The sequence below is a fragment of the Salvelinus namaycush genome, chromosome 23 (genome assembly GCF_016432855.1).
Source record: "Salvelinus namaycush isolate Seneca chromosome 23, SaNama_1.0, whole genome shotgun sequence".
In the NCBI taxonomy this organism is placed as follows: Eukaryota; Metazoa; Chordata; class Actinopteri; order Salmoniformes; family Salmonidae; genus Salvelinus; species Salvelinus namaycush.
Genome location: NC_052329.1, coordinates 30145734 through 30217822, shown reverse-complemented (window position 1 = coordinate 30217822; position 72089 = coordinate 30145734). Strand labels below are relative to the sequence as shown.

The following is a 72089-nucleotide window of genomic DNA, read 5'->3' as shown; positions in this document are numbered from 1 at the left end:
AAATGAGAACAGAGATGACTGCATTAAAAGATACATAAGCTACATGCCTATCTATATATGCCATATGTACAATATATTTGATCTATTTTAGTTATATTTTGCGACAAGGCTACTGTCTGTGATTTTTGCCTAAATGTATTTCATGTGTGACAACATGTGGGCAATGATGTGCCCCAATCTGTGATTTAGATCATTATTATTGGGTACGCATAATGAGCCGCCTCAATAGCCTATTTGTAGCCATAGGTAATAACATCTCTCTAGATTAGAAACTGATCCATCGTCAGTATTATGGAATAAATATAATGTTAATGTTGATTTGAATGGAGAAAGCTGATCCGAGAGGAGCTCTGCTTTTCTTCCAATCCTATCAGCATCGACACATGGTCTAACCATGCACTTAGCGAACGTTCTCTCTACGTGCTTGTTTGGGAAACACTTAAAAAGTTGGCTCGTAAATAAAGATGCATCTGGTACGATTATCGTTAAATTACATCGCAACGGGGAAACGATGCCCAGAATTGTTTGAACTAACAAAACACTCACAATTCGATTTTCTAAATAAAACTGCAGGTTGGATGAGTGTCATCCACTGAGTGTAGTGTGTAGGCCTAAATCAAGTAGGCTAACATCCTAAAGAGGAAAGGGTTTTTAGGTCCTTTCTCCTCTGTCTGAGCTCCAGAAAGGTCCAGAGAAATGATCCATGTGTAGCAGAAATATATAGACAGAAAGTGACGCACACACACACAAACACACACAATAAGATGACTGTCAGGTCTCGCGGACGTTTATTGAAAGAATAACACCCGCGAACCCCTGTCTCCAGGACTGCAACCTACCGATGTTGACCTATGACTACACTGTTGTCCAGACATGAGGAAACTAGCATTCAAAACATTCAAATGATATACTTAAAATTATAACGTTTTTTTCTCTCTGAAAAATACTGTAAAAACTTAGACAACAGGCTATACACATTCATAGAAGTTAAACACAATTGGAGATGTTAGTGACTCAGAAAATGCAATTAAATTGCCTATACACAATTTGAAATAATTATCGAAAACGTTTATACTTGTGTAGCCTAAACTACCTGAAGGAATGTAAATAATGATTATAGCTACTGCATCCGCTTGCCATTTTGCTGATAGGCCTAGATTTTATATAAACATTGTTGTGCATTTTGGTAGATTGCTGTAGACCACAATAACAGTTTATTGGAGTAAACACTTTTTACCCAAATCAGTGTGTTGCTCCAAGGGGGTTGAACTGCTTCCAGAACTCAGACTAATAATTTAACCAATTCACAATTACAAAAATAGTTTATTAGGCTACTCAATATTGGTGTTCAAAACCTCGGTGCCCCTCAATGTGCAGTGGTAAAATACAAATAACTTCAACTTATTAAGGTGCGGGAGGCAATAGTTGATAAAGAACTGGCATTACATTTCTGCATAACATAAAAACGTAAACACGTTTTGTACCCAAACCGTAACATTAATTCTATAACAAAGATGATTTACTTGTTGCTCAAACTAAATGCACCATAATAAAGATACAATACAGCGCAATAACCCAAGGCTATAACGTAATAATAGTTAGAGCGAACACCCCATAAGCATTTATTCTATGATACATCAGACAGGGCAAAAATATATGTTTTTGGCATTTGTCGTTGTGCCAGCAATGGTACCTGATTATATTTAAATGCATAAGTCTTTCATTCTGGATCTTTCGTTTCCTAAATCTGAATGAGCCAACCTGCCTTTTCAAATTCGCTCCTGCAAATTGAAGTGGCCAGAAACCAAGCGCGTGCAACAACAGCGTCGCAGGACGGGACGAGAATTGGCCAACGCTGTAGCGCCCACTATACAAAGCACAACGCAATAACGATAGTAGTTCGTTCCCTGGGAAGTGCCTCTCCCGTTTGCACAACTTTGTATTACTTATAACGCCAATTTAATTTTTCATAATTCGCGAAATTAACTGGCACTGACAGCATCAACTCGAAACCGCTGAACCAAACTTCTCCAAACTGTACCGCTGCTCAGTCGTGAGTGGGAGATATTTTCTACTGACACTCATGTAACAAGATACAATATATTGTACCTCATTTGTAGATGCGAAACAGCATTGATAACTGAGATATAACTACACATTTACAAGATGTCAGTTTCAAAAGGCAAAGAAAGGGATATTGCACCTACTTGTGGCCAGTTTCCGTGCCCTGCCTTTGGACCTCATGATGCCAGTCTTTCGGCGTGGGTTTGTTAGATTTTTTCTTGGATCTTTTCCTCCTTTTTCTTTTTTCTCTGTCCTTTTCTCTGTGTTTCTCAATCCAGACTCGCTATCTCTCCAGCATTGTCAGTTTGGACACCTTCGCACATGCGCATAACAAAACTACCAGCACCGCCAAAAAAGTTTCGAACGATTTATCTCTTGATATGACTGATCTAGTTAGATGGCAATCGGAGAGAGATCCCTTCGTGTCAGATCTTTAAAGATCACTGAGTCAGAAATGGAGACGCCACGACCCCGGATCTACGGAGAGCCGGACACATTTATTATAATGAACTATTATTCTCAAACTTTCAACATGCATGCCTACCTATTGTGCTTAAATGAAATCACATTCATGAATGCTCGGCTAAATTACTAATGTGAAACATTTTCATCAAATGTTTTATACGTTTTAATTGTGTTTTGACCATCACAGCGACCACTAGGAAATGAATGAACCCCTCCTCCCCTCCCCTGGTATGTGGGCAGTTGGACTGACAGATCTAATATGAGGCTGTCCGAGGCTTTTTTTTGTGAAGTGGTGACAATTCTTAATATTTTAAATACTTTGAACGAATACCTCTTTCTGCTGGCGTGCACGCGTAAATGCCATGGCTTGCATGCAAATTGATAACCAAAATCAATGTTGAACTCGCATAGTCTATTATAACTTTTGGGTGAGGCTGCTGCACAATTGAAATGGTTTATTTTGTTTCACTCTCATCGGATTTGGGCACAACCGTATCAACATAAGACTGATCCAATGAAATCAACATAAGACTGATCCAATGAAAACCTCAACAATCTTATTGGGCTATTGCAGTGTAGTGGTAGTGGAGAGATATTAACTGCAAGGTGTATTTGTCTATTAATTAAAACTGAGTATAATTAAGGTAATTGCTCATTAATTAGATCCGCATGAGGTCATGTTGATCTTGCACGTGAACACTTTAATGGCTTGTGAACTCGATTTATTGATTCCAAAGTATGTTGAAATTGATTTAAGTAATGACATCATATAAATTGTAAACGACAAAAATAAGATATCCTTTTGGCCGATGTCCAATATACCTTTCAATATGGCAAATTAGTCCAATCAAGTATACGCCTATAGGTAGGACCCCGTTTAGGCTAATATACCTCTCTGAAATCTGAATTCAAGTGTAAAGGCGGATATGTCCTTGATAACTGTGGGCAATTGAGTCAGTACCACTGTATCAATAGAACACGTGCGTGGTGTGTGTGTGTGTGTGTGTGTGTGTGTGTGTGTGTGTGCGTGCGTGCGTGCGTGCGTGTGTGTGTGTGTGTGTGTGTGTGTGTGTGTGTGTGTGTGTGTGTTATCCAATTAAGTCAAATACATTTGCAGTCAAACTATATGTTAAAAGTGTCATTAAGGAAATACTGTCTCAAGTTATTCATCCAACATACTTACAGTTTAGAGAAATCCCCAAGTAATTTAAGTCACCAAGTCAAGAAGGGTTTATATAGGTACTTTATTGTGGTTATACCTCAGCCTAGCCCCAAAGTAATGACATAAATGGAGCTATTACGTACACCGTGTGCTGGAGAGTGTGGCTTGAGACGCAGGCAGGCATGCAGCCTTTCAGACCCACAGCTACAGCTCTAGGCAGCGCCCTCAATTAGCCTAAATGGAAACAGTTTTCATTCATTGCAATAACTCACTGTTCTCGAGACCACTTTCAGAATACATACTTTATTATGACACGCTGACCCGGAGGCACGGAATGGCAGGACCAGGGAACGCTGGAGAGATATGTGCAGCCCAGTGGGTTGTAATTATCAGACATTCATTGGGTTCAAGAACCTTTGCAAGTATAGCTAAATTATTAGCTTGCTTGTCCCATTGTTCGAATTTAATTCCAATCGAAAAAAGTGGTTGGGCACTCCACAACGTTTGGATCCTATTTTAACCTAATTAAGTGCGTTTCCTTGCGTAATTTCTGCAGAAAATAAGAACGCACGTTAATATCGGGTAATTGATTGTAAATTTCAATGCATTTAGTTATGTTTGGGGGGTTGTTAAGGTGTTAAAATAAATACATAATTTTAATAGGAGCTGTCGAAGCTAGACTAAAAGTGAGAAGGGAGCCTCGGGCACAAGGAAATGACCGCGCACTCGCGTGACCTTTGAGCAAGGTAATCAATCAAGTGATCAACAGCGATATTATGTCAATGCTATGCCCAGGCAAAACGTTTCTGAAATTAAATAAGGAGATGGACCACGAGGATAAAGCGTGTAGACTATACTATTATATACAAATAATAATACGGTATAAATGCTCCCATCACAAAAAATTTAAATAATAATTTGTCAAGTCAATTGTATGCGCCTAATAATTATGCCTGAGCAGTCGTTTGATTTATGAAACGTATACTTTTTATTATGATAACACTAATAACAAAATCATTTTAAATAGGCCGATAATTATATATATATATATATATATATATATATATATATATATATATATATATATATATATATATATATATATATATGACAATAATATTACTTTTAATAATAATAATAGCCTAATAATAATAGTTATTATTATAACTTGTTTTTTAACTCTTATATGTGCAACTGCTTTTGAATCTGGTTCTGTGCCTTTTGACCAAAATGTTATGCTTTTGACCAAAACGTGTGCTGGGTGTTAGAATAATCATGCCTTACTGCTTGTGTTTTTACACCAACAATTTTTACCTATAACTTAGTGAGTATAATCACATTGCCATCATTTCCTGCTATTATTTACTTGTAATATTTAATATAATGCCTGGTGGGAAACAACTTTGTAAGGAGTGTGAGCCCGCGAAAAGGCCGGGAGTGGAGCACGCTAGTGCCCGGTGAGCACTGCCCCTCCGTGGAGGGAAGTGAGAGTATTTTTTAACCTATATCGACCAGTGAGCTCTGGTACCAACACACATTCAACACAATCTACATCCGCAAGCCTGGCCAAAGCACCACGGGGAACTCCAACTTTCTGCCTGACTTTTCCGTTCGAGTAGAGATACACATAAATAATCTGGAACTGTTCGCTCCTGGATTTCCACTCCATTGAAAAGCATCCACTATAGCCTTCTACTTTTCGATCAAAATTAATATTAGGCTACACTGTTAAGTGGCTACTTGGATATTGAGGTGCTCATATTTCCACCGTTTGCTGATGAGCAGGGCTATAATGCACCTGAAAAATTTAGCGGGCACAAAATATGTGAGGATGCCTGGGGGGCGGACCGGGAGGGGGGGCTGAGCCCCCATTCATACATTTGAGAATTTTGCGTTTTTCAAATAACTGAAACAGCCTTTTCCGGCAAACTAGAGTCATAATCATTATGCTTAATTTTACAGTACAATTCGACCATGAAGGCCTGATTCACGCAGTCTCCTCTGAACAGTTGATTTGTCTGTTACTTGAACTCTGTGAAGCATTTATTTGGTCTGCAATCTGAGGTGCAGTAAAAAAAAAGATTATTATTATATTTCAATTATTTACCCCTCTTCAGAGGACAAATATCTTTTAGTTTTTTTACAGATTTTTTGCTACATATACATACATTTTACATACACATTTTGTATACACATTTTGTATACACATTTTACATAGATGGTACTTTTATATAAAGCAGTCACATAACAATAATACTTTACCAAACATAAACTCTTTAATCCCAACCCTCAGCCACTCTCAGCCCATCCCACCTATCATCATAGACCACCCTCGTTTGGTTTCCATGTGCCATATATTTTTCCATTGTGCTGTGATGTTTTACATAATTTTCTAACATTTCTAATCGTATAGTATCCACAGATTGTGAGCTAAAGATGAAAACCTTTCCTACGAGTATTATTATATTATTTATTGACTGACTATGGCTTTCCAAATCTGAGGTGCAGTTAACTCTAATGAACTTATCCTTTGCAGCAGAGGTAACTCTGGGTCTTCCTTTCCTGTGGTGGTCCTCATGAGAGCCAGTTTCATCATAGCACTTGATGGCTTTTGCGACTGCGCTTGAAGAAACTTTCAAAGTTCTTGACATTTTCCAGATTGACTGACCTCCATGTCTTAAAGTAATGATGGACTGTCGTTTCCCTTTGCTTATGTGCACTGTTCTTGCCATAATATGGACTTGGTCTTTTACCAAATAGGGTTATCTTCTGCATACCACTCCTTCCTTGTCACAACACAACTGAATCGCTCAAATGTATTAAGAAGGAAAGACATTCCGCCAATTAACTTTTAACAAGGCACACCTGTTAATTGAAATGCATTCCAGGTGACCACCTCATGAAGCTGGTCAAGAGAAGGCCAAGAGTGTGCAAAGTAAATCAAATCAAATCAAAGTTTTTTGTCACGTGCCCTGAATACAACAGGTGTATTCAGTGAAATGCTTACTTACAGGCTCTAACCAACAGTGCAAAAAAGGTATTAGGTGAACAATAGGTAAGTAAATAAATAAAAACAACAGTAAAAAGACAGTTAAAAATAACAGTCGCGAGGCTATAACAGTAGCGAGGCTACATACAGGCACTAGTTAGTCGGGCTGATTGAGGTAGTATGTACATGTAGATATGGTTAAAGTGACTATGCATATATGATGAACAGAGAGTAGCAGTAGCGTAAAAGAGGGGTTGGCAGGTGGTGGGTGGCGGGACACAATGCAGATAGCCCGGTTAGCCAATGTGCGAGGGCACTGGTTGGTCGGGCCAATTGAGGTAATATGTACATGAATGTATAGTTAAAGTGACTATGCATATATGATAAACAGAGAGTAGCAGCAGCGTAAAATAGGGGTTGGTGGGGAGGCACACAACGCAAATAGTCCGGGTAGCCATTTGATTACCTGTTCAAGAGTCTTATGGCTTGGGGGTAAAAACTGTTGAGAAGCCTTTTTGTACTAGACTTGGCACTCCGGTACTGCTTGCCATGCGGTAGTAGAGAGAACAGTCTATGACTGGGGTCTTTGACAATTTTTAGGGCCTTCCTCTGACACCGCCTGGTGTAGAAGTCCTGGATGGCAGGCAGCTTAGCCCCAGTGATGTACTGGGCCGTACGCACTACCCTCTGTAGTGCCTTGCGGTCGGAGGCCGAGCAATTGCCGTACCAGGCAGTGATGCAACCAGTCAGGATGCTCTCGATGTTGCAGCTGAAGAACTTTTGAAGATCTGAGGACCTATGCCAATAATTTTTAGTTTCCTGAGGTTGGAATAGGCTTTGTCGTGCCCTCTTCACGACTGTCTTGGCGTGTTTGGACCATTCTAGTTTGTTGTTGATGTGGACACAAAGGAACTTGAAGCTCTCAACCTGCTTCACTACAGCCCGTCAATGAGAATGGGGGCGTGCTAGGTCCTCCTTTTCCTGTAGTCCACAATCATCTCCTTAGTCTTGGTTACGTTGAGGGATAGGTTGTTATTCTGGCACCACCCGGCCAGGTCTCTGTTCTCCTCCCTATAGGCTGTCTCGTCGTTGTCGGTGATCAGGCCTGTGTCGTCTGCAAACTTAATGATGGTGTTGGAGTCGTGCCTGGCCATGTAGTCGTGGGTGAACAGGGAGTACAGGAGGGGACTGAGCATGCACCCCTGGGGGGCTTCAGTGTGGCAGATGTGTTGCTACCTACCCTCACCACCTGGGGATGGCCTGTCAGGAAGTCCATGATCCAGTTGCAGAGGGAGGTATTTTGTCCCAGGATCCTTAGCTTAGTGATGAGCTTTGAGGGTACTATGGTGTTGAACGCTGAGCTGTAGTCAATGAACAGCATTCTCACATAGGTGTTCCTTTTGTCCAGGTGGGAAAGGGCAGTGTGGAGTGCAATAGAGATTGCATCATCTGTGGATCTGTTTGGGTGGTATGCAAATTGGAGTGGGTCTAGGGTTTCTGGGATAATGGTGTTGATGTGAGACATTACCAGCCTTTCAAAGCACTTCATGGCTACGGACTTGAGTGCTACGGGTCTGTAGTCTTTTAGGCAGGTTGCCTTTGTGTTCTTGGGCACAGGGACTATGGTGGTCTGCTTGAAACATGTAGGTATTACAGACTCAATCAGGGACATGTTGAAAATGTCAGTGAAAACACCTGCCAGTTGTTCAGCACATGCACGGAGCACTTGTCCTGGTAAACCGTCTGGCCCCGCAGCCTTGTGAATGGTGACCTGTTTAAAGGTCTTACTCACGTCGGCTACGAAGAGCGTGCTCACACAGTCGTCCGGAACAGCTGAAGCTCTCATGCATGCCTCAGTGTTGCTTGCCTCAAAGTGAGCATGGAAGTGATTTAGCTCATCTGGTAGGCTCGTGTCACTGGGCAGCTCGCGGCTGTGCTTCCCTTTGTAGTTTGTAATAGATTGCAAGCCCTGCCACATAAGACGAGCGTCGGAGTCGGTGTAGTACAATTCAATCTTAGCCCTGTATTGACGCTTTGCCTGTTTGATGGTTCGTCTGAGGGCATAGCAGGATTTCTTATAAGCTTCTGGGTTAGAGTCCCGCACCTTGAAAGCGGCAGCTCTACTATTTATCTCAGTGCGAATGTTGCCTGTAATCCATGGCTAATGGTTGTGGTATGTACGTACAGTCACTGTGGGACGACGTCCTCGATGCACTTATTGATAAAGCCACTGACTGATGTGGTGTATTCCTCAATGCCATCAGAAGAATCCTGGAACATGTTCCAGTCTGTGATAGCAAAACAGTCCTGTAGTTTAACATCTGCTTCATCTGACCACTTTTTTTATAGACCGAATCACTGGTGCTTCCTGCTTTCATTTTTGCTTGTAAGCAGGAATCAGGAAGATAGACTTGTGGTCGGATTTACCAAATGGAGGGCAAGGGAGAGCTTTGTACTCGTCTCTGTGTGTGGAGTACAGGTGATCTAGAATTGTTTTCCCTCTGGTTGCACATTTAACATGTTGATGGAAATGAGGTAGAACTGATCTAAGTACTGTAGGCTACAGTATCAAAATACTGTTGTGTGCTTTAACAAAACAATATGTCTTTGCGTGTCAATGTGTGCATCTCTGCATCAACAGCAATCAAATAAGAGCAATGACACATTGACATATAGCTTATACCACTGCAACCAAATATTCTCCCCAAACCATTTGTCTTTTTGTTGAGATTGTATTCATTTCATGCAATTTCTGTAACATAATTTGCACTTCTCTCCAAGGTAAATGTTCATTTAAAAAAAGTATATATATATATTTACTGTATCTTAATGTCTGATACGGAAATGGAATAGACCTAGACCTACTAAAGGCAAGACACAAAGGTTTGCAAGGACAATTTCTGCACTGGTGGACAGTCTGCTATAGAAAGTGTATACATATCACTATTTGTACATCCTGACACATCATTTAGGATTGGAGGTGTTAAAATTCTTAAAACGGTTTACCCCAGCTATAGTAAATTACACCCAAACCAACAACAAGTGTGTGCACTGATGACAGATTCTTAAAATTCAATATGTCTAGCGTTTGTTTCTGCCTAATACTGTACCGCCATCTAGTGCTCAATAAACGGCACAGTTTACAATAATGCAATGAAACGCAAACTGTTTTCTACGTAACTATACATAATGTAATCTACAACAACTGAGGTATAGATACGTAGATAACACTGGCAATACATTGAGGGAAATGTATACATTCAACGCCAGTATTTCAGTAGCAAACAAACTCTATTGACATCTTGGTGAGGCAGATAGTTGAGTGCATTTTAACAGTGATTCCCGGTAGACCTATCTAGGGGACGGATTACGATGCGCTCTTGAGACAATCTGGATAAGTATTTATGGACATGGTGTGGCGGGGATGTCTACGGGCAGTCGTTTATCCTCGAGCTCAGCATCTCGATTAGGTCACAGACAGGTTACAGATCCGTCCTCATCAATTCTGATCGACTTTTCCATTGCACAAGTCTCTTCAACTAAGAGACCTGACAAGTAATCAATCTGTCGTTCAATCAGCGTTATTTATCTGGGGTTTCCCGTATGAGCAGACAGTGGAGTAGAATGGTAGTCAGTTTCCCGGTTGCAGTGTGCATAATGGTTTCTGGAGACATGCATAAAGGAATCAGACAGCTTTGTATGCCATGGTGACAGAAAAAAAAACTCATTATTATTAGCATGGAATCAAATAATTTCATTTCAATACCAAACATGAGCTCTTAATCCCATAGGCCAATGTGTTTTTACTTTTTGAGTTTTTCTTTCCAACCTATGTCTGCCCCCTCGCAGCCTATGCTATATCCAAGTTATTTTGTGCTGTTTATTCTCCTTGGAAAACATTTCGAAAAATACCTTTAATCAGAATCAGGGTTTCACTTAATTGTCTCTGGTGAGCAGGCCAGGCAAAGGCATCAGGCATCACTCTTGTGATGGACCCACCCAGCACTTGTGATGGACACATCTCCTGGTTCTCCAAGGCACTGATGCAGATGTCTCCAAAGATGGAGAAAGAGGACATGAGGGAGCCCCACAGCCAGGCAGTATCCATCACATGGACTGGCCCCATGCAGTCCCCTGGCAGTGCCAGAGCTGAGGCCTCCCTCAGTCTGTGGCCCATCCCGGGAAGGAGGCTGGATCTCCCTGTCAGGACCACGTTGTCTAGGAGCAGCTGCCGCAGGTCTGCATCGTTCTCCAACACAGAGCTCACCAGAAGGCTGGGGATGCCTTGTGTCACCATGCGGACAGTCTGAGGAGAGAAGAGGATCTAGCTGCCGATCCTCAGCATCTGTCCGTTGGGGAGCTGGTAGTCCGCATCGGCACTGTTGATGATGGTTGTGGCTGTCTCTGAGGAGGGATCAGTGGATACGTAACACATCTGCTCTTGTTTGTCACAATGTCATGTTTAAGTGTGGCGCTGGAGAACTGAGCTCCGGACTCCTTCAGCAGCAGAGTCAGGAGGGCCGTGACACCCTGCCCTCCCTGGCCCAGCTGGTGCACAGCGTGGGGGAGGCAGTGGCCCTTGAAACACTGGGACAGCATAGGTGACGTTGTAGCCACAGTCCACCACATAACCGGTCACCCTGCCTGAAGACAGCAGGGCCAGGAGCGACTGAGAGGCCAGGTACAATGCAGGGACGCCCAGGCCCTCGAACATCCTCCTGCAAGTCCTTTCCCTGTCTGACTGGGTGGTCAAGGTGAACTCAGTCAGCAAAACCGGGCTCTCACTAGAGGGGGTCTTCAGATGGGTGTTGAAAACATACAGTTGAAGTCGGAAGTTTACATACACTTAAGATGGAGTCATTAAAACTCGTTTTTCAACCACTCCACAAATTTCTTGTTAACAAACTATAGTTTTGGAAAGTCAGTTAGGACATCTACTTTGTGCATGACACAAGTCATTTTTCAAACAATTGTTTACAGACAGATTATTTCACTTATAATTCACTGTATCACAATTTCAGAATGTCAGAAGTTTACATACACTAAGTTGACTGTGCCATTAAACAGCTTGGAAAATTCCAGGAAAATTATGTCATGGCTTTAGTAGCTTCTGATAGGCTAATTGACATAATTTGAGTCAATTGGAGGTGTACCTGTGGATGCATTTCAAGGCCTACCTTCAAACTCAGTGCTTCTTTGCTTGACATCATGGGAAAATCAAAAGAAATCAGCCAAGACCTCAGAAGAAAAAAAATTGCAGACCTCCACAAGTCTGGTTCATCCTTGGAAGCAATTTCTAAACACCTGAAGGTACTATGTTCATCTGTACAAACAATAGTATGCAAGTATAAACACCATGGGACCATGCAGCCGTCACACCGCTCAGGAAGGAGATGCGTTCTGTCTCCTAGAGATGAACGTACTTTGGTGCGAAAAGTGCAAATCAATCCCAGAACAACAGCAAAGGACATTGTGAAGATGCTGGAGGAAACAGGTACAAAAGTATCTATATCCACAGTAAAACGAGTCCTATATCAACATAACCTGAAAGGCCACCATTAAAAATCCAGTCTACGGTTTACAACTGCACATGGGGACAAGGATGGTACTTTCTGGAGAAATGCCTGATGAAACAAAAATAGAACTGTTTGGACATAATGACCATCGTTATGTTTGGAGGAAAAAGGGGGATGCTTGCAAGCCGAAGAACACCATCCCAACCGTGAAGCACGGGGGCGGCAGCATCATGTTGTGGAGCTGCTTTGCTGCAGGAGGGCTGGTGCACTTCACAAAATAGATGGCATCATGAGGATGGAAAATTATGTGGATATATTGAAGCAACATCTCAAGACATCAGTCAGGAAGTTAAAGCTTGGTCGCAAATGGGTCTTCCAAATGGACAATGACCCCAAGCATACTTCCAAAGTTGTGGCAAAATGGCTTAAGGACAACAAAGTCAAGGTATTGGAGTAGCCATCACAAAGCCCTGACCTCAATCCTACAGAAAATTTGTTGGCAGAACTGAAAAAGCGTGTGCAAGCAAGGAGGACTACAAACCTGATTCAGTTACACCAGCTCTGTCAGGAGGAATGGGACAAAATTCACCCAACTTATTGTGGGAAGCTTGTGGATGGCTAGCCGAAACATTTGACCCAAGTTAAACAATTTAAAGGCAATGCTACCAAATACTAATTGAGTGTATGTAAACTTCTGACCCACTGAGAATGTGATGAAAGAAATAAAAGCTGAAATAAATCATTCTCTCTACTATTATTCTGACATTTCACATTCTTAAAATAAAGTGGTGATCCTAACTGATCTAAGACAGGGATTTTTTTCTCTGATTAAATGTCAGGAATTGTGAAAAACTGAGTTTAAATGTATTTGTCTAAGGTGTATGTAAACTTCAGACTTCAACTGTATATATATAATATTGAATTCTGCTGTGGTCAAATAAAGCAACCATTACAAAATTACTTATCAGAGCAACATTTGAACTGGGATGCATATCGATCATGTGCCATGGTGAAACAACTTTGATGGGCTTCAACTCAGCCACAGTCTTCCTCTCAAACTTCTGTCAGGCTAGACAGGGTACTGACCTTTAAGCAAAAAGTGACAAATTGAAACATTGTGTGCTCTCTGATATGACATTCATTGAAATCCTAATCATTTCAGATAATATAGAATGTGATTGATAAACAAAAGTTTATTTCACTTACCCAGCTGTCCACTTCCTTGACAATTCACTGTCAGGAGAAGCGTAGGTTGATTTTGGCAATCATGCGCTTCACTCCGAAATGACCAGCATGCATCTCGGTCAACACGGCCTCTTTCTCCTCCTTAGTAAAAATCCCCCTCCTGTGTGGCTGGCCATCCTTCCCCGTAGATAGATATGATTGCCTAACAAGTTTGAAGAGAAGAGTTGTTGAAATACTAAAGTTTAAGTGCAATTGCACAGCTGTCTTTCTCTCTCTGTTTCTCTCTCTCCATCGCTCTCTCTGTCTGTCTTCCACTATTTTCCCACCTGCCCCCCTTTCCCCCCTGAATTGTGAATTTCTCTGAATGTTGCGCCTCTTGTCGAGATCAGTGGTGTCTTCATAGTACTTTGCCTGGTTGGAAAGATAAAATAAAATCTCCCCGAGGGATGCCATTAAAGTGCAAGCTACATACAAACAGAAAGCTACGATAACAGTTACAGCTAACGTTAGCTAAATAAAATTGTCTGGCTAGCTAGCTGGCTGGCTGACTAGACAGGCTGATGTAAGTAATTACAGTAGCTAGCAACGTCAATCTAAAAACAGCTTAAATTATTTATTCCGATTAAACAATATTTACTTATATGAAGACAAATATATGGTAAAGAGTGTTCTCTTTCCAGTCTGAAGCAGCAGGTAGTCAGCAGGTTGGGACCATCAAAAACACCCTCTTTGGAGAGAAATTCTGAGGTAATAATTTTGCACAGACTGAGCGAGCTTTTATGCGGTGAAATAGAACTAGAGCTGCCAGCATCCTCCTTCCTTTGCGACCGCTACGAGTTAAAATAGAGCCAAGCAACCAGCATAAGAACGGACTCTTTGGTTCATTACGTAATCCAGTCAGAATTTTGCATGTTCTAGCAACAGCCCTAGCAACAGAAGCTAGAACTTATTGAATCCCATTGTGACGCAGAGAGGGGCACTATTTGGCCGTGGGGACACTATTTGGCATGACAGGCCCCCGGATAAGATATACGATATACAATGAGTGTACAAAACATTAGGAACACCTTCCTAATATTGAGTTGCACCTCTACAACTCTCCTTCCGTGGCCTCCAACTGCTCTTAACTACAAGTAAAACTAAATGCATGCTCTTCAACCGAGTGCTGCCTGCACCTGCCCGCCCGTCCAGCATCACTACTCTGGACGGTTCTGACTTAGAATATGTGGACAACTACAAATACCTAGGTGTCTGGTTAGACTGTAAACTCCCCTTCCAGACTCACATAAAACATCTCCAATCCAAAGTTAAATCTAGAATTGGCTTCCTATTTCGCAACAAAGCATCCTTCACTCATGCTGCCAAACATACCCTTGTAAAACTGACCATCTTACCGATCCTCGACTTTGGCGATGTCATTTACAAAATAGCCTCCAACACCCTACTCAACAAATTGGATGCAGTCTATCACAGTGCCATCCGTTTTGTCACCAAAGCCCCATATACTACCCACCACTGCGACCTGTACGCTCTCGTTGGCTGGCCCTCGCTTCATACTCGTCGCCAAACCCACTGGCTCCAGGTCATCTACAAGACCCTGCTAGGTAAAGTCCCGCCTTATCTCTGCTCGCTGGTCACCATAGCTGCACCCACCCGTAGCACGCGTTCCAGCAGGTATATCTCACTTGTCACCCCCAAAGCCAATTCCTCCTTTGGCCGCCTCTCCTTCCAGTTCTCTGCTGCCAATGACTGGAACGAACTACAAAAGTCTCTGAAACTGGAAACACTTATCTCCCTCACTAGCTTTAAGCACCAGCTGTCAGAGCAGCTCACAGATCACTGCACCTGTACATAGCCCATCTATAAATAGTGAGGGAGATAAGTGTTTCCAGTTTCAGAGATTTTTGTAGTTTGTTCCAGTCATTGGCAGCAGAGAACTGGAAGGAGAGACATTGAGGAGTATACCATCGGCTTCATCAATAAGTGCATCGATGACGTTTTCCCCATAGTGACTGTACGTACGTATCCCAACCAGAAGCCATGGATTACAGGCAACATCCGCACCGAGCTAAAGGCTAGAGCTGCCGCTTTCAAGGAGCTTGACACTAATCTGGATGCTTATAAGAAATCCCGCTATGCCCTCAGACAAACTATCAAACAGGCAAAGTGTCAATACAGGACTAAGATTGAATCCTACTACACTGGCGTTGACGCTCGGCGGATGTAAAAGGGCTTACAAACTATTATGGACTATAAAGGGAAACCCAGCCGCGAGCTGCCCAGTGATGGGAGCCTACCAGACGAGCTAAATGCCTTTTATGCTGGCTTCGTGTCAAGCAACACTGAAGCATGCATGAAAGCACCAGCTGTTCCGGACGACTGTGTGATCACGCGCTCTGTAACCGATGTGAGTAAGACCTTTAAACATGTCAACATTCACAAGGCTGCAGGGTCAGACGAATTACCAGGATGTGCACTGCATGCAAGGACCAACTGTCAAGTATTTTCAATGCCATTTTCAAACTCTCTCTGACCGACTCTGTAATACCTACATGTTTCAAGCAGACCACCATAGTCCCTGTGCCCAAGAACGCCAAGGTAACCTGCCTAAATGACTACCCCCGTAGCACTCACATGTGTAACCACGAAGTGCTTTGACAGGCTGGTCATGGCTCACATCAACACCATCATCCCTGAAACCCTAGACCCACTCCAATTTGCACACATTCCCATCAGATCCACAGATGATGCAATCTTAATTGCACTCCACACTGCCCTTTCCCACCTGGACAAAAGGAACACTTAAGTTACTATGCTGTTCATTGACTAAAGCTCAACGTTCAACACCATAGTACCCACAAAGCTCATCACTAAGCTAAGGACCCTGTGGCTAAACACCTCCCTCTGCAACTGGATCACGGACTTCCTGACGGGCCGCCCCCCAGGTGGTGAGGTTAGGCAACAACACATCTGCCACGCTGACTTAGTACCCTCCTTTACTCCCTGTTCACCCACGACTGCGTGGCCAAGCACGACTCCAGCACCATCATTAAGTTTGCTGACACCACAACGGTGCAAGGCCTGATCACCGACAATGATAAAACAGTCTATAGGGAGGAGGTCAGAGACCTGGCAGTGTGGTGCCAGGACAACAACCTCACCCTCCACGCCAGCAAGACAAAGGAGCTGATTGTGGACTACAGGAGAAGGAGGGCCGAACACAGCCCCATTCACATCGACGGGTTGTAGTGGAGTGGGTCGAGAACTTCAAATTATTTGCTGTCCAAACTATCATGGTCCAAATACACAAGGACACCTATTCCTCCTCAGGAAAGGATTTGGCATGGGTCCACAGATCCTCAAAAAGTTCTACAGCTACACCATCGAGAGCATTCTGACCGGTTCCATTACCACCTGGTATGGCAACTGCTCGGCATCCGACCGTAAGGCACTACAGAGGGTAGTGCGTACGGCCCAGTACATCACCGCGGCCAAATTTCCTGCCATCCAGGACCTCTTTAATAGGTGTGTCAGAGGAAGGCCCAAAATATTGTCAAAGACTCCAGCCACCCAAGTCATAGACTGTTCTCTCTGCTACCGCATGGCAAGCGGTACAGGAGCACCGGGTCTAGGTCCAAAATGCTCTTTAACAGCTTCTACCCCAAGCCATAAGACTGCTGAACAATTAATCAAATGGCTACCTGGACTATTTGCATCGATCCCCTCCCACCCTCTTTCTTTTGATTATTATTTAAGCATAGTCACTTTAGCCCTACCTACATGTACATATTATTATCTAAATTAATTTGACTAACCTGTACCCCCACACATTGACTTTGTACCGGTACCACCTGTATATAGCCTCGTTATTGTTCTTTTATTGTGTTACTTTTTTTACTGTAGTTTATTTAGTAAATATTTTCTTAACTCCCATTTTCTTAAAACTGCATTGTTGGTTAAGGGCTTGTAAGTAAGCATTTCATGGTAAGGCCTACACCTGTTTTATTCGGTGCATGTGACAAATACAATTTGATTCGATTTGACCATTCTTGATACACACGGGAAACTGTTGAGTGTGGAAAAACTCAGCAGCGTTGCAGTTCTTGCTGTTCACTCAAACCGGTGCACCTGGCACCTACTACCATACAGTACACAATCCATGTCTCAATTGTCTCAAGACTTAAAAATACTTCTCCTCCCCTTCATCTACACTGACTGAAATGGATTTAACAAGTGACATCAATAAAGGATCATTCTGTAGCTTTCACATGGATTTACCTGGTCAGTTTATGTCATGGAAAGAGCATAGGTGTTTTGTACAGACAGTGTATATAAAACACAGGAAAATTACGTTTTTGACTACAATGGTTATTTAGAACACTTTATGTTGGTATTTCCTTTGTTTTGGGAGTTACCTTTATATTGACGGTGCACGTGTAGTCCCAAAGCCAGGAAATCTGCCAATCACAATACTGCAAAGCACTATTATTGACAAAAATGGGTCAATCATTCACAGGGCTTTTACTTCAATAATTTAAACCTGGATACCAGTTCCTCTGCACAATACAGTAAGGAAGTATTGCAGGTAGGAATACTGGGATATAGTCTGACTTGTTTTTTTCTCTTTTTGTCATGGTTCCTCCTGGGCTTCAGGTTTGGAGATGGATACTATTTGCTTGCTTTCCCTGGCTTTGTGTCTGTCTAGAAACTCCAAGGACGTAAGTAAATCTGCACAGTCATAAAGTTAGAATTGAGTAATCAGATTTATGGCGTCTCATCTTGGTGTAACATTCTCTCAGTCAGAGAGCAGATTAAGAGCTGTTTTTCATCGACCCTTTCTGCAGATATTTCTTCTGTCGATTTCACCTATGTACCCTCTCATTTTGTATTGATTTTCCTTTGTGTTTGTTGGTGTGTAAGTGAATGTGTATGTTCTCTGTAGAGTTTACATGGTAGCCATTCCTGCAGTAATCCAGGCAGGCTCTGAGGCCAAGCTTTGTGCCAGCCTTCTGCAGCCCCATGAGACCTTGGTAATGACCATATCTCTGATCGCCAATGGACAGAACAAAATACTTCTCCAGGAGAGTTCTGATCAAGAGTTTCACCGCTGCTTCCAGTTTCAGGTCAGCCCAGCACTGGTCGACATCCAGAACCATTCAATAAGAGTGTACTGTAGTTCTCAGATTTGTGACGCATGTCTTAATTTTCTATGTAATACCAGGTTATTTCATGGGAAATATCAATGTGGTGGCTTACTATAACCTTTCTGGCATTCAGGCTGAAATTCTTACCTGGTTTTGGTCAGATACTAGTATGCAATGTACAATATACAGTCGAAGTCAGAAGTTTACATACACTTAGGTTGGAATCATTAAAACTTCTTACGGCTGAAACCCCGCTAACGGGATCGATATGACAACAGCCAGTGAAAGTGCAGGGCGCAAATTCAAACAGAAATCTCATAATTAAAATTCCTCAAACATACAAGTATTTTACACCATTTTAAAGATAAACTTGTTGTTAATCCCACCACCGTGTCCGATTTCAAAAAGGCTTTATGACGAAAGCACACCAAACGATTATGTTAGGTCAGAAACTAGTCACAGAAAAACACAGCCATTTTTCCAGCCAAAGAGAGGAGTCACAAAAAGCAGAAATAGAGATAAAATTAATCACTAACCTTTGATGATCTTCATCAGATGACACTCATAGGACTGCATGTTACACAATACATGTATGTTGTTCGATACATGTATGTTGTTCGATAAAGTTCATATTTATATCCAAAAATCTCAGTGTCACACTCTGGCCTTTGTTGTATTGATTTTCTTTATTAGTTTAGGTAGGTCAGGGTGTGACATGGGATGTTTGTGTGTTTTTGTCTAGTTTAGGGTGTGTGTATTGTTTAGGGGGTTTTGTAGTATGTATGGGGTTGTGTTCAGTGTAGGTGTTTAGGAAAGTCTATGGTTGCCTGATTTGGTTCTCAATCAGAGACAGCTGTTTATTGTTGTCTCTGATTGGGAGCCATATTTAAGGCAGCCATAGGCTTTAGGTGTTTGTGGGTAATTGTCTATGTTTAACATTAGTAGCTTGTGTGTGTACTTTCGTTTATAGCTTCACGGTCGTTTATTGTTTTGTTAGTTTTTTGTAAGAGTGTTTCGTGTTACGTCTTCGTCCAATAAAAGGAAGATGTATTCATATCACGCTGCGACTTGGTCCACTCTTTCACCAGAAGACGATCGTGACAGAATTACCCACCAAACCAGGACCAAGCAGCGTGGTAAAAAGCAGCAGCAGCGATGTCAAGACTCCTGGACTTGGGAGGAAATCCTAGACGGGAGAGGACCCTGGGCACAGCCAGGGGAATATCACCGCCCCAAGGCAGAGATGGAGGCAGCACGGCGACACGGTAGGAAGCCCGAGAAACAGCCCAAAAAAATTCTTGGGGGGGGGCACTTGGAGCAGTCGGCGAAGTTGAGGGGTGAGTCTGAGATTGTCGAGGAGTTATTGGACAGATTGGAGGAGAGTGAACGAAGGGGAGATTATGAGACATTCGAGGAGTTGTTGACGAAATTGGAGGAGAGTGAAGAGAGAGAGCTGTTGGTTTGGCAGAGTATGCATGGCATTCTCCCTGAGGAGCGTGTTAGCTGTCCGAGGCCACCTGTGTCAGTTCCTCGTACTCAGCCTGAAACTTGTGTTAAAGTTCCGGAAGATTTGATGCCGGCTACACGCACCAGGCTTCCAGTGTGTCTCCAGAGCCCTGTTCCTCCTCCACGCACTCGCCCTATGGTGCGGGTCTCCAGCCCGGTACCACCAGTTCCGGCACCACGCACTAGGTCTAAATGTGCGTCTCCAGAGCCCTGTACGCACTGTTCCTGCTCCCCGCACTAGCCTTGAGGTGCGTGTCTCCAGCCCATTACCACCAGTGCCTACACCACGCACCAAGCCTCCTGTGCGCCTCCAGAGTCCTGTGCGTCCTGTTGCTGCTCCCCGCACTAGCCCTGAGATGCGTGTCCCCAGCCCGGTACCACCAGTACCGGCACCACGCACTAGGCCTAATGTGCGTCTCCAGGGTCCAGTATGCCCTGTTCCTTCTCCCCGCACTAGCCTTCAGGTGCGTGTCCCCAGCCCGGTACCACCAGTTCCGGCACCACGCACCAAGCCTCATGTGCGTCTCCAGAGCCCTGTACGCACTGATCCTTCTCCCCGCACTCGCCCTGAGGTGCGTGCCCTCAGCCCGGTACCACCAGTCCCGGTACCACGCACCAGGCCTATAGTGCGCCTCGAGAACTCAGTGTGCCCTGTTCCTGCTCTCCGCACTAGCCTTGAGGTGCGTGTCTCCAGTCCGGTACCACCAGTTCCGGCACCACGCACCAGGCCTACTGTGCGCCTCAGCAGGTCAGAGTCGGCCGTCTGTCCAACGCCGCCTGCACTGCTCGTCTGCCCAGCGCCGTCTGAGCCGCCTGCCTGCCCAACGCCATCTGAGCCATCCGTCTGCCCAACGCCATCTGAGCCATCCGTTTGCCCAGCGCCATCTGAGCCATCCGTCTGCCCAGCGCCATCTGAGCCATCCGTCTGCCCAGCGCCATCTGAGCCATCCGTCTGCCCAGCGCCATCTGAGCCATCCGTCTGCCCAGCGCCATCTGAGCCATCCGTCTGCCCAGCGCCATCTGAGCCATCCGTCTGCCCAGCGCCATCTGAGCCATCCGTCTGTCCCGAGCCATTAGAGCCGCCCGTCTGTCCCGAGCCATCAGAGCCGTTCGTCAGTCAGGAGCCGCTAGAGCCGCCAGTCAGCCAGGATCCGCCAGAGCCGCCAACCAGCCAGGATCCTCCAGAGCCGCCAGTCAGCCAGGATCTTCCAGAGCCGCCAGTCAGCCAGGATCTGCCAGAGCCGCCAGTCAGCCAGGATCTGCCAGAGCCGCCAGTCAGCCAGGATCTGCCAGAGCCGCCAGTCAGCCAGGATCTGCCAGAGCCGCCAGTCAGCCAGGATCTGCCAGAGCCGCCAGTCAGCCAGGATCTGCCAGAGCCGCCAATCAGCCAGGATCTGCCAGAGCCGCCAGTCAGCCAGGATCTGCCAGAGCCGCCAGTCAGCCATGACCAGCCAGAGCCGCCAGTCAGCCATGACCAGCCAGAGCCGTCAGTCAGCCATGACCAGCCAGAGCCGTCAGCCAGCCATGAGCAGCCAGAGCCGTCAGCCAGCCATGAGCAGCCAGAGCCGTCAGCCAGCCATGAGCAGCCAGAGCCGTCAGCCAGCCATGACCAGCCAGAGCCATCAGCCAGCCAGGATCCGCCAGAGCCGTCAGCCAGCCAGGATCCGCCAGAGCCGCCAGCCAGCCAGGATCCGCCAGAGCCGCCCGCCAGCCAGGATCCGCCAGAGCCGCCCGCCAGCCAGGATCCGCCAGAGCCGCCCGCCAGCCAGGATCCGCCAGAGCCAGCCAGCCAGGATCCGCCAGAGCCAGCCAGCCAGGATCCGCCAGAGCCAGCCAGCCAGGATCCGCCAGAGCCAGCCAGCCAGGATCCGCCAGAGCCAGCCAGCCAGGATCCGCCCCTCAGTCCGGAGCTGCCCCTCAGTCCGGAGCTGCCCCTCAGTCCGGAGCTGCCCCTCCGTCCAGTGGCGCCCTCTGGGATGGTATTCAGTCCGGGACTCGCCGTTCCAGAGGCGCCACCAAAGCGGGTAGTGACTATGGTGGAGGGGGGTCCACGTCCCGCACCCGAGCCGCCGCCATAGGAAGGCCCACCCGGACCCTCCCCTTCTGTGTCAGGTTTTGCGGTCGGAGTCCGCACCTTTGGGGGGGGGGTACTGTCACACTCTGGCCTTTGTTATATTGATTTTCTTTATTAGTTTAGGTAGGTCAGGGTGTGACATGGGATGTTTGTGTGTTTTTGTCTAGTTTAGGGTGTGTGTATTGTTTAGGGGGTTTTGTAGTATGTATGGGGTTGTGTTCAGTGTAGGTGTTTAGGAAAGTCTATGGTTGCCTGATTTGGTTCTCAATCAGAGACAGCTGTTTATTGTTGTCTCTGATTGGGAGCCATATTTAAGGCAGCCATCGGCTTTAGGTGTTTGTGGGTAATTGTCTATGTTTAACGTTAGTAGCTTGTGTGTGCACTTTCGTTTATAGCTTCACGGTCGTTTATTGTTTTGTTCGTTTTTTGTAAGAGTGTTTCGTGTTACGTCTTCGTCCAATAAAAGGAAGATGTATTCATATCACGCTGCGACTTGGTCCACTCTTTCACCAGAAGACGATCGTGACACTCAGTTTACATTGGCGCGTTATGTTCAGTAATGTTTTGCTTCCAAAACATCCGGTGATTTTGCAGAGAGCCACATCAATTTACAGAAATACTCATCATAAATGTTGATGAAAATACAAGTGTTATACATGGAATTATAGATCCACTTCTCTTAATGCAACCGCTGTGTCAGATTTTTTTTTTACTTTTCGGAAAAAGCGCACCATGCAATAATCTGAGTACGGCGCTCAGACACAAAAACAAGCCATACAGGTACCCGCCATGTTGTTGAGTCAACAGAAGTCAGAAATAGCATTATAAATATTCACTTACCTTTGATGATCTTCATCAGAATGCACTCCCAGGAATCCCAGTTCGACAAATGTTTGTTTTGTTCGATAAAGTCCATAATTTATGTCCAAATACCTCCTTTTTGTTCGCGCGTTTAGTTCACAAAGTCAAATTCATGAGGCGTGAGCACTAGGTCCAGACGAAAAGTCAAAAAGTTCCGTTACAGTTCGTAGAAACATGTCAAACGATGTATAGAATCAATCTTTAGGATGTTTTTAACAAAAATCTCCAATAATGTTTCAACCAGAGAACTCCTTTGTCTTTAGAAATGCAATGGAACACAGCTAACTCTCACGGGCATGCGCGAGACTGAGCTCATGGCACTCTGCCAGACCTCTGGTTGAAACAGCTCTCATTCTCTCCCCCTTCACAGTAGAAGCCTCAAACAAGGTTCTAAAGACAGTTGACATCCAGTGGAAGCCCTGGGAAGTGCAATCGGACCAAATTTACACTGTATCTTGGATAGGCAAAGAGTTGAAAAACTACAAACCTCAGATTTCCCACTTCCTAGTTGGATTTTTTTCTCAGGTTTTTGCCTGCCATATGAGTTATGTTATACTCACAGACATCATTCAAACAATTTTAGAAACTCCAGAGTGTTTTCTATCCAAATCTACTAATGATATGCATATATTAGCTTCTGGGCCTGAGTAGCAGGCAGTCTACTCTGGGCACCTTATTCATCCAAGCTACTCAATACTGCCCCCCAGCCATAAGAAGTTAAAACTCGTTTTTCAACCACTCCGCAAATTTCTTGTGAACAAACTATAGTTTTGGAAAGTCGGTTAGGACATCTACTTTGTGCATGACACAAGTAATTTTTCCAACAATTGTTTACAGACAGATTATTTCACTTATAATTCCCTGTATCACAATTCCAGTAGGTCAGAAGTTTACATACACTAAGTTGACTGTGCCATTAAACAGCTTGGAAAATTCCAGAAAATGATGTCATGGCTTTAGAAGTTTCCGATAGGCTAATTGATATAATTTGAGTCAATTGGAGGTGTACCTGTGGATGTATTTTCAAAGCCTACCTTCAAACTCAGTGCCTCTTTGCTTGACATCATGGGAAAATCAAAAGAAATCAGCCAAGACCTCAGGAAAAAAATTGTAGACCTCCACAAGTCTGGTTCATCCTTGGGAGCAATTTCTAAACGCCTGAAGGTACCACGTTCATCTGTACAAACAATAGTACGCAAGTATAAACACCATGGGACCATGCAGCCGTCATACCGCTCAGGAAGGAGACGCGTTCTGTCTCCTAGAGATGAGCGTACTTTGGTGCAAAAAGTGCAAATCAGTCCCAGAACAACAGCAAAGGACCTTGTGGAGATGCTGGAGGAAACAGGTACAAAAGTATCTATATCCACAGTAAAACGAGTCCTATATCAACATAACCTGAAAGGCCGCTCAGCAAGGAAGAAGCCACTGCTCCAAAACCGCAATAAAAAAGCCAGACTATGGTTTGCAACTGCACATTGGGACAAAGATCGTACTTTTTGGAGAAATGTCCCCTGGTCTGGTGAAACAAAAATAGAACTGTTTGGCCATAATGACCATCATTATGTTTGGAGGAAAAAGGGGGAGGCTTGCAAGCCGAAGAACACCATCCCAACCGTGAAGCTTGGGGGTGGCAGCATCATGTTGTGGGGCTGCTTTGCTGCAGGAGGGCTGGTGCACTTCACAAAATAGATGGCATCACGAGGATGGAAAATTATGTGGATATATTGAAGCAACATCTCAAGACATCAGTCAGGAAGTTAAAGCTTGGTCGCAAATGGGTCATCCAAATGGACAATGACCCCAAGCATACTTCCAAAGTTGTGGCAAAATGGCTTAAGGACAACAAAGTCAAGGTATTGGAGTGGCCATCACAAAGCCCTGACTTCAATCCTACAGAAAATTTGTTGGCAGAACTGAAAAAGCGTGTGCGAGCAAGGAGGACTACAAACCTGATTCAGTTACACCAGCTCTGTCAGGAGGAATGGGCCAAAATTCACCCAACTTATTGTGGGAAGCTTGTGGAAGGCTACCTGAAACGTTTGACCCAAGTTAAACAATTTAAAGGCAATGCTACCAAATACTAATTGAGTGTATGTAAACTTCTGACCCACTGGGAATGTGATGAAAGAAATAAAAGCTGAAATAAATCATTCTCTCTACTATTATTCTGACATTTCACATTCTTAAAATAAAGTGGTGATCCTAACTGACCTATGACAGGGATTTTTTTCTCTGATTAAATGTCAGGAATTGTGAAAAACTAAGTTTAAATGTATTTGGCTAAGGTGTATGTAAACTTCTGACTTCAACTGTATATGTCACTTAGCAGAAACTTTTATCCAAAGCAACTCACAATAGCCTATGTGATCCCTGCAGAAATTGAACCCCCAACCTTGCCATTGCAAGCAGCATGGGCTTACCAACTGAGCCACACAGGACCACAGTATGGTATCATATGTTATTGGTACATTAGTTTATCAGTGTGTTGCTCTCTGTCTCCTTGACAGGCCCCTCATGTGGAGAGTGACAAAGTGCAAAATTTTAAGGTGACGGTTCAAGGTGAAACGTTTCTATCCACGGAGGAGAGAAAGGTCATGATTAAACCCTACAAACCGATGACATTTGTCCAAACAGATAAACCAATCTACAACCCGGGACACACAGGTAATTTTACACAGAGCCAGTACTCAATTAGTCTGCTTGCTAAGAAACAGGACAATTAGGTGATATCATGTTTCTATGATGGTTTGCTCTGTCATCACAAACAGGACCATCAGGTGCAGATAAAGAAAACATCTGTTGTGTGTTGACTCAGCATATTTACACTGGAATGGAGTTTGAACCAACATGCCACATGTTATAAGGTGTTCCTCTCCTGGACATTATCATTGGATATCGAAAATTTAAATATTTTCAACGAACTCGCAGTGCAGTTCTCCTTTATCTGCAATTGATTTAAATGGGGCCATATTACCAACGGTTGTACATTTTATCCAGAGTAACTATAAATTCTCATTGAGTGCTTGTCTTAGTCTTGTCTTTGTTTTCTTACAGTGCATTTTAGAGTCATCACCTTGGATACCAATTTTAGCCCTGTCAATCAGCTGGTGAGTGTTGAAAATGTGAAACATTAAATATTGAAAACAATGACCTATTTGGTCTTCATTTAGATCAGTATCTCCACTATTTCAAACAAAAAGACAGATACAGAAGTATCACAACATCATAATAATGTGTTACAGACATAGCAATCATGTATTATGTAACAATATGTACACATGTATTATGTAACACTATGTACTGATCAGTGTTGTCCAACCAGCCAGAAAACATTTTGGGTATTCTAACCCTAACCCTTCTCACATAGAAACTTCATTGGGAGAAAGTATGTCTGATATGCTTTTTACAATTGTATCACAAACCATTTTTTTGACCTTGGAAGACCCTATGATCCATGAACCGTATGTGACACAGACAACATATTGGTATCGTTATACTCCGTATAGTGTGATTTAAAAGGAGTATGTCTAGATTCTGAACGAAAATACTTCACATTATTTAATTCAACAATAAAAATATTAATATGAATATTTCAAAAGTACCCTTATTGATGTTATTCGTTTAAAAAAATCGGAATAATTTTTACTGCCAAATACATTTACATGTTTATCTTTATTTACAATCTGTAGAAACTATGAGAATAGAAAGGTTCGGAACTTTTCTGAAGCATCACAGCACAGTTGAAAAATATATGGCTAACATAAATCCAATATGGATGGTGTTAACAGATAGATGACAAGATAACAAGATAACAAATGTAAAATATACTGTGTCTGCAAAATGTACATAGGCTCAGAACTTTTGTGAAATAGCACAGTTAAAAATATATGACAAATAGATATCAAACTGGATGGACATCAGAAATATATGGGAGAGGTGGAAGTTAGAGGAAGGCCAGGACTAAAAACAAACAAAATAAAACTATTGTCAAATAGATTGTGTCTGTAAAATGTATATAGTATGTATAAGCTGGAAGTATTTTTATTTCATTTTTATTTCACCTTTATTTAACCAGGTAGGCCAGTTGAGAACAAGTTCTCATTTACAACTGCGACCTGGCCAAGATAAAGCAAAGCAGTGCGACAAAAACAACAACACAGAGTTAAACATGGGTTAAACAAACGTACAGTCAATAAAACAATAGAAAAATCTATATATTGTACAGTGTGTGCAAATGTAGTAAGATTAGGGAGGTAAGGCAATAAATAGGCCATAGTGGCAAAATAATTACAATTTAGCACTAACACTGGAGTGATAGACGTGCAGATGATAATGTGCAAGCAGAGATACTAGGGTGCAAAAGAGCAAAAATAAATAACAATGTGGGGATGTTGTAGTTGGGTTGGCTATTTACAGATGGGCTGTGTACAGATGCAGTGATCGGTAAGCTGCTCTGGCAGCTGATGTTAAAGTTAGTGAGGGAGATATGAGTCTCCAGCTTCAGTGATTTTTGCAATTCCTTACAGTCATTGGCTGCAGAAAACTGGAAGGAAAGGCGACCAAAGAGGAGTTGGCTTTGGAAATGACCAGTGAAATAAACCTGCTGGAGTGCGTGGTACAGGTGGGTGTTGCTATGGTGACCAATGAGCTGAGATAAGGCAGGGCTTTACCTAGCAAAGACTTAGATGACCTGGAGCCAGTGGGTTTGGTGACAAATATGAAGCGAGGGCCAGCAAACGAGAGCATACAGGTCGCAGTGGTGGGTAGTATATGGGGCTTTGGTGACAAAACGGATGGCACTGTGATAGATTACATCCAATTTGCTGAGTAGATTGTTGGAGGCTATTTTGTAAATGACCTCGCCAAAGTCAAGGATCGGTAGGATAGTCAGTTTTACGAGGGTATGTTTGGCAGCATGAGTGAAAGATGCTTTGTTGCGAAATAGGAAGCTGATTCTAGATTTAATTTTGGAATGGAGATGCTTAATGTGAGTCTGGAAGGAGAGTTTACAGTCTAACCAGACACCTAGGTATTTGTAGTTGTCCACATATTCTAAGTCCGAACCGTCCAGTGTGGTGATGGTAGTCAGGTGGGCAGGTGCGGGCAGCGCTCGATTGAAGAGCATGCATTTAGTTTTACTAGCATTTAAGAGCAGTTGGAGGCCACGGAAGGAGTGTTGTATGGCATTGAAGCTCGTCTGGAGGTTTGTTAACACAGTGTCCAAAGATGTGTCAGAGTATACAGAATGGTGTCGTCTGCGTAGAGGTGGGCCAGATAATCACCAGCAGCAAGAGCGACATCATTGATATATACAGAGAAAAGAGTCGGCCCGAGAATTGAACACTGCGGCACCCCCATAGAGACTGCCAGAGGTCCGGATTTGACACACTGAACACTATCTGAGAAATAGTTGGTGAACCAGGTGAGGCAGTCATTTGAGAAACCAAGGCTGTTGAGTCTGCCGATAAGAATGCGCTGATTGGCAGAGTCGAAAGCCTTGGCCAGGTCGATGAAGATGGCTGCACAGTACTGTCTTTTAGCGATGGCGGTTATGATATCGTTTAGGACCTTGAGCGTGGGTGAGGTGCACCCATGACCAGCTCGGAAACCAGATTGCATACCGGAGAAGGTACGGTGGGATTCGAAATGGTCGGTGATCTGTTTGTTAACTTGTCTTTCGAAGACTTTAGAAAGGCAGGGCAGGATGGGTATAGGTCTTTAACAGTTTGGGTCTAGAGTGTCTCCCCCTTTGAAGAGGGGGATGACAGCGGCAGCGTTCCAATCTTTAGGGATCTCAGACGATACGAAAGAGAGGTTGAACAGACTAGTAATAGGGGTTGCAACAATTGCGGTGGATAATATTAGAAAAAAAGGGTTCAGATTGTCTAGCCCAGCTGATATGTAGGGGTCCAGATTTTGCAGCTCTTTCAGAACATCAGCTATCTGGATTTGGTTGAAGGAGAAGCGGTGGGGGCTTGGGCAAGTTGCTGCAGGGGGTGCAGAGCTGTTGGCCGGAGTAGGGGTAGCCAGGTGGAAAGCATGGCGAGCCGTAGAAAAATGCTTTTTGAAATTCTCGATTATCGTGGATTTATCGGTGGTGACAGTGCTTCCTAGCCTGAGTGCAGTGGGCAGCTGGAAGGAGGTGCTCTTATTCTCCATGGACTTTACAGTGTCCCAGAACTTTTTGGAGTTTGTGCTACAGAATGCAAATTTCTGTTTGAAAAAGCTAGCATATCCTAACTGTGTATATTGGTTCCTGACTTCCCTGAAAAGTTGCATGTCGCGGGCTATTCAATGCTAATGCAGTACGCCACAGGATGTTTTTGTGCTGGTCAAGGGCAATCAAGTCTGGAGTGAACCAAGGGCTATATCTGTCTTAGTTCTACATTTTTTGAATGGGACATGCTTATTTAAGATGGTGAGGAAAGCACATTTAAAGAATAACCAGGCATCCTCTACTGACGGGATGAGGTCAATATCCTTCCAGGTTACCTGGGCCAGGTCGATTAGAAAGGCCTGTTTGCTGAAGTGTTTTAGGGAGTGTTTGACAGTGATGAGGGGTGATCGTTTGACCGCGGACCCATTACGGACGCAGGCAATGAGGCAGTGATCGCTGAGATCCTTGTTGAAGACAGCAGAGGTGTATTTAGAGCTCAGGTTGGTCAGGATGATATCTATGATGGTGCCCGTGTTTATGGATTTGGGGTTATACCTGGTAGGTTCCTTGATAATTTGTGTGAGATTGAGGGCATCTAGCTTAGATTGTAGGACGGCCGGGGTGTTAAGCATATCCCAGTTTAGGTCACCTAACAGTACGAACTCTGAAGATAAATGGGGGGCAATCAATTCGCATATGGAGTCCAGTGCACAACTGGGGGCTGAGGGGGGTCTATAGCAAGCGGCAACAGTGAGAGACTTATTTCTGGAAAGGTGGATTTTTCGAGGTAGAAGCTCGAACTATTTGGGCACAGACCTGGATAGCATGACAGAACTCTGCAGACTATCTCTGCAGTAGATTGTGACCCCGCCCCCTTTGGCAGTTCTATCTTGACGGAAAATGTTGTAGTTGGGGATGAAAATGTCAGAATTTTTGGTGGCCTTCCTAAGCCAGGATTCAGACACGGCTAGGACATCAGGGTTGGCGGAGTGTGCTAAAGCAGTAAATAAAACAAACTTAGGGAGGAGGCTTCTAATGTTAACATGCAAGGCTTTAACCTGTTACAGAAGTCAACAAATGATAGCGTCTGGGGAATAGATGTGGTACTGGGGACTACAGGGCCTGGGTTAACCTCTACATCACTAGAGGAACAGCGGAGGAGTAGGATAAGGGTACGGCTAAAGGCTATTAGAAATGGTTGTCTAATTGGTTGGGAACAGAGAATAAAAGGTGCAGATTTCTGGGCATGGTAGAATAGATTCAGGGCAAAATATACAGACAAGGGTATGGTAGGTTGGATGTGAGTACAGTGGAGGTAAACCTAGGCGTTGAGTGACGATGAGAGAGGTTTCATCTCTGGTGGGACCAGTTAAGCGAGGTGAGGTCACCACATGTGTGGGGGGTGGGACAAAAGAGCTATCTAAGGCAAGGTGAGCGGGACTGAGGGCTCTACAGTGAAATAAAACAATAAGGACTAGCCGAGACAAGTAGAAGCTTAACTGTTAAGAAGAAGCGTAATTGTTGTTGTTAATTAGTTTACTCCAACTAGGGGAGGGGTGGTAGGGTTTGCGGGAAATAATAAAGGAAAATATATTTTTTAAAGATATGTATGTACATATATATATATATACACAGTTGAAGTCGGAAGTTTACATACACTTAGGTTGGAGTCATTAAAACTCATTTTTCAACTACTCCACAAATTTCTTGTTAACAAACTATAGTTTTGACAAGTCGGTTAGGACATCTACTTTGTGCATGACACAAGTAATTTTTCAAACAATTGTTTACAGACAGATTATTTCACTTATAACTCACTGTATCACAATTCCAGTGGGTCAGAAATGTACATACACTAAGTTGACTGTGCCATTAATTGAAAAATTCAATTAAGAAGCTTCTGATAGGCTAATTGAAATCATTTGAGTCAATTGGAGGTGTACCTGTGGATGTATGTCAAGGCCTACCTTCAAACTCAGTGCCTCTTTGCTTGACATCATGGGAAAATCAAAAGAAATCAGCCAAGTCTGGTTCATCCTTGGGAGCAATTTCTAAATGCCTGAAGGTACCACGTTCATCTGCACAAACAATAGTATGCAAGTATAAACACCAAGGGACCACGCAGCCGTCATACCGCTCAGGAAGGAGACGCGTTCTGTCTCATAGAGATGAATGTACTTTGGTGCGAAAAGAGCAAATCAATCCCAGAACAACAGCAAAGGACCTTGTGGAGATGCTGGAGGAAACAGGTACAAAAGTATCTATATCCACAGTAAAACGAGTCCTGTATCGATGTAACCTGAAAGGCAGCTCAGCAAGGAAAAAGCCACTGCTCCAAAACCGCAATAAAAAAGCCAGACTATGGTTTGCAACTGCACATGGTGACAAAGATCGTACTTTTTGGAGAAATGTCTTCTGGTCTGATGAAACAAAAATAGAACTGTTTGGCCATAATGACCATCATTATGTTTGGAGGATAAAGGGGGAGGCTTGCAAGCCGAAGAACACCATCCCAACCGTGAAGCACAGGGGAGGCATCATGTTGTGGGGCTGCTTTGCTGCAGGAGGGACTGGTGCATTTCACAAAATAGATGGCATCATGAGGATGGAAAATTATGTGGATCTATTGAAGCAACATCTCAAGACATCAGTCAGGAAGTTAAAGCTGGGTCGCTAATGGGTCTTCCAAATGGACAATGACCCCAAGCATACTTCCAAAGTTGTGGCAAAATGGCTTAAGGAAACAAAGTCAAGCTTGGAGTGGCCATCACAAAGCCCTGACCTCAAGCATATAGAAAATTTGTTGGCAGAACTGAAAAAGCGTGTGCGAGCAAGGAGGACTACAAACCTGACTCAGTTACACCAGCTCTGTCAGGAGGAATTGGCCAAAATTCTCCCAACTTATTGTGGGAAGCTTGTGGATGGCTAGCCGAAACATTTGACCCAAGTTAAACAATGTAAAGGCAATGCTACCAAATACTAATTGAGTGTATGTAAACTTCTGACCCACTGGGAATGTGATGAAAGAAATAAAAGCTGAAATTAATCATTCTCTCTACTATTATTCTGACATTTCACATTCTTAAAATAAAGTGGTGATCCTAACTGACCTATGACAGGGATTTTTTTCTCTGATTAAATGTCAGGAATTGTGAATAACTGAGTTTAAATGTATTTGGCTAAGGTTTATGTAAACTTCTGACTTCAACTGTCTATATATATATATATATACATTTACATGTCCTGGAATTTGACTAAAATGGTGATGCCACAATAAGAATATACAGACAGACAATAAACAGGATATACAGACAACTTATGTAGAAGCAGAGTTTTAACCAAATCCACATGCGGTATGTACAGTATTTACTAGTGGAGGCTGCTGAGGGGAGAACGGCTCATAATAATGACTGGAACGGAGCAAATGGAATGGCGTCAAACACCTGGAAACCATTCCACTAATCCCCTCCAGGGATAACCATGAGCCCGTCCTCCCCAATTAAGGTGCAACCAACCTCCTGTGCTATGTACACTGTAGTATAAGAACTACAAGGTTCACTAAAAAAACATAGCTACAATATAAATTATGTATGTAGGGATGTATAAATATATGAAGCATTTACCGTTATTTTACCGTTATTTTACCAGGTAAGTTGACTGAGAACACATTCTCATTTACAGCAATGACCTGGGGAATAGTTACAGGGGGATGAATGAGCCAATTGTAAGCTGGAGATGATTAGGTGACCGTGATGGTATGAGGGACAGCTTGGGAATTTAGCCAGGACACCGGGGTTAACACCCCTACTCTTACGATAAGTGCCATGGGATCTTTAATGACCTCAGAGAGTCAGGACACTCGTTTAACGTCCCATCCGAAAGACGGCACCCTACACATGATGATGTGCAGTCGGGGAAATATGTACAGTGAGGCTTCGAAAAGAACCCCATACCTACTGTAAAATATTGTCACGTTCCTGACCTGTTTTCTGTTATTTTTGTATGTGTTTAGTTGGTCAGGGCGTGAGTTGGGGTGGGCATTCTATGTTTTGTGTTTCTTTGTTTAGGTCATTGGTAATTAGCCTTATATGGTTCTCAATCAGGGACAGGTGTTTGACGTTTCCTCTGATTGAGAACCATATAAAGGTAGGCTGTTCACACTGTTTGTTTGTGGGTGGTTGTCTTCCGTGTCTGTATGTTTGTTCGTACCACACGGGACTGTAGCGTTTTGTTTGTAGTCTATACCTGTTCGTGCGTTCTTCGTGTTATATGTACGTTTTCTAGTTCAGGTCTGTCTTCGTTCGCTTTGTTATTTCGTAATTATTCCAAGTGTTGTTTCGTGTTCGTCTTCGTCGTTTAATAAATTCATTATGTTTTCAAAACCCGCTGCATTTTGGTCTGATCCCTACTCCTCCTCTTCGGACGAAGAGGAGGAGAACAAGCGTTACAGAACCACCCACCAACGAAGGATCAAGCAGCGGGTTAACGGACAGCAGCAGGTGTACAAGGAGGAATGGACATGGGAGGAAATCCTAGACGGAGAAGGACCCTGGGCAGAACCAGAGGAGTGTCGCCGCCCCAAAGCGGAGCTGGAGGCAGCGAAAGCGGAGAGGCGGCGATATGAGGAGGCAGCACGGAAACAAGGCTGGAAGCCCGCAAGTCAAACCCAAAAATTTCTTGGGGGGGGGCTCTCGGAGAATATAGTTGGGTCAGTCAGGAGACTTGAGCCAACTCCTCCTGCTTTACATAAGGAGCCGGTGAGGGCGGATTTGGAGGTGAGTGACGCAGAGACAGTAAAGGAGTTAATGGAGAAATTGGAGGAGAAAGATATGAGGGATGTACTGGTTTGGTGCATGAGGCACGGCATCCGTCCGAATGAACGTGTTGGTGAGTTAATGTCACTGGGAACAGCTCTCCATACTCGTCCTGAGGTGCGTGCTAGCCGTCTGGTTAAGACAGTGCCTACACCACGCACCAAGCCTCCTGTGCGTCTCCAGAGTCCTGTGCGTCCTGTTACTGCCCCCCGCACTAGCCCTGAGATACGTTTTACCAGCCCAATACCACCAGTGCTGGCACCACGCACCAAGCCTCCTGTGCGTCTTCAGAGCACTGTTTCTCCTCCATGCACTCTCCCTGTGGTGCGTGTCTCCAGCCCAGTACCACCAGTGCTGGCACCACGCACCAAGCCTCATGTGCGTCTCCAGAGCCCTGTACGCACTGTTCCTTCTCCCCGTACTCGCCATGATGTGCGTGCCCTCAGCCCGGTGCCTCCAGTTCCGGCACCAGGCACCAGGCCTACAGTGCGTCTCAGCCGGCCAGAGTCTGCCGTCTGCCCAACGGCGCCTGAACTGCCCGTCTGCCCAACGGCGCCTGAACTGCCCGTCTGCCCAACGGCGCCTGAACTGCCCGTCTGCCCAACGGCGCCTGAACTGCCCGTCTGCCCAACGGCGCCTGAACTGCCCGTCTGCCCAACGCCGTCTGACCTGTCCGTCTGCAAAGCGCCGCATGAACTGCCCGTCTGTACTGAGCCTTCAAAGCCGCCCGTCTGTACTGAGCCTGCAAAGCCGCCCGTCTGCCATGAGCCTTCAGAGCCGTCCGCCAGACAGGAGCCGCTAGAGCCGTCCGCCAGACAGGAGCCGCTAGAGCCTTCCGCCAGACAGGATCAGCCAGAGCCTTCCGCCAGACAGGATCAGCCAGAGCCTTCCGCCAGACAGGATCAGCCAGAGCCTTCCGCCAGACAGGATCAGCCAGAGCCTTCCGCCAGACAGGATCAGCCAGAGCCTTCCGCCAGACAGGACCAGCCAGAGCCTTCCGCCAGACAGGATCAGCCAGAGCCTTCCGCCAGACAGGATCAGCCAGAGCCTTCCGCCAGCCATGAGCAGCCAGATCCGTCAGCCAGCCATGAGCAGCCAGATCCGTCAGCCAGCCATGAGCAGCCAGATCCGTCAGCCAGCCATGAGCAGCCAGATCCGTCAGCCAGCCATGAGCAGCCAGATCCGTCAGCCAGCCATGAGCAGCCAGATCCGCCAGAGCCCGCCGGCCAGGATCCGCCAGAGCCCGCCGGCCAGGATCCGCCAGAGCCCGCCGGCCAGGATTCGCCAGAGCCCGCCAGCCAGGATCCGCCAGAGCCCGCCAGCCAGGATCCGCCAGAGCCCGCCAGTCAGGAGCCGCCAGAGCCGCCAGCCAGCCAGGATCCGCCAGAGCCGCCAGCCAGCCAGGATCCGCCAGAGCCGCCAGCCAGCCAGGATCCGCCAGAGCCGCCAGCCAGCCAGGATCCGCCAGAGCCGCCAGCCAGTCATGAGCTGGTCTCCAGTCATGAGCTGCCCTCCAGTCATGAGCTGCCCTCCAGTCATGAGCTGCCTTCCAGTCATGAGCTGCCTTCCAGTCATGAGCTGCCCTCCAGTCATGAGCTGCCCTCCAGTCATGAGCTGCCCTCCAGTCATTAGCTGCCCTCCAGTCATGAGCTGCCTTCCAGTCATGAGCTGCCATCCAGTCATGAGCTGCCATCCAGTCATGAGCTGCCCTTCAGTCATGAGCTGCCCTTCAGTCATGAGCTGCCCTTCAGTCATGAGCTGCCCTACAGTCATGAGCTGCCCTACAGTCATGAGCTGCCCTACAGTCCGGAGCTGCCCTACAGTCCGGAGCTGCCCTACAGTCCGGAGCTGCCCTACAGTCCGGAGCGGCCACTCAGTCCGGAGCTGCCACTCAGTCCGGAGCTGCCACTCAGTCCGGAGCTGCCACTCAGTCCGGAGCTGCCACTCAGTCCGGAGCGGCCACTCAGTCCGGAGCTGCCAGTAGTCCGGAGTTGCCTCTCTGTCCTGAGCTACCTCTTTGTCATGAGCTACCTCTTTGTCATGAGCTACCTCTCTGTCCTGAGCTATCTCTCTGTCCTGAGCTACCTCTATGTCCTGAGTTATCTAGGAGGGACCGGTGTGAAGGTTCCTAGACCAGGGTTGGGGGCGAGGATCGCCACTCGGAGGACGCTAAGGAGGGGGACAAAGACAATGGTGGAGTGGTGTCCTCGTCCTGCGCCGGAGCCGCCACCGCGGACAGATGCCCACCCAGACCCTCCCCTTGTGTTTTAGGGGTGCGCCCGGAGTTCGCACCTTGAGGGGGGGGTTCTGTCACGTTCCTGACCTGTTTTCTGTTATTTTTGTATGTGTTTAGTTGGTCAGGGCGTGAGTTGGGGTGGGCATTCTATGTTTTGTGTTTCTTTGTTTAGGTCATTGGTAATTAGCCTTATATGGTTCTCAATCAGGGACAGGTGTTTGACGTTTCCTCTGATTGAGAACCATATAAAGGTAGGCTGTTCACACTGTTTGTTTGTGGGTGGTTGTCATCCGTGTCTGTATGTATGTTCGTACCACACGGGACTGTAGCGTTTTGTTTGTAGTCTATACCTGTTCGTGCGTTCTTCGTGTTATATGTAAGTTCTCTAGTTCAGGTCTGTCTTCGTTCGTTTTGTTATTTTGTAATTATTCCAAGTGTTGTTTCGTGTTCGTCTTCGTCGTTTAATAAATTCATTATGTTTTCAAAACCCGCTGCATTTTGGTCTGATCCCTACTCCTCCTCTTCGGACGAAGAGGAGGAGAACAAGCGTTACAAATATGGTGTTGGATGTTATTTGGGCTCTTTTGCTTTCACTGGTCCTGGGGCCCTTGTTAAGGTCAACGGCATCAATGACTTTATTCAGTACCAGGACATTTTGGCCTCTGCCAGGAGGCGGAAACTTGGCTGCAAGTGGATCTACCAGCAAAACAATAACCCCAAGCACACATTGAAATCCACAAAGAAATGGTGGTCACAAAATCAACATTTTGGAATCGCCATCTCAGTCTCTGGACTTAAAACACATTGAAAACCTGTGGTTTGAATTGAAGATGACAGTCCATAAGCGCAGACGAAGGATATCAAGAATCTGGAAGGATTCTGTATGGTCTAAGATTCCTCCCTATATGTTCTCCAACTCATAAAACATTTTTTTGAAAAAGGCTCGGTGCCATTATCTTCACAAAGTGAGGTAATGAAACCTATTGAAAACAGGGCTGTCAATAATTTTGACTTCTACACCCCCCTTGTTAAACAAAATATATTTCTCTGAGCAATTGTATTATTATAATATAACTTCCCAGTATAATTTTTATTTATTTTACACAGTAATTTTTGCACATCCTCGTCAAGAGTGTCTATAATTTCAGACCCAACTGTATATGAAAAAAAAGCATATTAGGATGTGCAAATAGTGCAAAGAGAAGTGCGCAGTTCTTGGATGATAGTGCAGAGTGCATAGTAATGAGAAGATCATCGTGGACCAGGTGATTTGGGCCACGGCCCGTGGGAAGAAGCTGTTCAAGTGGTGGGAGGTTTGTTTGTGATTGACCTGAACCGTTTGCCAGAGGGGAGTCTTTGGAAGATGGAGTGGAAGGGGTCAGGGTTGATCTTATCTGCATGCTTCCATGCTCTGGAATCGTGCAGGACCTCGATGGAGGGCAGGTGGCACCCGGTGACCCTCTCAGCAGACCGGACAATCCATTGCAGTTCGCCCTTGGACCAGGCAGACGCATTCCCAAACCAGAAAGTGATCAAGGAGGTGAGTATGAGCTCGATAATGGTTGCGTAGAACTGAACCAGAATTGTGCGTGAGAGTTTAAATTTCTTCAGCTGACGTAAGAAGTATATCCGCTGGTGTGGTTTATTGGTGATCGCTGTGAGGTTGTCCTGCCACTTGAGGTTGTGGGAGATGATGGTCCCCAGGAATTTGAATGTCTCAGCCATGCTTACAGCTGATCCAATGATTTCAAGGGGGAGAGATAGTGAGGGATGCTTCCTGAATTCAATCACCATCTCCACAATAGTTTTAAACAATATACTCCTGTACATCAAATTTCCAGAGTGGGTGCTCTGCTATTTTTTAAGTTATGATACATTTTATGAGCACCAGTACCACTGTGAATGGGAAATGTAATCAAAGAGAACTCTGTTTGCTGGTGATTTGCTGTATATGATTGGTTATTGACCTACAGTATAATGTACATGTTGATGTATTAAATGGGTCATATCTTCAAAAATAGCAGAGCACCACTGTAATTATGACGCGTTTGAAGGGTATATTGTTTCAAACAGTATGTCTAAAAAAAGCTCAATCATAAAGGGCACTTTTGTGATATTCATATTAATATTTTAACTTAGTATAAATTAACGTGAACATTTTTATTCCTGAATCTACACATGCTCCATATTTTAGAGCACACTATAAGGAGTGTAATGACACCAAGATGATGTCTTTATCATGTGCGGTTCATGGATCATGGAGTCTTACAAGAGGCATGGGTGTAAAACAGGTCTAAAATGGTCACTTTCATCCTTTTTTTAAATGGTTTGTGATTCAAATGTAAAAAGCGTATGAAACATCGTTCATTCCAATTAATTTTCAATGTGAGAATGGCCAGAACAATCTGAGATACCAAAAATATTTTCGGGCCTTCCTGGTGTACAATCGCCCCCGGTGACAGACTAGTGTTCTGTCCAGACTACCTCACACTACAGAAACAGGAGATAGGCTCCTGCCCTATTGGCCATACTGGTTTGGACAAAGATTATTATGTACAGTATACTGTAAATGCTTATTTAAATTCAGCAATCAACTAGCCACCCCATGTCATACATGTCTCGTCAGTACTCCATGAACAATAAGACTTTGGAAATGGGAAACGATTGGGTAAAATCCAAATATCTGAAGGTATGCTTTTTAGCCTGTGTTGTCTGTTTAATCAGACTACACAAACAGTTAGCACTCAGGGCAAAAGTACATGTCTACAGAGGTTCTCTAAGTAAACCTGCGTGGGCTGATTTGAAGGTCCTCAAACATTCACCACAGGACATGGGGTTTTCAATTTCATAAAAGGTTAGATTGGAATGTACAGTATGTGATTTTCTTTCATGAGATTGAGTTGATCTACTAAATTGATGTTAGAGTCCCAGTCAGATGCAAATGCTACGTGTGATGTCTACTTGAAGAGACAAAGCCAATCGCCTGGCTAGTTCCTACAGTTGTAGACATCTGCTATGCTCCTCTGTAGATTTTGAGAGTTCATAAAACATTAACCAGTCTTTTGTCTTGCCTTTCACAGTACAACATTGTGGAACTGCAGGTAAGACCCTTAATAGTCTATCAATGTATGATGACTCACTGTAAATACTAGTACATTATAAGACAATGACTCCACCAGCTAGGTACTGTAGGTCATCATTCATGTCCACATGGCAGTTACCAGAAGACTCCCTATCAGCTTTATGTGATCACATCTGGGCCACCTTCAGCAAGCAAACTTTAGAACGTTGCAGATAGAAATGTCATGAATAGAGCTGATGTGACTCTTTACTCTTCATGTCAGACAGGCATGTTTGGCCTACATAACATCCTTTGTATGTGAATGTTTCACAATGTTGCACCCTGCTAAACGTGTCCCTTGTTCTATGAACCAACAGGATGTTCATCAGAACAGGATTGGACAGTGGGTCAATACTACATCCAGTGGCAACATTCTGCAGCTTTCTTACCCCCTGAACTCTGAAGCACCCGTAGGATCCTATGCTATTGTAGTGTGGATTGGTGAAAACAAAATATACCATCGCTTCAAGGTAGAAAAGTATGGTAAGTAGAGCTTCTTTATTTGACCTTTCATGCTAGGTAATATTATGGATCTGGCAGTTGAATCAATGCATCACAATCCTGGAACATTCATGAGTTAACTGCTGTTCTCTTATCTCTAGTTTTGCCAAAGTTTGAGATCAAAATGAACCTCGCCGATGAGATCAGCTTTGTTCAAGAGGAGTATAAAGTAGAAGTGTGTGCAACGTGAGTCAACACTATCTCTGTTCTGTAATGCACTATAGTTACACATTACTCAAAAGTCAAGTGCATTTTCAAATACAAATATTTAAATACCCCATGCATTTAAACCCAGGTCTGTTTAGTCATAGGGGTATTTAAAATAATGTATTTGGAAACAAGTAATTTAAAATATTTTCAAATAGTAGGATATTTATAGGAAATTATATGAAAATACTGTCAAGTACTTCAAAGATTATTAAATAGAAGTAGTTGATTTGGCCACATTATTTGAAAATACTGATGCATAGAAAATAAGTATTTGAACCCAGGTCTAGGTAATGACAGCTAATGACTAATTAGTGTGCTTCCTCAAAGCTCAAAGCTTGCACAGAGCGCCATAGACTAGAATAGTACATTTTGGATTTCAGATGTGCAGACTGACCCAACTTAGATTTCTTCAATACAGCTTAATGCTACCATTTACCAGTCACTACTAATACCACTAACACTGCAGTCACTTCTACTACTACTACCACTACTACTACTACTACTACTACTACTACTACTACTACCACTACCACTACCACTACCACTACCACTACTACTACTATTACTACTACTACTATTACTACCACTACTACTACTACTATTACTACCACTACTACTATTACTACTATTACTACCACTACTACTATTACTACTACTACTACTACTACTATTACTACTACTACTACTACTACTACCACTACTACTATTACTATTACTACCACTACTACTAATAATAATAATACTACTACTACTATTACTACTACTACCACTACTACTACTACTACTACTACTACCACTACTATTACTACTACTACCACTACTACTACTACTATTACTACTACTACCATTACTACTACTACTATTACTATTACTACCACTACTACTATTACTACCACTACTACTACTACTATTACTATTACTACCACTACCACTACTACTATTACTACTGCAGTCACTACCATTACTACTGCAGTCACTACCATTACTACTGCAGTCACTACCATTACTACTGCAGTCACCACCATTACTACTGCAGTCACTACCATTACTACTGCAGTCACTACCATTACTACTGCAGTCACTACCATTACTACTGCAGTCACTACCATTACTACTGCAGTCACTACCATTACTACTGCAGTCACTACCATTACTACTGCAGTCACTACCACTACTACTGCAGTCACTACCATTACTACTGCAGTCACTACCATTACTACTGCAGTCACTACCATTACTACTGCAGTCACTACCACTACTACTGCAGTCACTACCATTACTACTGCAGTCACTACCATTACTACTGCAGTCACTAACACTACTACTGCAGTCACTAACACTACTACTGCAGTCACTAACACTACTACTGCAGTCACTACCATTACTACTGCAGTCACTACCATTACTACTGCAGTCACTACCATTACTACTGCAGTCACTACCATTACTACTGCAGTCACTACCACTACTACTGCAGTCACTACCATTACTACTGCAGTCACTACCACTACTACTGCAGTCACCACCATTACTACTGCAGTCACTACCACTACTACTGCAGTCACTACCATTACTACTGCAGTCACTACCATTACTACTGCAGTCACTACCATTACTACTGCAGTCACTACCACTACTACTGCAGTCACTACCACTACTACTGCAGTCACCACCATTACTACTGCAGTCACCACCATTACTACTGCAGTCACTACCACTACTACTGCAGTCACTACCATTACTACTGCAGTCACTACCATTACTACTGCAGTCACTACCATTACTACTGCAGTCACTAGCACTACTACTGCAGTCACTACCATTACTACTGCAGTCACTACCATTACTACTGCAGTCACTACCATTACTACTGCAGTCACTACCACTACTACTGCAGTCACTACCACTACTACTGCAGTCACTACCACTACTACTGCAGTCACTACCATTACTACTGCAGTCACTACCATTACTGTAACGGGCTTCCTCCTTCTCTTCATCCGAAGAGGAGTAGCAAGGATTGGACCAAAGTGCAGCGGGGTGTGAATTCATAATGATTTATTAAACAAAACGACGAAACACGAAATCACACTTAGAAATACAAAATAACAAAACGAACTAAACAGACCTAAACTACGAACTTACATGAAACGAAGAACACACGAACAGGAACAGACAAACCGAAACAGTCCCGTGTGGTAACATCTACTGACACGGAAGACAATCACCCACAAACAAACAGTGAGAACAACCCACCTTAATATGACTCTCAATCAGAGGAAACGTCAAACACCTGCCTCTAATTGAGAGCCATACCAGGCAACCCAAAACCAACATAGAAACAGAAAACATAGACTGCCCACCCAAAACTCACGCCCTGACCAATAAACACATACCAAACAACAGAAAACAGGTCAGGAACGTGACAGAACCCCCCCCTCAAGGTGCGAACTCCGGGCGCACCCCTACAACTCAAGGGGAGGGTCTGGGTGGGCATCTGTCCGCGGTGGCGGCTCCGGCGGTGGACGAGGACACCACTCCACCACTGTCTTTGTCCCCCTCCTTAGCGTCCTTTGAGTGGCGACCCTCGCCCCCGACCATGGTCCAGGAACCTTCACTAAGGCCCCTCCTACATAGAGGAGACAGCTCAGGACAGAGAGGTAGCTCAGGACAGAGAGGTAGCTCAGGACAGAGAGGTAGCTCAGGACAGAGAGGTAGCTCAGGACAGAGAGGTAGCTCCGGACAGAGAGGTAGCTCCGGACAGAGAGGTAGCTTAGGACAGAGGGACAACTCTGTACTAATGGCAGCTCCGGACTGAGTGGCAGCTCCGGACTGGGTGGCAGCTCCGGACTGGGTGGCAGCTCCGGACTGGGTGGCAGCTCCGGACTGAGTGGCAGCTCCGGACTGAGTGGCAGCTCCGGACTGAGTGGCAGCTCCGGACTGAGTGGCAGCTCATGACTGGAGGGCAGCTCATGACTGTAGGGCAGCTCATGACTGGAGGGCAGCTCATGACTGGAGGGCAGCTCATGACTGGAGGGCAGCTCATGACTGTAGGGCAGCTCATGACTGTAGGGCAGCTCATGACTGTAGGGCAGCTCATGACTGTAGGGCAGCTCATGACTGTAGGGCAGCTCATGACTGTCTGGCGGCTCTGGCAGCTCCTGACTGGCTGGCGGCTCTGGCAGCTCCTGACTGGCTGGCGGCTCTGGCAGCTCCTGACTGGCTGGCGGCTCTGGCAGCTCCTGACTGGCTGGCGGCTCTGGCAGCTCCTGACTGGCTGGCGGCTCTGGCAGCTCCTGACTGACGGACGGCTCTAGCGGCTCCTGACTGACGGACGGCTCTAATGGCTCGGGACAGACGGGCGGCTCTAATGGCTCGTGGCAGACGGATGGCTCAGAAGGCGCTGGGCAGACGGATGGCTCAGAAGGCGCTGGGCAGACGGATGGCTCAGAAGGCGCTGGGCAGACGGATGGCTCAGACGGCGCTGGGCAGACGGATGGCTCAGACGGCGCTGGGCAGACGGATGGCTCAGACGGCGCTGGGCAGACAGATGGCTCAGACGGTGCTGGGCCGACAGATGGCTCTGCCCTGCTGAGGCGCACAGTAGGCCTGGTGCGTGGTGCCGGAACTGGAGGTACCGGGCTGACGGCACGCACCTCAGGGCGAGTGCGGGGAGAAGGAACAGTGCGTACAGGGCTCTGGAGACGCACAGGAGGCTTGATGCGTGGTGCCGAAACTGGAGGCACTGAGCTTGAGACACGCACCACAGGGAGAGTGCGTGGAGGAGGAACAGGGCTCTGGAGACGCACTGGAAGCCTGGTGCGTGGTGTAGGCACTGGTGGTACTGAGCTGGGGCGGGAAGGTGGCGCCGGATATACCAGACCGTGTAGGCGTACTGGCTCCCTTGAACACTGAACCTGCCCAACCTTACCTGGTTGTATGCTCCCCGTCGCCTGACCAGTGCGGGGAGGTGGAATAACCCGCACCGGGCTATGTAGGCGAACTGGGGACACCATGCGTAAGGCTGGTGCCATGTAAGCCGGCCCAAGGAGACGTACTGGTGGCCAGATATGTAGAGCCGGCTTCATGGCACTTGGCTCAATGCTCAATCTAGCCCTACCAGTGCGGGGAGGTGGAATAACCCGCACCGGGCTATGCACACGTACAGGAGACACCGTGCGCTCTACTGCGTAACACGGTGTCTGCCCGTACTCCCGCTCTCCACGGTTAGCCTGGGAAGTGGGCGCAGGTCTCCTACCTGCCCTAGACCCACTACCTCTTAGCCCCCCCCCAAGAAATTTTTGGGTTGTACTTGCGGGCTTTTCAGGCTTCCGTGCTAGACGCGTCCCCTCATAACGCCGGTTCCTCTCTCCGGTTTCCTCCAGCTGTTCCCATGGGCGGCGATTCACTCCAACCTTAGCCCATGGTCCTTTTCCTTCCATGATTTCCTCCCAAGACCAGAAATCCTGCTTCGTGCGCTGTCCGTTAACCCGCTGCTTGATCCGGGTTTGGTGGGTGATTCTGTAACGGGCTTCCTCCTTCTCTTCATCCGAAGAGGAGTAGCAAGGATTGGACCAAAGTGCAGCGGGGTGTGAATTCATAATGATTTATTAAACAAAACGACGAAACACGAAATAACACTTAGAAATACAAAATAACAAAACGAACTAAACAGACCTAAACTACGAACTTACATGAAACGAAGAACACACAAACAGGAACAGACAAACCGAAACAGTCCCGTGTGGTAACATCTACTGACACGGAAGACAATCACCCACAAACAAACAGTGAGAACAACCCACCTTAATATGACTCTCAATCAGAGGAAACGTCAAACACCTGCCTCTAATTGAGAGCCATACCAGGCAACCCAAAACCAACATAGAAACAGAAAACATAGACTGCCCACCCAAAACTCACGCCCTGACCAATAAACACATACCAAACAACAGAAAACAGGTCAGGAACGTGACAATTACTACTGCAGTCACTACCATTACTACTGCAGTCACTACCACTACTATAGCTTATCTCACAACCATAAATACTCAAGACAAGCTAGCAAACACACACGTTTTCTTTAAGAAATGTACTTTTGTAGTTGAAGACCTACAATGGTACTGCTCAATGTCATAAACTGTTCTTATGAGTACCCTGAGACTTCAAAGGTTTGGGACAGTGGCACGTACAGTACATGAACAGCTGTGCCAGTATTCATAAAGCATCTCAGAGTAGGATTGCTGACCTAGGATAAGGCTCCCCCTGTACATGAGATCTTGTTCATTAGATCCAAAAGTTAAAACTGATCCTAGATCAAGACGCATACTCTGATAGGCTTTATGAATACTGGTCCAGATCGATTGACAATTTTGAAAACACTTTACTTAAAAGCTTGCAGGTAAAAACATTATAATGTATTGTTATAAGCACGCATGTATGAGATTTACAATGTCTCATATGAGACATATAATATGGTATGTCTCTCTATGTAGGAAATGTATGATAGTTGATGTGTCTGATGTATGTTTGTGTTTTATTATGAAATCAAATCAGATACACGTATGGGCAGCCTGTACCTGGTAAAGCAGAGGTAGAGTTGTGCCGACCCTTAGTTCCCAATGTATTGATACCAATAAGAATTGATGAGAAAAATCCAGAAGGAGTTCCTGATTATACACCCCCCTGCCATAAAGAGTCAATAGAGGTATGTATGCTTTCCTGAAGAAACTATATACTTGTTTTTACCATCATATTACATTTGAATGTGATCTGGTTCATTTATTTAAATCATTTCTTAATGTGTGTGGTTTTGCTTGCTTTTCCCAGATGGACCAAACTGGCTGTGCTTCTCATGTCTTCAACATGTTCATTTTCACAAAGGATGCTGGCCAGAAAATGCTCATAGACAGGCTGAGTTTTAATGCCAAAGTAGAGGAGGAGGGGACAGGCAAGTCATTTATCATAAGAATTTGGAGACGGTAGAAGTGATGACAACATTTGCCTGAAGTCAAATGAAAACGTTTTTTTTTCTTGAGAGTGAATTACATAATGTCAAGATTGCATGTTTAATTAGATTATAAAGATTGGCATGACCTGCGTATTTGACCTTTGGTGCTACATCCTCATATTATGCTGTTTTTATTCATGTCTTCTGTTTGTAATCATGTTTTTAATACGTTGAGTAAGCTGCGCTGGAATTCAGCTTCTGCATTGTGAACTGCCAATGTGCATCATGGTGGCGTGTGTAGTTGTGAAATAAACCCTCCTATTTTCTTTTGTTTTCCTTTGACAGGTATTACACAGTCAAAGGAAAAACACATAGCTCTCTCCTATATGATTGGAAAACTCACATTTGTTGACACACCCAAAATCTATGAGCATGGATCAATTATCGAGGGCAAGGTGCGTCCAAATCCAGTGATATTGTTTCTTAGACTTAGTTGAATTGTAGATGCCATTTGTCTTTGACATTCCTGTTTACTTAACTACCAATGGTAGGTAACAGTGACACATGTAGCATCACTACTTACAACTTTCCCCCCCTTTTTCCTCAGATAAACGTTGTTCACTTCAACAACACACCTATCTCAGACATGTTAGTCTACCTTTTGGAGGAGAAAGACTGGTCCTCACATCATCTCCAGAACCTGACCACGGACAGTCATGGTATTGCCAGTTTCTCCCTCAACACAACCAGAATGCCCAAAGAGAATATTAACCTCATAGTAAGTATGAGGTTTTGAAAGTCCGTCTAGGTTTTGAAAGACTGAAGACTCTTTATGCTCAACCCCAAATCACTCACTTGACCCTACCCTCTAGGGTCTATCATGCTCTTGTGGAGATCTTAGAAAATTCCATTGGTATAATAAGCAATATGGTGAAACTTCCACCTAGCCTATCAGAAGGCACGGTGGAAATGTTAGTTACCATATTTCCAACTGTCAAATCCTCTCAGATCTCCACAAGTATATTGTATAGGGTCTAAGGGTCGATTTGGGATTGGGCTTTAAGTTATACTCTCTCTTCCCTCTGTTGCTTTCCAGGTAAGCAACACACCACAAACGGAGAGCAGTAGATACAGGGTCCCCTATTTCAAAAGAGGGCAACACAAACTCTCACTGATCCAGCCCACTGCCCCTCACAGTAAAACATCCAGCTCTCTGGCTATTCAGAAGATGGAAAACCCACTGGCATGTTGGGAGGAAGTGTCAATCACCATCCAGTACGCCATCGTAGGGGAGACTGTCCCAAAGGGCTCCGTGGATGTCATCTACCTGGTGAGTAGAACCAGGAACAAGTTGTGACAACCTGCAAACCCAGGGTGAGTCCAAAATGGAAACCTATTCTCTAGTGTGCTACTTTTGACCAGGGTCATTTCAGACAGTCCCAACATCTCATCTTCAAAGGAAGGATGTCTCTATACAACACCAGTACTTCTCATCATATTCTTGCTGACTTGATGGAATAACTGGGACAAGTGTTTTACCCTTTCCCTCCTCCAGGCCTTATCCAGAGGGGTGATAGTTCAGCATGGACACATGAATCTTACCGTGCAGCATGGGAGTCCTGGTGAGGGAGTTTCATTAAGTAATTATGAACCTACTGGAAGGTGCTTGATGACAATGACAGTGTGACATGCTCTTGCGTTACAGCAACTGAGGGTGAAGTTACTTTGAAGTTGGCAGTGGTTCCGGAGATGGCGCCTGTGGTACAGGTTCTTGTGTACAGTATGCTACCCAGTGAGACTGTCATCGCCCACAGCATGAACTTTCCCACTGAGAAATGCTTCAGGCACAAGGTGTGTGTATATGTGGGCATGCTTCTTCGTGTGTTATACCCTCTGACTTCTGCACATCACAAACATACTATGTTCATTTTATGGAAGGTATAAATAGTGTCAAGTATTTCCATGCACATAGATATCATTCCTTGTATAAAGGTGTATAATGTACACTTATGTATGTCATGTGCACCAGGTGTCGGTGGAGTTCTCACCCTCACAAGCAGTTCCAGGGGAGGAGAACACCCTGCAGCTCTCGGCCCAGCCCGGCTCCCTCTGTGGCCTCAGTGCTGTGGACCAGAGTGTTCACATCATGGAGCCAGGGAAGAGGCTGGATGCTGACAAGGTAACAGAGCTCGGTGTAGTGAATATCAACGGTCATACAGTACCACCATATAAACAGCTGTTGTGGTGCTGGCAATACAACCAGCTTCAGGGGACTAAGAAGTGACAACGGCAGACTTGGAGTGGGTCTGGTCACTGTTGGCCATTTGGTGTACCTTCATCAACTGAAAAGCCCCTCCCTATTGGTACTTAATGAGTTAATAGTCTGGGTTGTTTTATTATTGCAATATTAACCGTCATGCTAACATATTTTACATACATGGATTACCAACTGGGGTCATTTTGACCCCAAGAAGAAACTGTTGGAAAAAACAACAATCATAGCAACATATCAACTTAATTCAAAACATCATTAGACATGTAAATAATGTTATCTGAAATAAAATTAACCAAAACAGACTATTTTTGCAAAATTACAGTTAATTAGCATATTTTGTAAACCGAAAATATAAATTTGTTCCTTAAATAATGTGCTGTTTCCAACGCACAATCCACATAAGTGCTAAAAACAAAATTTACCATAATTTGATTATAGCATCATTTCGTTTTTAGAATTTTGAAGTAAATACTAATTTTGTCATATTATGTGGTAAAAACTATTGCCATTTATAACCAGTTTAAAACATAGCCGAGAACAAAAGGAGCTTCATTTATGCAGGTGATCTTTCTATCTTGTCAAAATCACTGATACAGGTCCTGTCACGTTCCTGACCTGTTTTCTCTTGTTTTGTATTTATTTATTATGGTCAGGGCGTGAGTTGGGTGGGTTGTCTATGTGTTGTTTTCTATGTTTGTGGGTGTTTGTGTTCCTGTGTCTGTGTATGTCGCACCACACGGGACTGTCTTTCGGTTTGATTCGCTTTTGTTATTTTGTTTCGTGTAGTGTTCAGTTTGTTAATAAATCATGGACACTTTCCACTCTGCGTCTTGGTCCGATCCCTACACCTCCTCTTCAGACGAAGAGGAGGAAATCAGCCGTTACAGGTCCCCCTCCACCCTCTGAGGATATGTATAACTTAATATTACATCTCCAGAGAAACCTGGATTCAAATAAATACTTTTTTAGATTTGCCCTAGAATAACTACTTTTCAGAGACTACACACCGGTACAGCTTTCTGTGTAGAGTGTATCTAAGTTCGGTATTGCAGTTCTATCAAGTATTTATACCATTGGCAGGCTTTTTATACTATTGGCAGATTTTTATATGCAGAAAAGTGAATTCATTTTGGTTTTGTACACATACATAAAATATGTGGTATAAAAAACTGCAATCTTAGGTGGGTACATGGGGAGCTATATCTCTGAAGATAATCTGTCTATCTGGTCAACATCACTGATACAGGTCAGTATGGGTAATTTGTTATTATGTCTACAAAGAAACATAAATTATTATAAGGGTCCTATCTATCTCATTACTATAGGTGGAATTAGGTGTTTTGGGCTGGGGTCGAAATGACCCCAAAGTCTATATTGATACAGAAACACTAAGAACAAGTTGATTGTCAAAGTCATGAAAATTTTAAGATTTCAATAAACCACCTTTGGGCTAAGATGAAAAATATGCCTCTGGGGTCAAAATGACCCCAGTCGGTAGTATGAGGGTTAATAACGTTTAGCAATGGAAAATGAAATTGAACGTTTCTTTTTAGACAAGTCCAAGTGGTCCTTCACGGTAACAGTCTGTTTTCTTCTGTTTGGTGTCCAGTGAACAAGTTCATTTTACATCTCACTGTTATCCCATTCCAGATATTTGATTTGTTACCAGTCAAGGAGACAACACACATTCCCTACCAGCTTGAAGATCCAGTAGCATGTTTACATGTAAGACCAAGGAGATATGTAATGCCATACCCAGGACAAACTGAGGAGGAAAATGAACCTCATGAAGTTTTTAAGGTAACTTCAGCCTTGTTTTCTCTTAACTTGAAGCCTCTTTTCCTCTCTCGTAAGAATCAGTTACCATACTGTTACCATGCATACATCTTCTTAAATTATTAATTGCTAAAATACCCTGTTTGAGGCTGAAAAACACCTACAGAATAGAAACATAAAATTCAGAGATATTCATTAATATTGAGCTCTCTTGTTTGTGATTCTGACATTTCTAGAAATTGGGACTGAAGCTGGCAACTAATCTGGTTATAAGAGTACCTTCCTGTCTCAGGTACAAAGGGAAAGAGTACAATAGGGCCCATGGTGAGATGTCCTCCTTCACACCATTTACTCTTGTCATTGCCAGAAGAATTCAGTGAATCTTGGGAAATGTATGGCTTTTGTTATTCTAATATAGCCTGGTTAAACCAGTCTGAATGCTGCATGCATCACCGTTGAAAGCAGTATTCAATCTGGTTTGACCAGGCTGATTCTAACACGAGAATAATGACTATTCTTTGTTTTAGTTGTAGCCTACAGTCGCCACCCTGGAGACAAGGGCGGACGTAGACAGGGTGCAGCGGGTGGGATACTTGATCGATCTTTACTGCGTGTAGTAGAAGGTGACAGATTTGTTGATAACATACAGACGGTCCGTACCTTCTTCCCTGAGACGTGGATATGGGATCTTGTGGAAGTTGGGTAAGAGCACTGCACAGTGAGGCTGTTGCCTTATAAACGTCACTAAAATAATGCGCGCACATCGATGAGGCAGACGGGGATGTTATGATTCTGAACGGTCAGATAGTAACAATAACAAGAGGCTGCCATGTGGGGAATCGTAGGTTTCTCGTTTCAGCTCGTTGTATCTTGTTATTGATACCATGTCTTGAGGTGTTTTGACTCATGTCATGTCTATGCTAATATGGCAAAACATTTGCTAGCTAGCTACCAACAACTGTAACGATGTATTTGAGAGACGACAAGTGCTCATTGTGCAAATGTATTTATGTTTTCAATAGACATTTGAAGGCAAAATATAGTTTAGATGTCAACAATCTAAGCCAACCCCGTCTGTTTTGCTCCATAATTGCGCATTTTGTCGGTTAGGAACCTGTAACTCATTAAACTGCATTACACAGTAGGGGAGAGTGGGGTAAATTGAGACATTTTTTACATTCACTGTCAAGTGGAATATAGTATTATTTCTAACAAAGATAGACATATATTTCAGGATGTATCAGGGCACAAGGCGAGACCCAAATGCAGATGGTTGGAGTCTTACAAAGTTTATTCATCCAAAAGGGTAGGCAAGAGAATGGTCGTGGACAGACAAAAAGGTCAAAACCAGATCAGAGTCCAGGAGGTACAGTGGCAGACAGGCTCGTGGTCAAGGCAGGCAGAATGGTCAGGCAGGCGGGTACAAAGTCCAGAAACAGGCAAGGGTCAAAACCAGGAGGGCTAGAAAAAGGAGACTGCAAGAACGCTGGTTGACTTGGAAACATACAAGACGAACTGGCACAGAAAGACAGGAAACAGAGGGATAAATACACTGGGGAAAATAAGTGACACCTGGAGGGGGTGGAGACAATCACAAGGGGAAACAGATCAGATCACAGGTGAAACAGATCAGGGCGTGACAGGATGTTGTGTATCCCTGGAAATAATCAGAATGAATTTATACATTACAGATTGAAAACATAGCGTGACCAAAAAAAGTGATCTCTTGGCACAACACCCCAGGTATGGGGTAAGTTGAGCCACAGGACAGAGTCAATTAAGCTGCCTACAAATTTCTGAACTGAATGAAATATTACCACTACCTTATTAAAACCATAGCTAGGTTTCCATCCAATTGGCGACAGATTTTCATGTGAATATGTTCTAAAATCTGCATAAAAACAATATGCTTATTTTCCTACCAGAGATGTGTTTCTATCAAATGTACTTGTTGCAGGTAAAATTTGCTAGCTAGCTACCAACAACTGTAACAATGTATTTGAGAGACAAGTGCTCATTGTGCAAATGTATTTATGTTTTCAATAAACATTTGAAGGCAAAATATAGTTTAGATGTTGTCAACAATCTAAGCCAACCTCGTCTGTTTTGCTCCATATTTCCGCACGTGTCGGTTTTGTTCCTAAACAACCGACTGGTCTATATCAAAACATACAGTAGTGGTTAGATTAGGAACCTGTACCTCATTAAACTGCATTACAAAGTAGGGGAGAGTGTGGTAAATTTAGATTTGTTTTACATTCAGCATTACTCTGTCAAGCAAAACACCGTATTTTTTCTAACAAAGATTTACATATATTTCAGGATGTTGTGTATCCCTTGAAATAAACAGAATTCATGGAAACATTACAGTTTGGAAAACATAGCTTGTCCAAAAAACGTGGTCTCTTTGCACAATTTACCTCCGGTATGGAGTAAATTGAGTCGCGTGATAGGGTTGGTTAGTTAGGTTGCCTACAAATGTCTGTTCTGAATGAAATATTACCACTACCTTTCTAAAACCATGTCTATCTTTATTTCCCAAACACAATTCAACACAATCACAAACACTTCTTTGCTAAGCATCCTTTAACACCTAAAAAAACACTTTGTAATTTGCGATAACGCAAGGACTGGAAGTCTTTGGGTTTACAGCTCTAAATAAAAAATAAATACAAAATAATGAAATATCCCAGCGATATTGCCTTGCTTTAAGAAAACACTTACATTTGCTCAATTTACCATTGGCTCAATTTACCCCATGGCCATCAGCTCAATTTACCCAAAGACAAATTTTTTCACTATATTTTCCCACACAGCTACAGAGATGCACTTTCATGCGAGGTTTAGGACATCAATTTTTTTTTATCTTATAAAGATCCCAACTGATGTGTAGAACAATCTTACAATGATCTACTTTGGTTTAGATACAATCATAGTGAAACCGCTAACAGAATACATTTATTTGACTTGGTGAACATGTGTTTTCTGGACCTGACTTGCTGACCACTTTTTTCATATGGTTTCTTCTTTCACAGACTCCATGAAATTATTTATCTTCCTAAATATTTGGTCAAATTATTAATTTTGTGTATGGTTTCCTAGAAACAAGGGTGGCTCAACTTGCTCCACTTTTACCTACTGTAGGCCTCTGACCTCAATAGGACTCCCCGGTTAGATGAAGCTTAAATATATTTAAAAACATTTAAAGAAACAGTGTTCAAAGAATTTGTAAAGTCATACTCCATTGTTCTCCATGGGACACTTAGTATCTTTCTGTTTGAACTCTGACCTCTGCATTACAGGGAGTCTGGATCAGCATATGTGCCCCTCATGGTCCCAGACACGATCACCACATGGGAGACAGAGGCATTCTGCCTGGCCCCTGGTGGCTTCGGTCTGGCTCCTCCGGTGAAACTTACAGTCTTCCAGCCCTTCTTCCTGGAACTAACCCTGCCCTACTCCATCATCCGTGGAGAGCACTTTGAGCTGAAAGCCACTGTGTTTAACTACCTGTCCAAGTGCATTATGGTACGGCACCGTAACATGATCGTTTCTTGAGTTGTTTCATGAGTTTTCCATGTTATCTTACAAGTGTTCCTATTTGGCAGGTTTCTGTGACTCCAGCTCACTCCTTAGACTACACTCTCACACCCTTGAAGGATGTCCAGTACTCATCATGCTTGTGTGCCAATGGACGAAAGACCTTCAGTTGGACAATGGCACCCTCTATCCTGGGTAAATCACCAGTCTTCATTCAACCGTTCAAACAGCAGAATGGATGTCAGCCTGAGTTGTGTACTCTCAGTCACCATATTGGATCTTTAGTAACTTGTGGTGTACTCGGTCTGTCAATGTGTGTGTGTAGGGGTTTTGAATGTGTCCGTTAGTGCAGAGGCTGTCCAGTCCCACGCTGCGTGTGACAATGAGATTGTGAACGTACCGGAGAGAGGACGCATCGACACAGTCACACAGAGCCTCCTGGTGAAGGTATGTAGCCTACTGTTGTGACGGAACGTACTGTTGTACAGATACCTAGTGTAACTGCCTCTGACTGAAAATAATATCCTCTCCTCTCAGGCTGAGGGAACAGAGAAGACCGACACCTACAACTGGTTGCTGTGTCCAACTGGTCAGTCAGTAATGAATGAACGTTGAATGTTCACTTTGATTGAACTGATCATCTCCATCCATCTTATCATCTGTGTGTCCACAGGAGTAACTATGACAGAGCAGGTGGAACTGCAACTCCCCAAGAATGTGGTGGATGGATCAGATCGAATTTCTCTCTCAGTCCTGGGTAAAATAAACCATTGTATTATTTAGAGGCTTGGTGAGTTTAGATAGGAGTTGTGGTGGGAAAAGCAACCTTTCTCCAATGATAATGCTGCTGTTTGCAAATTGTAGTTTCTATTTTTTTTATTTAACCTTTATTTAACTAGGCACTGTCCTAAAGAGGATAATCTTACAGAAGTCCCATGTTTACCTGTAGGTGACATCCTGGGTCGGGCCCTCAAGAACCTGGATGGACTGTTGCAGATGCCATATGGGTGTGGAGAGCAGAATATGGCCCTCCTCGCACCCAATATCTACATCCTGGAGTACCTGAGGAACACAGAGCAGCTCACTCCAGCCATCCGAGACAAGGCCACCAAGTTCCTCACTAGTGGTAAGTCCCTCAAAATATGGGTCGTATTGATTAAGCACCAAACGGATGAAAACTGACTGAAACAGTGCTGGATTTGTCCAATAAGAGCACTTTGTTTTTGTTTTCCATTGAAGAACATTTTTAAACGTTTCACCACGGTATGCCCTAATGACTACGACCCTGCTATCATGTAAATTATAGAGCTACAGCACAGATGACATTACAGTGTCTTATCAACAGAGCATCAGTGACCCATCACATGCAGGGACTTCCAGATGTTTTGCTAAAATCATTTGATTATAGAATATAGATTTTTTTAAATCCCAAATGGCACCCTATTCCCTACATAGTGCCCTACTTTTTTCCTGACAAAAAGAGTACACTAGGGAATAGGGTGCCATTTGGGGTGCACGCTCAGTGACTATAAAACACACTTGTTTACTGTTGTTTGCTTTAAAAACTCACTGACAGGTTACCAAAGGCAGCTGAACTACAAGCATGTTGATGGTGCATACAGCACATTTGGACAAGGCTCAGGGAACACTTGGTGAGTACCTGGATGTGTTATTCACTTATTGGTAAACTCATCATAACTGTCTGTTTCAATAAAGTATTGGCCAACCAAATGGCATTGTCTTTGACAGGGAGCCCATTGATGTGACATAAGTTGACATAAGCTCTCATTGCATGTAGTGTCAAGCTCTAAGTCATGTTTATGACAACTTTATGTGGGTATTAAATCAAGTTCTCTTTTCTCAGGCTGACTGCTTTTGTTTTGAGATCCTTTGGCAAAGCAAAGTCTTTCATTTATATTGACCCGGTAAAAATTGAGCAATCCAAGACATGGTTGGAACGTCAACAAGGCAAACATGGCTGTTTCGTCAGATTGGGGAAACTCTTTAACAACAGAATGAAGGTATTTATACTGATAATAAACTGATAGAAGATGGAAGAAGATTTTTTTTACGTATCGTTTTACGTCTCGTCAGACCAGCCATAAATTTGGGAATGATGATTTCTACAGAATTGTATCAGATTACAGTTTACACATGTTTTAGTATTTAACATATTGTTTTGTAGGGTGGGGTGACAGATGAAGTCACACTGACGGCCTACATCACGTCTTCAATGCTGGAGCTCAACATGTCAGTGTCGGTACGTAGCATCTCCACATAACCATTGTTTCTCACTTCAACAACGTCCATTACAGGAAACTGGTTTAATCTCCTGTATGAAGTCTGTTGTATACATCTTATGTCAACTGTCATTTAGATATTCTAAAATGTAGTGAGTTCTATGTAAAAAATTATCTGAAAGTAGCATATGGAATAGAAATAAGAATAGCTGTTACCATAAGCAGTCCTGAATGACAGTGTGCTGTTAACATACAAAGTACAGGCATAGTTATAATACTGTAAACTGAAAAACTAAAAGTGCTCCAGCATGAATGTGTCTAGCCTGGTCCCAGATCTGTTTGTATTACCTTGCCAGAACAAACAGATCTGGGACCAGGCTAGCATGTCTCTTAATGTGCTGCTCTGTTATTTTGTGCTCCAGGATCCTGTTGTGTACAGCAGCTTGTCTTGCCTGAGGAACTCCACCAGTGATTTGTCCAACACTTATACCACTGCTCTGCTGGCCTACACCTTTACCCTGGCAGGGGACATGGAGACCCGGGCCCAGCTTCTGCAGCACCTGGACACGATCGCATTACAAGAAGGTGAGACATATCCTGGTCCAAGATCTGTTTGTGCTGTCTTGCTTTCATTGAGCTTACCTGGGCAATGGACCCAATGGAGTAATCCCAAAAGTGTAACCCCTCCTCCCGTCTGGCACTCCAGATAGGCTCAATCAAACACCCAAAGTATTTTATATACAAATACAATTTGAACTCAGGTGTCTGTAATATACACTGCTCAAAAAAATAAAGGGAACACTTAAACAACACAATGTAACTCCAAGTCAATCACACTTCTGTGAAATCAAACTGTCCACTTAAAGGGGCCTCCCGGGTGGCGCAGTGGTCTAGGGCACTGCATCGCAGTGCTAACTGCGCCACCAGAGTCTCTGGGTTCGCGCCCAGGCTCTGTCGCAGCCGGCCGCGACCGGGAGGTCCGTGGGGCGACGCACAATTGGGCTAGCGTCGTCCGGGTTAGGGAGGGTTTGGCCGGTAGGGATATCCTTGTCTCATCGCGCTCCAGCGACTCCTGTGGCGGGCCGGGCGCAGTGCGCGCTAACCAAGGGGGCCAGGTGCACGGTGTTTCCTCCGACACATTGGTGCGGCTGACTTCCGGGTTGGAGGCGCGCTGTGTTAAAGAAGCAGTGCGGCTTGGTTGGGTTGTGCTTCGGAGGACGCATGGCTTTCGACCTTCGTCTCTCCCGAGCCCGTACGGGAGTTGTAGCGATGAGACAAGATAGTAATTACTAGCGATTGGATACCACGAAAATTGGGGAGAAAAGGGGATAAAAAAATAAATAAAAAAACTGTCCACTTAGGAAGCAACACTGATTGACAATAAATTTCACATGCTGTTGTGCAAATAGAATAGACAAAAGGTGAAAAGGGGGTCATTTTGCTGGAGGTCATTTTGCAAGGCTCTGGCAGTGCTCCTCCTGCTCAAAGGCGGAGGTAGCGGTCCTGCTGCTGGGTTGTTGCCCTCCTACGGCCTCCTCCACGTCTCCTGATGTACTGGCCTGTCTCCTGGTAGCGCCTCCATGCTCTGGACACTACGCTGACAGACACAGCAAACCTTCTTGCCACAGCTCGCATTGATGTGCCATCCTGGATGAGCTGCACTACCTGAGCCACTTGTGTGGGTTGTAGACTCCGTCTCATGCTACCACTAGAGTGAGAGCACCGCCAGCATTCAAAAGTGACCAAAACATCAGCCAGGAAGCATAGGAACTGAGAAGTGGTCTGTGGTCACCACCTGCAGAATCACTCCTTTATTGAGGGTGTCTTGCTAATTGCCTTTAATTTCCACCTTTTGTCTATTCCATTTGCACAACAGCATGTGAAATTTATTGTCAATCAGTGTTGCTTCCTAAGTGGACAGTTTGATTTCACAGAAGTGTGATTGACTTGGAGTTACATTGTGTTGTTTAAGTGTTCCCTTTATTTTTTTGAGCAGTGTAATTCACTTTTCGTCATAAAATGAATTCGGTAGGTCAGAGAAGAACTTTGTATCTTTTATTATGATGAATAAGCTAGTCCCTATTATCTGTGTGTGTGTGTGCGCTCCTTGTTCCTCAGGGGGTCTCCTGCACTGGACTCAGACCTCCTCAGAGACCTCAGCCTCCCTGGCGGTGGAAATCAGCTCCTATGTTCTGCTGGCTTCCCTCAGTGCCTCCTTTCTGTCTACCACTGACCTGGGCTATGCCTCCCGCATCGTCAGGTGGCTGGTGAGACAGCAGAATGCCTACGGAGGCTTCTCTTCCACACAGGTATATTTCCAAAACACCTCTGTTCTGAAATGGCACCCTGTGCTGTGCACTAGTAGTGAGGCATTGTTACCTTGACTTCACAACAGGCATGTATGTGCTTCTTGTCATGTCAAGCCTGGCGAGGATAACTTCCACTGAAATGGAGGCAAGAAACCATAATGGATGGAAATGGGAAATAGTCACTCTAGTAACAGATCAATGTAACAATTCCCCCTTTATGTAAAATGGGCTATTTTCATTTATTTTGAACATATTTGTCTGTTGGTGTGTGTGTTTAGGACACAGTGGTGGCCCTCCAGGCCCTGGCTCTCTACTCCACCAGGGTGTACAGTAGAGAGGGTGCCAGCACAGTCACAGTACAGTCTCCCAGTGGAGCACAGCACCTCTTCGAAGTGAACCAAAACAACAAGCTTCTCTACCAGGAGAGGGCGCTGCAGGACACAGAAGGGAAGTACAGCGTGGAAGTGAAGGGCAGTGCTTGTGCCTCAGTGCAGGTTTGTGAAAACACTCCTCCCAATCCTATGGTGCAAGATATGGTTTGTATATTACTGTGAATTTCAAACATTCTGATATTTAGTTTATGAAATGTTTATTTTTCACTATCTTTTTAAATGTATATGTGTGGACATGATGGTTTCCCTGACTTGTTCTTCCTTCTTTCCAAGGTGGCGCTCCACTACAACATCCCTACTCCTACTGACAGCACAACGCTCAGTATCCAGGTGAAGCCAGAGGTGGACTGCAACAGTAACTCTTTGAGACCCAGAGTCACACTGAAGCTCCAGTCTCAGTAAGAATGAATGACACATTTGCATTCACAGAAGCATTCTTTCAATCAGTTTGTTGATGACACTCCAAAGTTTTATTTTGGAGCATGTCTTACAGAATGGGCTTGGCCCAACTTACTCCTATAGGTTATTGAATTTCTAGTTTCTACCAGTAACAGTACGAAAACACACCAGGCAACCATGTCTTTTTTATGGCTAAAATAATAAAAGTATTGATTTTATCTATTTGTTTTATTGCAAGTAATTGTAAAAATCTCACTTTGATATCACAGGCATCTCTTTGCTTTCACAGATATCATGGAAAGGAGCTGACCACCAATATGATTATAGTGGATTTGAAAATGCTGTCTGGGTTTGTCCCAGACCCAGAGTCTTTGGGGAGGGTGAGTTTTTATGATATCATACATTTATGGTGTTACCTATAACCTTTTTCCATGTAGCTCTTGCCTCTCATCTGTGAACTTTTCAGAAACTAACCTTTTTTTGTCCATGCAATATGAATAATCAGTGAATGGCCTGTCTTCACAGCTGAGGGGTTCAGGTCGAGTGGACCGTGTCGATTCCAAAGATGACCATGTGTTAATGTACTTGAGAGAGGTGAGACCAGTTTGAACAGTGTACATAGCACTCTCAATATAATGAAATTCATTTTAAATAACATATACTATATGTATTGATGTAATTCTGTTAAAATACTGTCACGCCTGCTCCCGCTCTTCCTCCCGAGCGCCAGACTCCCCAACATTACTCACTCAAGCCACCTTCAGTACGCACACCTGCCTTTCTCCGTTGGACTCACGTGGACTCACGTGGACTCAATTACTTGTGTTATTTCCTTCCCTATATCTGTCTTTTTCCTAGCTCTGTTCCCTGCTTCGGGATTGTTTGTCATATGTCCTTGTTTACCTGTGTGCTGAAGCTGTTCCTGTCGTGTTCTATGTCTGTTCCTGAATAAATGTTTGACTCCCCATACCTGCTTCTCCTGTCCGGCGTCAGCCCTTACAGAATCCTGAAGCCATTACACGAAGCATCGGGGAGTACTGGCATTCCGGTTGGTGGTGACATTGTTCCTGGGTCGCCGCCGATGGAACCGGGGGTGCCTAGCCAGCTCGTCGGGCTTCCACGCCCTAGCTGGCTTGAGAGGTTTCCTTGCCCCGGTTGGCGCCCATCCCACGTCGGGCCTCAGCCGAATCGTCAGGTCTTGTTCGCCCAGTTGGCTCGTCAGACTGTTCGACCTCCGCCGGATCATTGGGCTTCCACGCCGCAGCGGGATCGACAGGCGTTCATGCCTCAGCCTGATCGTCAGGCTTCTATGCCTCTGCTGGCTCGCCAGGCTCCCACGGCCTTGGAGGTTCGTGGGGAGTTTACCCCCTGCCGGCTTGCCCAGCGCCCATGTCTCGGCCGGCTCGCCCAGGTGGGACGCTGGATGGCGCCCCTAGAGGGGGGTACTGTCACCCCTGCTCCCGCTCTTCCTCCCTCTGGCCCTCGAGGGCGCCAGACTCCCCAACATTACGCACTCAAGCCAACTTCACGCACTCAAGCCAACTTCAGTACGCACACCTGCCTTTCCCCATTACGTGCATCAGCGCTCATTGGACTCACGTGGGCTCAATTACTTGTGTAATTTCCTTCCCTATATCTGTCTGTTTCCTAGCTCTGTTCCCTGCTTCGGGATTGTTTGTCATATGTCCTTGTTTACCCGTGTGCTAACGCTGTTCCTGTCGTGTTCCTGAATAAATGTTTGACTCCCCATACCTGCTTCTCCTGTCCGGCGTCGGCCCTTCCACATACAGTACCAGTCAAAAGTTTGGACACACCTACTCATTCAAGGGTTTTTCTTTATTTTCACTATTTTCTACACTGTATGATAATAGTGAAGACATCAAAACTATTAAATAACACATATGGAATCATGTAGTAACCACAAAAGTGTTAAACAAATCAAAATATATTTTAGATTTTAGATTCTTCAAAGTAGCCACCCTTTGCCTTGATGACAGCTTTGCACACTTTTGGCATTCTCTCAACCAACATCTTGAGGAATGCTTTTCCAACAGTCTTGAAAGAGTTCCCACATATGCTGAGCACTTGTTGGCTGCTTTTCCTTCACTCTGCGATCCAACTCATCCCAAACCATTTCAATTGGGTTGGGGTTGTGTGATTGGAGGCCAGGTCATCTGATGCAGCACTCCATCACTCTCTTTCTTGGTCAAATAGCCCTTAAACAGACTGGAGATGTGTTTTGGGTCATTGTCCTGTTGAAAAACAAATAATTGTGCCACTAAGCGCAAACCAGATGGGATGGAGTGTCGCTGCAGAATACTGTGGTAGCCATGCTGGTTAAGTGTGCCTTGAAATCTAAATTAATCACTGACAGTGTCACCAGCAAAACACCCCCACACCATCACACCTCTCCTCCATGCTTCACGGTGGGAACCACACATGCAGAGATCATCCGTTCACCTACTCTGCGTCTCACAAAGACATTGCAGTTGGAACAAAAATAAATCTCAAATTTGGACAGATTTCCACTGGTCTAATGTCCATTGCTCATGTTTCTTGGCTGAAGCAAGTCTCTTCTTATTATTGGTGTCCTTTAGTAGTGGTTTCTTTGCAGCAATTCAACCATGTAGGCCTGATTCACACAGTCTCCTCTTAACAGTTGATGTTGAGATGTGTCTGTTACTTGAACTCTGTGAAGCATTTATTTTGGCTGCAATCTGAGGTGCAGTTAACTCTAATGAACTTATCCTCTGCTGCAGAGGTAACTCTGGCTCTTCCTTTCCTGTGGCGGTCCTCATGAGAGACAGTTTCATCATAGCACTTGATGGTTTTTCGACTGCACTTGTAGAAACGTTCAAAGTTCTTGAAATATTCTGTATTGACTGACCTTCATGTCTTAAAGTAATGATGGACTGTCATTCCTCTTTGCTTATTTGAGCTGTTCTTGCCATAATAAATCAAATCTAACTTTATTAGACACATGCGCCGAATACAACAGGTCACCTTACAGTGACATACTTACTTACGAGCCCCTAACCGACAGGGCAGTTTCAAAGAATACGGATAAGAATAAGAGATAAAAGTAACAAATAATTAAAGAGCAGCAGTAAAAAATAACAATATATACATTTTTTATTTTTTTTATTTCCAACAATTGGTACCTTCAGGCAATTTCCAAATGCCTGAAGGTACCACGTTCATCTGTACAAACAATAGTACGCACGTATAAACACCATGGGACCACGCAGCCGTCATACCGCTCAGGAAGGAGACGCGTTCTGTTTCCTTGAGATGAACGTATTTTGGTGCGAAAAGTGCAAATCAATCCCAGAACAACAGCAAAGGACCTTGTGGAGATGCTGGAGGAAACAGGTACAAAAGTATCTATATCCACAGTAAAACGAGTCCTATATCGACATAATCTGAAAGGCCGCTCAGCAAGGAAGAAGCCACTGCTCCAAAACCGCCATAAAAAAGCCAGACTATGGTTTGCAACTGCACATGGGGACAAAGATCGTACTTTTTGGAGAAATGTCCTCGGGTCTGATGAAACAAAAATAGAACTGTTTGGCCATAATGACCATTGTTATGTTTGGAGGAAAAAGGGGGAGGCTTGCAAGCCAAAGAACACCATCCCAACTGTGAAGCACGGGGGTGGCAGCATCATGTTGTGGGGAAGTTAAAGCTTGGTCGCAAATGGGTCTTCCAAATAGACAATGACCTCAAGCATACTTCCAAAGTTGTGGCAAAATGGCTTATTAAGGACAACAAAGTCAAGGTATTGGAGTGGCCATCACAAAGCTCTGACCTCAATCCCATAGAAAATTTGTGGGCAGAACTGAAAAAGTGTGTGCGAGCAAGGAGGCTGTAACGTTCGTTATAATAACTGGACCAAAGCGCAGCGTGATCTGGGTTCCACATCTTTATTGCTATGTGAACCTCAAAGCAAAACAAAACAATAAACAAACAAAACGAAACGTGAAGCTACAAATATGCACACAGGCAACTATACATAGTCAAGATCCCACCAAAACACAAAGGGGAAATGGCTGCCTAAATATAATCCCCAATCAGAGACAACGATAAACAGCTGCCTCTGATTGGGAACCATACCAGGCCAACATAAAAATATAAATCACCTAGATGACCCACCCTGGTCACACCCTGACCTAACCAACATAGAGAATAAAAAGCTCTCTATGGTCAGGGCGTGACAGAGGCCTACAAACCTGACTCAGTTACACCAGCTCTGTCAAGAGGAATGGGACAAAATTCACCCAACTTATTGTGGGAAGCTTGTGGAAGGCTACCCGAATCGTTTGACCCAAGTTAAACAATTTAAAGGCAATGTTACCAAATACTAATTGAGTGTATGTAAACTTCTGACCCACTGGGAATGTGATGAAAGAAATAAAAGCTGAAATAAATAATTCTCTCTACTGTTATTCTGACATTTCACATTCTTAAAATAAAGTGGTGATCCTAACTGACCTAAAACAGGGAATTTTTACTAGTATTAAATGTCAGGAATTGTGAGAAACTGAGTTTAAATGTATTTGGCTAAGGTGTATGTAAACTTCCGACTTCAACTGTACATGTAGATAGTTAATTAAACTTAATATGGCCGTGGTCTTTTACCAAATAGGGCTATCTTCTGTATACCACCCCTACCTTGACACAACACAACTGATTGGCTCAAACGCATTAAGAAGGAAATAAATTCAACAAGTTAACTTTTAACATGGCACACCTGTTAATTAAAATGCATTCCATGCAGCTGGTTGAGAGAACGCCAAGAGTGTGCAAAGCTGTCATCAAGGCAACGGGTGGCTACTTTGAATAATCTCAAATATAATAATATTTGTTTAACACTTTTTTGGTTACTACATGATTCCATATGTGTTATTTAATTGTTTTGATGTCCTCACTATTATTCTACAATGTAGAAAATAGTAAACAAAGAAAAACCCTTGAATGAGTAGGTGTCCCCAAACTTTTGACTTGTACTGTATATCTACTCTGAAATTGTTTTGTGTGGAATGTCCTTCAGTCAGCAAAGTTGATTGGAAACTTTTAAATAACGTTTAAATAATTGTGACCAATGTTTTTTCCTCCGAACAGTTACCATCATTATTTCCTTTCAACCACACCCTGGACATCATACAGGAGGTCCGAGTACAGAATCTAAAGCCAGCGGTGATCAAGATCTACGACTATTACCAGCCAAGTAAGTTTAAACCTAACCCTCCTCCCCAAAGTATTTTTCCCTCTTTTTATTAGTAACATTTGGTTAACTTGTGTTCATTTACTGAGACTTACCTGTCTTATGATTTTATTCAGGTGACCAGGCAGAGACAGAATATGTCTTCCCTTGCAAGTAGGGGTTACAAGCTGGTAATCTATTTAAAATCTTTATTTAATGGTCATTTTAGATACACTATACAGTGCATTCGGAAAGTATTCAGACCCCGTCACTTTTTCCACATTTTGTTACGTTACAGCCTTATTCTAAAATGTATTAAATTAACATTTTTAACATCAATCTACAGACAATAGACAATGCCTTTGTTTCTCAAATGACTGCCTCTCCTGATTCACCAACTACTTCTCAGATAGAGTTCAATCTGTCAAATCGGAGGGCCTGTTGTCCGGACCTCTGGCAGTCTCTATGCCACAGGGTTCAATTCTCGGGCCGACTCATTTCTCTGTATACCTCAAATGATGTCGCTCTGGCTGCTAGTGATTCTCTGATCCACCTCTACGCAGACGACACCATTCTGTATACTTCTGGCACTTCTTTGGACACTGTGTTAACTCACCTCCAGATGAGCTTCAATGCCATTACAACTCTCCTTCCGTGGCCTCCATCTGCTCTTAAATGCAAGTAAAACTAAATGCATGCTCTTCAACTGAGCGCTGCCCGCACCTGCCCGCCCGTCCAGCATCACTACTCTGGACGGTTCTGACTTAGAATATGTGGACAACTACAAATACCTAGGTGTCTGGTTAGACTGTAAACTCTCCTTCCAGACTCACATTAAGCATCTCCAATCCAAAATTACATCTAGAATCAGCTTCCTATTTCGCAACAAAGCATCCTTCACTCATGCTGCCAAACACCCTCGTAAAACTGACTATCCTGCCGATCCTTGTCTTTACAAAATAGCCTCCAACACTCTACTCAGCAAACTGGATGTAGTCTATCACAGTGCCATTTGTTTTGTCACCAAAGCCCCATACACTACCCACCACTGTGACCTGTATGCTCTCGTTGGCTGGACCTCACTTCATATTCGTCGCCAAACCCACTGGCTCCAGGTCATCTATAAGTCTTTGCTAGGTAAAGCCCCGCCTTCTCAGCTCACTGGTCACCATAGCAGCACCCACCTGTAGCACGCGCTCCAGCAGGTATATTTCACTGGTCACCCCCAAAGCCAATTCCTCCTTTGGCCGCCTTTCCTTCCAGTTCTCTGCTGCCAATGACTGGAACGAATTGCAAAAATCACTGAAGCTGGAGACTCATATCTCCCTCACTAACTTTAAGCACCAGCTGTCAGAGCAGCTCACAGATCACTGCACCTGTACACAGCCCATCCAAATACCTCATCCCCATACTGTTATTTATTTAGTTTTATTTGCTCCTTTGCACCCCAGTATCTCTACTTGCACATTCATCTTCTGCGCATCTAGCACTCGTATTTAATTGCTAAATTGTAATTATTTATTGCCTTACCTCCCTTATCTTACCTCATTTGCACACACTGAATATAGACATTTTCTATTGTGTTATTGAATGTTTGTTTATTCCATGTGTAACTCTGTTGTTTGTGTCGCACTGCTTTGCTTTTTCTTGGCCAGGTTGCAGTTGTAAATGAGAACTTGTTCAACTAGCCTACCTGGTTAAATAAATGTGGGAGAAAAAATATTTATAAAAAACTAAAAAAACAATACCCCATAATGACAAATGTTTGCAAATTTGATACAAATAAAAAACAAATGGCATATTTACATAAGTATTCAGACACTTTGCTATGAGACTCGAAATTGAGCTCAGGTGCATCCTATTTCCATTGATCCTTCTTGAGATGTTTCTACAATTTGATTGGCGTCCACCTGTGGTAAATTCAATTGCTTGGACATGATTTGGAAAGGCCCACAGTCTATATAAGGTCCCATAGTTGACAGTGCATGTCAGAGCAAAAACCAAGCCATGAGGTCGAAAGTATTGTCCGTACAGCTCTGAGACAGGATTGTGTCGAGGCACAGATCTGGGGAAGGGTACCAAAACATTTCTGCAGCATTGAAGGTCCCCAAGAACACAGTGGCCTTCATCATTCTTAAATGGAAGAAGTTTGGAACCACCAAGACTATTCCTAGAGCTCGCTGCCTCCTGAAATTGAGCAATCGGGGGAGAAGGGCCTTGGGTCAGAGAGGTGATCAAGAACCCGATGGTCTCTCTGACAGAGCACCAGAGTTCCTCTGTGGAGAAGGGACAACCTTCCAGAAGGACAACCATCTCTGCAGCACTCCACCAATCAGGCCTTTATGGTATAGTGGCCAGACGGAAGCCACTCCTCAGTAAAAGGCACATGACTGCCCGCTTGGAGTTTGCCAAAAGTCACCTAAATGACTCTCAGACCATTAGAAACAAGATTCTCTTGTCTGATGAAACCAAGATTGAACTCTTTGGCCTGAATGTCAAGCGCTACGTCTGGAAGCATGGTGGTTGCAACATCATGCTGTGGGGATGTTTTTCAGCGGCAGGGACTGGGAGACTAGTCAGGAGCGAGGGAAAGATGAACAGAGCAAAGTACAGAGAGATCCTTGATGAAAACCTGTTCAGCACCTCATCCTGAGGCGAAGGTTCACCTTCTAACCGGACAACAACCCTAAGCACACAGCCAAGACAACGCAGGAGTGGCTTCGGGACACGTATCTGAAGGTCCGTGATTGGCCCAGCCAGAGCCCGGACTTGAACCCGATCTAACGTTAGCAAGATGCTGCTGACAGAGATGGTCGCCTCGCTTCGAGTCCTTAGGAAACTGTTACGTACGCCTCTAGGAAGAGGGAACATGACACCCTGCTACAACTCAACTCTCTGTGGTGTGAAAGAGCTATGGGACTGTAGGTGCGAGTAAGGATGACAAAAGGCAGAGAATTTACCGTTTACTAGGAATGTATTCCTTCACACAGTAATATGGGGAAAAGGGGCTGGACAGAACCAAAGCAAAGAAAGTAAATGTCAAAGCCCCCCGCTCCTATCTTACCTGCCTACCCACTACTTATCTAACTTAGCACCACCTGGTGCGCTAACCAAAATAAAGTGGGTGGTCCGCCCAGGTCTTACCTAGTGTGCATAGACAGAGTACTATGGGTCTATGTATGCCCGCGGGCCTCTTGCCTAAGCACTCCCTAGGTGCCTTCCCCTTCGGGAACAAATGAAACAGAATATTACAAACTACTTCACAAAAAAACTGAGAACAAACTAACTCAGGACATTAAAGAAGCTCTCTCTCTGAGCACCAACCTAACCCAGAACATAACAATCACCTCTCTCAGCAACAACTAACATAGTACATACCAAAGCATCTCCTCATCTCTCTGAAAAACAACCAACATATGATATACCCCTCTGCCATCAGCCTCCTCTCTCTTCTGAGCAACAGAACTCTGGCTTATATAGCTTCAGAAGGGGTTGGTAATTGTAGACAGCTGCGTCCTGACGAGGGGGCAGGGTCAGCTCTCCAATCATCAATGGGGCTGACCAATCAGCTGCTTGGGGAGAATTTCAGGAAGCCATTTCCTGAAATACATACATGAAAATACACAAACCACAACACAGAAACTGTGAACGTACCAGAAACTATGCAGTATTTTATTTTTTTATGTATTATTTCTTACATTGTTACCCCAGGAAATCTTAAGTCTTATTATATACAGCCGGGAAGAACTATTGGATATAAGTGCGACATCAACTTAACAACATTACGACCAGGAATACGACTTTCCCGAAGCGAATCCTCTGTTTGGACCACCACCCAGAACAATGGATCTAATCCCAGAAGCCAACCCAAAACAACGGCGCTGCAGAAGGGGCAGGGAGTGGCCTCCTGGTCAGGCTCCGTAGACGTGCACACCGCTCCCGAGTATACTACTCGCCAATGTCCAGTCTCTTGACAACAAGGTCGACGAAATTCGAGCAAGGGTTGCCTGCCAGAGAGACATCGGAGATTGTAACATTCTCTGTTTCACAGAAACATGGCTCTCTCGGGATATGTTGTCGGAATCAGTTCAGCCATCGGGCTTCTCCATGCATCGCGCCGACAGAAATAAACACCTCTCTTGGAAGAGGAAGGGCGGGGGTGTATGCTTCATGATTAACAACTCATGGTGTAATCATAACAACATACAGGAACTCAAGTCCTTCTGCTCACCCGACATAGAATTCCTTACAATCAAATGACGGCCATATTACCTCCCAAGAGAATTCTCGTCAGTTATAGTCACAGCTGTGTACATTCCCCCTCAAGCAGACACCAAGACGGCCGTCAAGGAACTTCACTGGACTCTATGTAAACTGGAAACCATATATCCTAAGGCTGCATTTATTGTAGCTGGGGATTTTAACAAAGCAAATTTGAGAACAAGGCTACCTAAATTCTATCAGCATATTGATTTCACTACACGCGGGGGTAATACATTCGATCACTGCTACTCTAACTTCCGCGATGCATACAAAGCCCTCAGCCCTCCCTTCGGCAAATCCAACCACGGCGCCATCTTGCAGAAACTGGGCAGGACTCAAACAGGATACCAGTGACTAGAACCATTCAACGTTGGTCTAACCAATCGGAATCCACGTTTCAAGATTGTTTTGATCACGCGGACTGGGATATGTTCTGGTCAATCTCAGAGAACAACATCGATCTATTGCTGACTCTGTGAGTGAGTTTATAAGGAAGTGCGTTGGAGATGTTGTACCCACTGTGACTATTTAAAACCTACCCTAACCAGAAACCGTGGATGGATGGCGGCATTCGCGCAAAACTGAAAGCGCGAACCACCGCATTTAGCCATGGAAAGAGGACTGGGAATATGGCTGAATATAAACAGTGTAGTTATTCCCTCCGCAAGGCAATCAAACAAGCGAAATGCCGGTACAGGGACAAAGTGGAGTCACAATTCAACGGCTCAGACACAAGACGTGTGTGGCAGGGTCTACAGGAAATCACGGACTACAAAAATAACTAAATGACTACCGCCCCGTAGCACTCACTTCTGTCATCATGAAGTGCTTTGAGAGACTAGTCAAGGATCATATCACTTCCACCTTACCGGCCACCCTATACCCACTTCACTTTGCATACCGCCCCAACAGGTCCACACACGATGCAATCGCCATCACACTGCACACTGCCTTATCCCATCTGGACAAGAGGAATACCTATGTAAGAATGCTGTTCATTGACTACAGCTCAGCATTCAACACCATAGTACCCTCCAAACTCATCATCAATCTGGAGGCCCTGAGCCTCAACCCCGCCCTGTGCAATTAGGTCCTGGACTTTCTGATGGGCCGCCCCCAGGTGGTGAAGGTAGGAAACAACATCTCCACTTCGCTGACCCTCAACACTGGGCCCCCACAATGGTGCGTGCTCAGCTCCCTCCTGTACTCCCTGTTCACCACGACTGCGTGGCCATGCACGTGTCCAACTCAATCATCAAGTTTACAAATGACACAACGGTAGTGGGCTTGATTACCAACAACGACAAGAGAGCCCACAGGGAGGAGGTGAGGGCACTCGGAGTGTGGTGTCAGGAAAACAACCTCTCACTCAACGTCAACAAAACAAAGGAGATGATCGTGGACTTCAGGAAACAGCAGAGGGAGCACCCCCCTATCCACATCGAAGGGACAGCAGTGGAGAAGGTGGAAAGTTTTAAGATCCTCTGCGTACACATCACAGACAAACTGAAATGGTCCACGCACACAGACAGTGTGGTGAAGAAGGCGCAATAGCGCCTCTTCAACCTCAGGAGGCTGAAGAAATTTGCCTTGTCACCCAAAACCCTGACAAGCTTTTACAGTTGCACAATCGAGAGCAGCCTGGTATGGCAACTGCACCACCCTCAACCGCAAGGCTCTCTTGAGGGTGGTGCGGTCTGCACAACGCATCACCGGGGGAAAACTACCAGCCCTCCATGACACCTACAGCACCCGATGTCACAGGAAGGCCGAAGAGATCGTCAAGGACAACACCCACCCGAGCCACTGCCTGTTCACACCGCTACCATCCAGAAGGCGAGGTCAGTACAGGTGCATCAAAGCTGGTACCAAGAGACTGAAAAACAGCTTCTATCTTAAGACCATCAGATTGCTAAACAGCAATCACTATCTCAGAGAGGCTGCTGCCTACATTGAGATCCAATCATTGGCCACTTTAATAAATGGATCACTAGTCACTTTAAATAATGCCACTTTAACAACGTTTACATATCTTATATTACTCATACCATATGTACAGTATATACTGTATTTTATACCATCTTTTGCACCTTGCCTATGCCGCTCGGCCATCGCTCATCCATATATTTATATGTACATATTCTCATTTTCCCCTTTAGATTTGTGTGTATTAGGTAGTTGTTGGGAATTGTTAAATTACTTGTTAGATATTACTGCACTGTCGGAACTACAAGCACAAGCATTTCGCTACACTCGCATTAACATCTGCTAAACATGTGTATGTGACCAATACAATTTGATTTGATTTGATCTCTGGAGAGACCTGAAAATAGCTATACAGCGACACTCACCATCCAACCTGACATAGCTTGAGAGGATCTGCAGAGAAGAATGGGAGAAACTCCCCAAATACAAGTGTGCCAAGCTTGTAGAAGACTTGAGGCTGTAATCGCTGCCAAAGGTGCTTTAACAAAGTACTGAGTAAAAGGTCTGAATACTTATGTGAATGTGATATTTCAATTTTTTTCTTTTTTATAAATTAGCAGGAATCTATAAAAAAAAATAGTTTTTGCTTTGTCATTTAGGGGAATTGTGTGTAGATTGATGACATTTGTTATATGTTTTATCCATTTTAGAATAGGCTGTAACATAACAAAATATGGAAAAAGTTCAAGGGGTCTGAATACTTTACGAATGCACTGCACAAAACTATTTGTGGATTCAGCCATTTCAGCCACGCTGTTACTGACAGGTGTATAAAATCGAACACACAGCCATGCAATCTCCGTAGAGAAACATTGGCAGTAGAATGGCCTTACTGAAGACCTCAGTGACTTTCAACGTGGCACCGTCATAGTCAGTTCATACAATTTCTGCTCTGCGAGAGCTGTCCCAATCAACTGTAAGTGCTGCTGTTCTGAAGTGGAAACGTCTAGAAGCAACAACAGCTCAGCTGCAAAGTTTTAGGCCACACAAGGTCACAGAACATGACCGCCGAGTGCTGAAGCGCGTAGCGTGGAGGTTGTTATAGCAGCAAAGGGGGGACCAACTCCATATTAATGGCCATGATTTTAGAATGAGATGTTCAATGAGCAGTTGTCCACATACTTTTGGTAATATGGTGTTTCTGACTCATATACTATACAGTATGTGCTATGCATTATTTAGTTAACTGAGTCAATATTCCTTCAATCCTTTTACCTAAATGCTGCTCAGTTTGTTAAATCATTAATTTCTTACATGTACTTTATCTACCTATTCATTGCATTTTCCCCTCTGCAGATGTAAGAAGAAAATGACAGTCACCTGCAACCCTTGAGACATCTTTCAAGCTAAAGTAAATGTAACTTTCTGGAATCAAAGTTTTTCATTAAAACACTATTATTGAAAAAATAAATCCAGATTGTTTTGCGTGTACGTTTTGATGTCACACTGTGGTAAGAAATTAGTTCCAAGATATAGGCTCAGGAGTATATTGAAAGGCTTTATGTAAGACAGTGGGTCTCTTCCTGGGCTAAGTACCCATGGCAGTATCTGGCTTATCCACAGGGGGAAATGGGAAGACTCATACACAGATCAATATGTGAATGGTTATAACCACTATACTAGACCATATCAAAGGATAAAAAACTACATTTTGGAACAAATGATTGTATATGTTAAGTTCCAGAGAGCTGCAATGTGCTGTTAATCGGTGTTGCCAACTGTACGAAGGTGTGCAAATGTTCTCTCAA

At 44.3% G+C, this 72089-nt stretch overlaps 1 protein-coding gene across 2 annotated transcripts; it reads left to right on the top strand.

Moving 5' to 3' along the window:
- Window positions 1-17952: 17952 nt before the first annotated feature.
- On the top strand, window positions 17953-71772 carry LOC120018267 (alpha-2-macroglobulin-like). 2 transcript variants are annotated; one of them, XM_038961374.1, is made up of 36 exons: window positions 17953-18099; window positions 18324-18504; window positions 25477-25633; window positions 26024-26076; window positions 39257-39277; window positions 39615-39780; window positions 39900-39984; window positions 45565-45715; window positions 45838-45958; window positions 46304-46413; window positions 46566-46736; window positions 47055-47288; window positions 47514-47580; window positions 47664-47809; window positions 47988-48137; window positions 49884-50033; window positions 50246-50333; window positions 50537-50711; window positions 53312-53537; window positions 53618-53744; window positions 53875-53996; window positions 54087-54138; window positions 54223-54306; window positions 54499-54675; window positions 55126-55201; window positions 55414-55570; window positions 55735-55809; window positions 56212-56374; window positions 57908-58098; window positions 58377-58592; window positions 58764-58888; window positions 59179-59269; window positions 59415-59483; window positions 64011-64116; window positions 64230-64283; window positions 71638-71772. In XM_038961374.1, the coding sequence occupies exons 1-35, from the start codon at window positions 18014-18016 to the stop codon at window positions 64268-64270; spliced, it is 4410 nt and encodes a 1469-aa protein (XP_038817302.1). In that variant the 5' UTR covers window positions 17953-18013; the 3' UTR covers window positions 64271-64283; window positions 71638-71772. The 2 variants fall into 2 exon arrangements, with proteins under 2 accessions (XP_038817302.1, XP_038817303.1); XM_038961375.1 differs by lacking the exons at window positions 64011-64116; window positions 64230-64283; window positions 71638-71772 and adding an exon at window positions 59883-60638.
- The last annotated feature ends 317 nt before the right edge of the window (window positions 71773-72089 follow it).

Bases quoted from the DNA above. Each gene is read 5' to 3' on its own strand.
- LOC120018267 (XM_038961374.1), top strand. From the start codon at position 18,014: ATGGTTCCTCCTGGGCTTCAGGTTTGGAGATGGATACTATTTGCTTGC. The intron at 50,334-50,536 runs GTGAGATGTCCT...TCTTTGTTTTAG, and splicing joins AGAGTACAATAGGGCCCATG to TTGTAGCCTACAGTCGCCAC. The intron at 58,889-59,178 runs GTAAGAATGAAT...TTGCTTTCACAG, and splicing joins ACACTGAAGCTCCAGTCTCA to ATATCATGGAAAGGAGCTGA.